The sequence below is a fragment of the Nicotiana tabacum genome, chromosome 14 (genome assembly GCF_000715075.1).
Source record: "Nicotiana tabacum cultivar K326 chromosome 14, ASM71507v2, whole genome shotgun sequence".
Lineage (NCBI taxonomy): Eukaryota > Viridiplantae > Streptophyta > Magnoliopsida > Solanales > Solanaceae > Nicotiana > Nicotiana tabacum.
In genome coordinates this window covers 92,102,687-92,163,634 of record NC_134093.1, presented here as the reverse complement: position 1 = coordinate 92,163,634, position 60,948 = coordinate 92,102,687, and the positions used below count along the sequence as shown (strand labels likewise).

The following is a 60,948-nucleotide window of genomic DNA, read 5'->3' as shown; positions in this document are numbered from 1 at the left end:
TCAATTTTTTGTTTTTGGAAAAAATATTTATTAGAAAATAGAGGTGTTTGACCAAGTTTTTTTTTTTATGAAGAAAGGTATTTTTGAGTAATAGGAGAAGTTGCTTTTTAGCTTGCAAGTAGAAACCAGAAAATTTAGCTTCCCCAAAAAGGTTTTTCGTCGATTCATTTTATATTGGACTAGGCACAAAACTTAAAAAAGAAAGACTTCTAGCATGTACCAAAAATATTTTTAAAACTTGTGATCTTAAACATCACATGATATTTCTATAGCTATAAAAATACATCAGTAATGTAAAATTAAAAATTTAAAGTGAAAGGGCTTCCAATATAAATATATCACTATTGTTTTTGAAAAAAAAAAACGAAAAATGAAAGAGTGGAGTAGAGAGAGTACTAAGAGACACCATAACTAGTTCTTATAATTGAATGTTAAAAATTGTTTGGGAAAATTATAATCGAGAATAGTGTTATTTGAAATTGTAACAAGCCATGAAGCAAATGACACAGTACACATAGTCCAATAACAAAAATAAATCAATGTGCTCTTACTCATTTAGCCTTAACTTCACTCTCATGCATGGTGCAACCAAAGATAGTGTTGGATAGATTTCTAAATATCACATTCTAGTTCTATTATATAGTCAATTGAAGTTGTATTAACGATGCACAAAACAACACCAATTACGCTTCAATCCCAAGCAAGTTTAGGTCAGGTCGGCTATTCGTATTTTTACAATTCAGATCACTCCAATTAATATAGTCTCAGTCTGATACTATAAAATTTTAGTTTCTCTTAACATTAGAAGATCTCTACATTTTCTATCTACATTGACAATTTTACAGAAACTACATTGTGTAAAGAGATTAACAGGGGAACAAACAAATGACGGAGCTGGTTTCACTTTCACTCAGAAAAAAATGATTACAGCTGAAGAAATTACAGTGTACATTACATTTACATATAATGAATGTTGGGTCCAGCCTCTGCATACTTACACCTATGATGATCTTTTCAAAAATCAACAATATTAACTACAACACATGATGTGGAAGAATATTAAAAAACACAAAGAAAAGAAAAGAAAACATATTTTACAAAGAAATCAGAGTGTAAAACCCCTATTTACATTTTTCACCTCCTATAAGGAAGTCTCCATTTCTTATGCCAATATATTGACACTCTAGACCACGAAGGGAACCCAAAATTGTACTCTATAGGACGGTCTAACGGCCTGCCCACTGTTAATGGTAACCACACATACCTCGAATCCCTCAAGTCAGCCGGATTCCACCTATCAGCCATAAAAATAAAGAGACCAGGTATTCCGGGCAATGGAAGCACAAATGTACTCTGAGCAAAGAAAGTAGTTAGCCGAAATATTTTGTTCCCGCCAATGCATGGGTTTCCAATGGTCTCCCACGGCCCCATAATCGATTCGGATGCATGAGCTAGGGCCTCATTCGGAGACCAACTAGTGCAGCCGGACGTGATCATGTAATATGTCCCTTGGTGCTTAAATAGAGCAGGTGCTTCCCTGTGTTGTCCGACAAGAATCCTTCTCACTGTCTCAGTTACATCTACATAATCTTTGTTAAGTGGACCAATATGAAGCTCACTGTTTTTGTCGGATGAGTAGACAAGATATGCAACGCCATCATCATCTTTGAAGAGTGTCATGTCCCTACTATCATATCCATGAGGTCGTTTGCTATACAAATAATTGAAGGGGCCAGTGGGGAAATCACTAATGGCAACACCTACAGAAGCTTTAGTGTAGTTCGCATCATCAATATGCATCCACATTAGGTATTTACCTGTCTTCTCATTGTAAATTACTTTTGGCCTCTCTAGCACATTCGATTTGTGTAAATCATGTGTCTCATTTTTTTCTTCAGCTGCTAAAACAATGCCTTCATTTTTCCATGTCCACAAATCTTTTGATGAATAGCAACCGACACCAATGACATCAACCTGAAAGACAAAAGCACGGAGATGAAAAGCTGCAAATGTTAAGGCACAAATGATTATCGACAAAGAAAAGATATTTGGCCTTAGTCAAAAAAGCTGATATGACCACCAATGTCAGATAATGGATAAGACATCATTTTTGAAGGAACTAATGAATTCCCAGTACCTACCTGATTCAACAGTATTTGAGGAAAAGAAGATCAGGAAGGTTTTATAATGGGCTATGCACATAAAATATATTGTCATGGTTTCACTAAAGCACTTCATGGCCTGTGCAAAATTTTGGTCGACATCAGAAAAATCTAGTCTAATCATGATCAACATTAACAACAACTAAGTCACATTTCATATATGTCACAGTTGCCTGAGAACTATATCTCTACCATGTCTGAGATTCCCGAACACATTTTCCAATGCTCATATCCTACCTGCCAATGATTCCTAAAGTCCTAAATGGCACAACAAGAATGCATACATTTGGATTAGCAAGTTATCTCATTTTAGCATGAAAAATGAGAGACTTTACAACCTAAGCACAAAACTAGTACATGTTCCTTTATTTCTGACTATAAGGTGCTGTACCTTTTATCTTCATAGGCAGGCACTTCTCTAATGCTTTTCCTCGGTATTACTAGACTATAATTGCAGACACAGCTGCAATAAGGGGGAATTTTTGAGAGAAAATCCATCTCCTACCATAATCAAGTTACAACTCACAAATTCATAGGGTAAGTCGATGAGGCAAAGAGACAATAGAACTTATCTTCCAAATTCAATTGTTAAATCTCTTAAGTTTCAGCAGTTAAAAAGGCCTGGAATAATGTTCGATTTAAGGTTTTCAGGGACAAACAGCAAATAATCTCTTCTTCTACAATGATTTTATTTGATCAGGATACTGATATCATAGACCATGGGATCCTAGACACATAAATCTCTCTTCATATTCACTCTGTTCTGCCATTTCTCCTTTTCTTTTCATTTCTTCCTATTCCATCTATCATCCTATCTGACCGGAATACTAAAATGCCTCCATGTCTTTTCATTCTCATTCAGTCTATCATCTTCTTCTTTCCTATTCAGTTTACCCTGTCAATTTTGGAGAAGCAAATAGGTTTTTCTTTTTACAGAGCACTGTCATTGCTTTAAAACACCCATAAAGAGCATACAAGGCCATCGAGCTGCTGACATCTAAAAGATAAGAAACATGCTTGAGAACCTAAAAGGTGGCTCGGTGTATCAATTGCACAGCTTTCATGAGTGTAAGTTTATCAACAGATGGAATCAACTAAAAGAGCATTCAGACTGATAATAGAATAGGGAGAACCAATAGATGATAATCTTATCCCAAAAAATACTATTTACTGCATAATTGTCATATTATTTCATAAAGCACACTAATGGATCATAAACTTATAGAAAATGGAGGAAAGGAAGTCATAAATATGCCGATGAATCATTAACCAATAGAATGGAGGAAAGGACCATATGAGCTCTAGGACAGAATGCGGCAACGTAACTGAATATTTTCGTTACTGTCTAAGAAAGAACACGAGCAAGACAAAGCCATGATGATTTCTGTTTAAAGAGTGCTCTTGGAATGGCTGAAGGTCTTCTTTTGTTCTCATTTTCAGTATCGTTTATTCAAGCACATACAATATAAGAGAAGAGAGAGGAGAAGGGCCTAGGGAACAAGATGTAGAATTGACGGAAAACACGGAGTATATTGGCATTAACTAATATAAACTGATTAACCTATAACCATGCACCATTCTGAAACTTACCCTTGCTGCTCCTTTTTTGTGAGCATGGTAAGTGGGGCCGTCTTTATACTCTCCATACCAATAATACATTTTTGTCCTTGAATCATAAAGAATGCCTCCCCCATGAGCTTGTATAGGGTTCCCCTCAGTATCCAACCACATTCTTCCTGGCCGGTAGTAATAGGTATCATTCCCATAATTCTTCCTAGGATCCACAACAGTTCTTTGACCAGGGAAAAACACATGCCTTAGCTGGGAAGACTCGTCTAGGAATTCATCAATCAAGGTCGTTGGCCTTTTAGGCTTCCGTTTGGCAGCACGTGGGGATCGCTTCCTGGGTGGTGGAAGCTGTATATTCTCCTTCTCAACCTCTTCAAGCTCCCGAAACTGTGTCTGCTGGCTTATACTTAAGTGAGTCCCGCCGCTTTGCACATTTCTTTGATAAGTAAAGGAGCACAGCTGAAGTAAAATAAGGCACCCTACTAGGCTCCATATGACAATTGGAAACAATCTGCCCCCTGCATTGCAACGTAAAAAGGTTGATTTCCTGGATTTGGTCTTGACCTCACGATGTACCCTTTTTATCAACAAAATTCTGCAGTTAAGAAAATGAGAGCTACGGAAATCCAAGCTAAAGTCACAACCACAAAAGATATATGTGGCGCATAATTGAGACAACAGGCATATGCTCATGAATGTAAGGACACATCTCAATACAATATATATATCTCGGCAAACATTACTAGTTTATCATATATGAAAGTGCAAAACTTGTATGAATAAAAAAGTGAACAGCCAGAAAATGAAAAAGTGCATCGAGTGTCCTGGAGTCCATAAGAAGATAATTGATGAGACATTTAAAACACTATATACAAGTGTAATCAATGAGTTCTTGACCTAAATGGTCCCTTAAGTTCAAGAGTTGATCTATCTGACACTGAACATAAACAGCCTCCAAGTTTATATTTTTTTATCCAGTTTTGTCCCAACAGCTAATGACATCTTTGGAGCAAATGATAACCAGATGAGAAAATTACCAAAATCAACCCTATCTTAACGGATTGGAATAAATTCATGTCAAGCATTACACTAACCAATTTTTTTTAGATAAATATTACACTAACCAAGAATATCATCTAAAGTATGCAATTTTAATGCCAGTATAGGAATAACTATAAGAACTATCTTTAATCTAAAAACAAAATTTTCAGCAGAGACCATAGAAAAGCAACATTGTTCGGCTAAAGATCCAAAATAAACACCACAGAGGACCAGGGTTTAAATCCTGATAGACAAAAAAAGGTTCAGTGATTTCCTCTCAGGTCGAAGATACTAGACTCCGGTTTGGCCATAGATTTTGGCAATTTTTTTTCAAATTATTTTTTGAAAATATTGTTTGTTCATGGAATATGATAAGTTTTTGAAAAAAAAATAAAAAATTAAATTTTTTTTTAAGTTCCCAAAAACTAGTTTAGGGCAATTTTTGGGTTAAATTTTTTCTCTCTCCTAAATCGTGAGCGTGTTATCAAATAAAATGAAGGTCAAAACACAACAATCTATGTGCAAAAGCTAGCTAGCTATTTTTCGAGTAGCACACAAACTAACCCGGCCAAATAGGCATAACATAAATCCACAAACACCATTGGGCCAACCTCAGAAAAATATGAGCCAAACAAACTACAAGAAAAAACTTACCAGAACACAGCCTAGTCGTGGATTGAACAAAGTCTCTCGACATATGTTTCTTTGGTAAATGCTCGTGTCAGCTCAAACAGCAATCTTTACTCTGCTGAGCAAAAGTTAAACTAATCATCAAGTTCTGTGTATTTGAATTTTCAGAAAATCAGTCCTCAAGAATCCCTTTTGGGTATATGAATTTCACAAAAACATCTAGTGATATAAGTTGTTAAGAAACCATTTTGGGGTATTTCATTTCTGTATAGAGTTTTCACAAAATAAGCTATAGAATTTCAAAAGAACCCAATTTTGGGTTACTTATTCCGGTGAATTCTTGTACCAATAAACAAAGAGAATAAAGGGAGGTTGAGTACAAGTGTTTTTGTTGGATCTTGAATTAATGTTCATGAATACTTTGAGGATAATAATGATGACGAAGGAAACTTCAGACCAAAGTTCCTGTGTCGGCCCTCTACTTTCCCCTCTCTCTTCAGCACTTTCTCTAAACTTTACACACACAAAAAGTTTCCCAAATTAGTACATACATGGGATTTTCCCTAAGAAGAATATTTTGTTGCGAATAAAATAAAATATACTTATGTGAAAACATGGTTTTATTAAATACTCATGCTTGTAAAGATATGTATAATTAATTTATTAAATTGGTGTAAACACTCTTGTTGATAATTTTATCAAGGCTAATAGCACGTTAGGTCAAGTTTCTCCAAAGGCCAAAAGTATTTTTTTTTCCCTAAAACACTTTGTTTTCTTAACTTAGGGTGTTTGGCCAAAATTTTTGGTAGAAAAAAATACTTTTGGGAAGAAGAATAAGCAGTTTTTGATAAGCGTAAAAAAGTAGTTTCTTCCGCCAAAAATAAAAGTTGAAGTAGTTTTGACTTTTTTTCTTACCAAAAATATCCTTAACAAAATATTGTATATACCAAAATAACCGTTAAATCTAATACTTAAGATATTAATGTATAAATATTTTTTCTTATTTTTAGGATAATTTTCTAATATATAGTAACTTTAGGGGTGAATGATTTTTAATATATTTGAATAATATTAAAAGAATTAAAGTACTTTTTAATTTTATTTTCATATTTTACTTAAATAAAATGAAAAGATTTAATTATTTCATGTAATAACAAAATTTTGAGATTATTTATTTACTTATAATATTAACTATTAAGTAAATCTATTCATGTCCTTATTTGTAATTTGATACTTAAAAATACTTTTTAAAAAGTTTGGCCAAACACAAATTATTGTTCAAACGTGATTTTTAGAGTGATTAGCCAAAACACAAATCGTTTCTTTCCGATTTTTTAAAAAAATACTTCTCAAAATATACTGATTTTTTCGGGTCGGCCAAACAAGCTATAAGGCTGTTGGAATTTGAAGTTTTCTTTTTGTTTCATACTGCCTACTAGTGAATCTAATTCCATTTTGGGCCCCAAGAATAAAAACTCCCTATAAAAAGGTTCTTCGTTCATAGGCATTGAACTTTTTGCTCCAGTTTGTTCATATATTTTGACTTTATTTTTTTATTTTTTTAAATTAAAAACATTAAATATGAGATGTTTTGGAGAAAAAAATTTAAAAATTTTCAAGTTCCCAAATTTTGGTTTAGGGCAGTTTTTGAGTGAAATTTTTTCTTCCACTTATAAAATTTTAACTTTTCTTCAAATAAAATGCATGTCCAAATATAACTTCAACTTTCAAAAATTATTTTTCACCACAACTTCAAAAACTCTTTTTTTAAGTTTCAATCAAATCTATATCCAAACGCTAGTTTAAACTTTGAATTAAAATCTTTTTAACTTCAAACTCAAAGCTTCTATTAAGGGTAAGAAAATATCCCTCATTCTAAATACATTTGGTGGTAGTTGGATTTTTAAGTTAACTAGTGCAAAGGCGCATCTAGCGCCAATGAAGTAGCCAATGATATTTTTAACTTCTTTTTAGTATATATAATTTGAGCAAATCTTGTTAAGTATTTGCACAAACTATCAGACAAGAGTGAGTTGCTCTAGTGGCGAGCACCTTCCATTTCTAACTAAGAGGTTGTGAGTTCGAGTCACCTCAAGAGCGAGGTAGAAAATTCTTGGAGGGAGAGAGCCGAGGGTCTGTCGAAAACAGCCTCTTGTTATTTGCACGAACTACACGTAATACTTATTTCCTAAAGCAAAGCCTTAATAAGAGATTTTTTGTATATATATGTATAGCATCGTTGTTTGAAAAATTAGTCGAGTATGTGAAATGGAAAAAATGAGAACTTGGTTTTATAAAGTACAAACTAACTTAACATTGATTGCATCACAACTGAAATGAGAGAACCCAGAAATATACTTCCTCCGTCCCAACTTATGTGATATTTTTTTTAATTAGTCCCCTTTTTATATTTGGTAATAATTCAACTTTAATTTTTTTTTTATCCTTAATGAGATGATTTCTAGCCATACAAGTTCCTATGATTTGTTTTAAATCACAAGTTTCAAAAGTCTTTCTTTATTTCATAATCTTCATGTCTAGTCAAATACCTTCATATAAATTGGGCTCGGGGAGGAGGGGGGAGTATAATTTATACGAGAAAAATAAATGATAAGTTAGATTATTAGATATAGTTATGTGACTAACTAATGAATAGAGAAAAATAATTCAGTAAATACGTAAAATAAGATTGGCAGAAAACTATTTTGGTTACATTAATTAGAGGAAGAAATTAAGTTATTAAACACTAATATGAAAAGAAACAAAATTATCAACAATAAGAAATAATTATATAAATTATACTATACTATATATTGAGAAATAGTAATTTTGGGACCCTTAAATTCTTGGGGCCTTGCTTTAGGGTCTGGCCAGCCCTTGGGGTTGTTAATATTGAATATGGAATATTAGTAATGTTATAATTAGTTATGCTGAGATTAGTTAAGATATGATTATTTCTTATCAATTGTTTGGTTTGGTCTATTAAAGGTTTTGATAGGGCAATTCTATCTTTATACATGCTTATCCATTTATTAAAAATTATGGTATTACTAATGTCATAGTTTACTATGTATGTAATAATACTGAATATGGTATATAACTAATAAAGGTATTAGTTATACATATATTAAAAGACACTACCAAACTGTAGATTAATAATACTGGAAAAGGCATAAGTATCCCCTCAAATATATGACCAAAGTTCAATTATACACTTTACCTTTTCGGTGGTCTTATTACACCTATGAGCTTTTTTGCAGTGGAATTATTGCCACCCTAAATACTGACCGGGCAAATTGTGTGTTTTACTATATCAAAGAGAGAGTGTCTCAAAGAGAGTGTGAGATGCCAAAACATTTACTTACTACTCTTTTTTTTAAAAGTCTTTTGTCTTTTATTTCTTTTCTTCTTCCGACAAAGCCACCATTGAAAGGCGTTGGGCTCTATTTACAATACCATTATGTTAAATGACTATTTCTCAAAATTCTATGGTTTATTCTTATTTTTGCATTAGCAAAAAAATAAATTTAAAGTTGATTGTATGTACAAGTGTCATCTTTTTATTGGATATTACGCTTAATTAATTATGACATAAACTTAAACTAATATTTGTTTCCTTTCTTTTTGAAAATATACAGTTCTTTCCTTACAAAATCGGTAGTAACGATGCTAAAAATATTATCATATGGGAACATCATCTTTTGAACCAAAATCGAAATCGGAAAATTAAAATTTTGGTCTTCATTGTTGTCATGTTGTTGCTATTAGTCATGAAAGAATAAAATAATAAATCAAAACTTGGAACATAATGAGAGAAGAAAGGAGTAATAAAATATACACATGGTATGCGAGTGTGTTTCACCTCCCAAGAAATATCTTGTCATAACAATTCAAGAAGACATTTATTCCATGTTAGAATAGTTCGAGGGGTATAGAAAATGTGTAATTGAAACTTCGGTCGAGGTACTTATACATTATTAATATTAAAGCTAATACATATATTATTTTCCCTAATATATCCTACCAAACAGTCCCTTATAGTCTATCTTAAATGTGAATTAAGATTAACAACACAAAACACGATTAAGGATGAGATCTTGGATTAAAACTAAAATCAAGACCTAAGTAAGAATCCAAATAGTGCAATGTGAATATAACATACTTTGCACTACTTTGATTTGATGTAAGGTTTCAATCTTGCAAAATATCGTAGCGTCTTTTGTTTATCATCACATCATTAGGAAAGAAAGTTTTAAAAGAACGAACTATCCAGTTTGGCCCTTAACAGTATAAATATTATCAATATTAGTTAATTGTCATAAAATGCTATCAATATTAGCGCAATTTGTTATGTATGCTTCTTATAACCCCCCCCCCCCCCCCCAAAGTACAATTACATTAGTATTATATTAAAAATGATTTAAAGACTATTAGTATTATTAATTATCTAATTCAACAGCGAATTTCGAGAAATTATTTGCATTGAGTTAAGATATTGTCTAACTTCATGGTTTATACAAAGAAAAGGTCCTTTATATGTCTCATTTGTCTACTCTTTGAATCTTAATTTTAGGATGATCTAGTGGAGTTTGAAAGTGGGTTGAATTGAAATTTGAGCCGAATTCCAAAAAGAAGAAGAGGTACATGGAAGAAGATGATATATATATCTCGCTATGTATCTCAGTTGTATTATTTGTATATTCCCACATGAATTAAATATGTATTTTTTGTGTATCTCATGTATATCCATGTATATATATGTGGGGTACATGTTAGATACATATGTCGCAAATAAATTTATAAATTCGATTTTAAGTAAGATTTTTGACTCTAAACCAATCCAAATCACCTCCAATCATCCTAATAATTTATATATTGTTTCATCTTTGCGTTTTCAATAAATTTTAACCATACCCTTTGAAAAAAACTATTTTGCCTAGGTTTTTGCATGTTGTATATCATTAATAATGATTTTGACTCCAAACCAATCACAATCACCTTTAATCCTTCTTAAAAATTTGTATATTGTCCTATTTATATGTTTTCGACGAATCCCAACCATACACATTAAAAAAAAAACTTTTTTCCTTAGATTTGTTGAATATTGTATATTATTAATAATTTTTTAGGGCTAATTTTGGTAGTATGACTTAATGGCTAATTGGTTGGTAAGTATTGCATGTTTATGGCTATTCTTGTAGTTTTTTCGTTTAAAAAAAGAAAAACAATTATTCCATTGGAGACCAATCAAAATGCAGGACAAAAAACAGAGAATAGTGGGGCCGCCCAACAATTTTGGTAATTTACCCACCAATCGAAATTAAACTCTAATTAGCCAGTTGTATTGTCCCACACCTACAGTGAAATACATTCGACAATCGCAATGGCTGTCCCGTAAATTCATGTTATTCAAAGGGCAAATCCGTGACTCTCGCTTTATCTTCTATCATAATCATCTGATTCCATCGCCAATGTACGATTACGATTCTTCCCAAAGGTTCAATTGAAGAAAGAAAAATAGACAGAAACATTGTTTTTTTGGGTGTGTGTGTGTGTGTGTGTGTGTGTGTGAGAGAGAGAGAGAGAGAGAGAGAGAGAGAGAGAGAGAGAGAGAGATTTCTCAGCTATATTGACATTTTTACAGATCTCTCTCGCTCTCGTTTACGAACCCTCGCGTTAGCCATGGGTCTTTGGGAAGCTTTGCTCAATTGGCTTCGAAGGTATGTTTCCAATCTCTTGCTTTTTGACATATTTAAAATCACAAGTTTAATTTATTTTTTTTCAAACTTTATGCGCAATCAAATTATGTCACGTAAATTGGAACAGAGAGAGCAATATCAATCTCCTTCATGGCTCCAAATAGAGTGGAATAAGATATAAAAGATTCATAATATAGTGAACTTCAACTCAACTGGTTTGGGATTGAGAGTTAAGTGATTGATTGATGTAATTTCTCCTACTCCCTCCTCACTCTTTATATGTAGTAACAATTGAAATAATTGCGAGCTCCTTATTGTTAATTTGATCATTATCAAACAATTCCTCTGAAGGGAACTTTTTCGTGCTATGGTGATTTGGAATTACCAGTTTTATGAGTTGAATGTTGATTTATGATATCTAATACTTGTGTTCTATTCTCCCATTTGTTTCAGTAACTTGAATGAGATGAGGCTGCAACTCTTTGTGATTGGCGTTAATTGTTATTGACAATAGACACATTTTTGATTTTGACTAGGGCTCTACAGTGAATTTTTTATCGGGAAACTTGGAGAACTGTGGTGATCACATAGTCTCTAGATGCTGTCAGAGTAAAGGATCGTCAACAAGGGTGTTCTAGTGCATTGTAGATTCTTATGCAAGACTTGTATAATTTGATGATGCCATATGAGTCGCTAGAAACATGTGAAGTGTGTGGATAACCCAATAACAAAAGTTTTGTAAAGGGACTGGAGCAGGCTACCATGAGAAAAAAGATCTTATTTCTAAATAGATTCGATTCAAAACTCTATATTTCTAAGTTAATGACATGAAAAACACACAGATAGAGCCGAACCTGTGGAAAAGGGGATCAAGAGCAATATGGTTTGTCAACTTTCCTAATGTATTTCAGTCATTGTTCAGACTCATCCCCTGCACCCTCTCTCTCTCTCTCTCTCTCTCTCTCTCTCTCTCTCTCTCTCTCTCTCTCTCTCACTAGAAGCATTATTTATCTGTGTGGGTGACGAATGATCTGTCAGTTCACCTATTGGACACCTCTATAGCAAAAGGACTAGATGACCAAAGGTGAGAATGTGAAATATATCTATAAATAAATGTTTGGTGGCCCCACTCCTTTTATAGATTTTTGGCAGTTGAGGGTGTGCTGTGTGCTTCCATCTTATGCCTGAACTTTCAGAGCTCGAAGGGTTGGCTCGGGAGATGAACTGGTTCAGCAGACTAATTGTTGGCAGATCTTCGATTATTTTCTATCCATCATGTCTTAGTAGTTTCACTCTGTGTTGCTCAACCTGGACCTCTTACTTGCTATTTGTTTTCTGTCCCTCGGCTTAGCCTTTGTGTGTAATTGTTACTTCAGCTTTTCGACTGTGGCTTAAAGTTTGAGAACTGGAAGTTATTGTATCTTTATTTTCAAAGGGCTTATAACACGAGCCGGAGTTGCCGTTTGCATATGCACTTGTAATTTGATTACTTTGCCTCCCCTTCTCTTATGAAAAGACTCCTCATATCAGCTCATTAAACTTGTTTTTCCTTCAGCCTCTTCTTTCAGCAGGAAATGGAGCTTTCTTTGATAGGGCTGCAGAATGCAGGAAAAACATCCCTTGTAAATGTCATTGCAGTAAGTAGATAAGTAGTGATTGTTCTTGTATGCTTATTTTTTTCGTATCCTTTTGCTTCCATGTACTATGATGGAATCTGATGCCTTATTCATATTTGTTCGACCTGTTATTCTTAGACTGGTGGATACAGTGAAGACATGATACCAACTGTAAGTTGTCATCTTCCTAGCTCCTAGTCGTAAGCCAAATCCAATTTCAACTTTAATGCGTCATTTTTATCTGTGATAATAATACAAAATCTATTGGATGTTTAGGTGGGATTTAACATGCGGAAAGTGACTAAAGGAAATGTGACTATAAAATTGTGGGACCTTGGAGGTCAACCCAGATTCCGCAGTATGTGGGAAAGATACTGTCGTGCAGTTTCTGCTATAGTGTATGCATCTATCTTCAGCTTATTTAATTACATTGTGTAGATGTTAATATTCCTTCCTCATTGATTTTTTATAGATGTTATTACTTTCACTTATACAAGTAAATTCCGCTGCTTGTGTTTTTTGAGTGCTCATCATTTTGCATAACCATAATACTTTTGGAAGTGACGGGATACAACTCCTAGTAGATCAGTGGTCTTCTTATTGTTGAGCTGCATTTAGTTTTCTCCAACCATGGTTTGTTAAAGAACAGCTGCTAGTTCAAATTACCTGATCAGGCTTTTGACAGATTTATTTCTAATTAACCTTAGGCATGGGAGAATTCTTTCCTTTTAGCCAGTTTTTTTCCCCCTAAGGGTGGCATGTGGGCTGGGCCCGGTCCTAAGTGGGCTTCATAGTCCCGGTCCTAAGTGGTCTCGGGCTTCACGGGATTCTTGTTGGAACCGGCCCGGGACCGGGACCACGAACTAACGGTCCCGGGTTAAGTGGGCCGGTCCCGGACCTAAGTGGGCCCAACAAATACTTTTTATTTTTTAAAATTTTTTATAGAAGTTAGAGAAAAAAAATGATAATAAAAATATCTAAGTCAGTTCCTTGTAAATTATATTATAGAATTGTGACCTAAAATTTTTAATTCAAATTTAAAGACAAAAATATTGTAAAGAGATATTCAAAGCAATGCGTTATAATATATATATATATATATACTATACTATACTATATATACATCTTAAGATATATATTCGATATATATATATATATATATATATATACATCTTAAGAAGGCTTTCGACCATGTCAATTGGAAGTTCCTGGACTTTATTATGATGCGGATGGGGTTTGGGGAAAGATGGAGGGGATGGATAAAGTTCTGCATTTCCTCAGTTAGATTCTCTGTCCAGGTTAATGGTAGCCCGTGTGGTTTCTTTGGTAGCTCCAGGGGTCTCAGGCAAGGTGACCCCCTATCCCCCATGTTATTCATTCTAGTGATGGATGCTCTTAGCAAAATGATGGATCGTGCGGCGGGCGGAAGTTTCATGAGAGGATTCTCAGCTCCGATTGGGGTGCTCAGTGCCCGAAGAGTCTCACATTTGCTTTTTGCGGATGACACACTGGTTTTCTGTGATGCCGATATGGATCAGTTGACCTACCTGAAGCAGGTCCTGCAGTGGTTTCAGTTAGTATCAGGACTCAAAATCAACATCGGCAAGTGTGAGATTTTTCCGGTAGGTGAGGTTACTAATATTGATGCCTTGTCTGGTGTTCTCAGATACAAGGTGGGTTCCCTTCCCACTACTTACCTGGGCCTCCCTTTGGGCGCTTCATATAAGGATACTATGGTTTGGAATCCAGTGATCGAGCGGGTTGAAAAAAGATTAGCAGGGTGGCAGAAACGGTATTTGTCAAAAGGAGGTAAGGAAGTGCTTATCAAAAGCACTTTATCGAGTATGCCCACCTATTACTTATCCATGTTGCAAGCACCGGTGAGTATCACAGAAAAACTGGAGCGACTTCAAAGGAACTTTCTGTGGGATGCGGCAGATAGAACTAGAAAGTTTCATCTACTGAATTGGCAGACAGTCACTTCCCCAAAGAAGTGGGGTGGACTTGGAGTGAAAGATCTTAGGGTATTTAACAGAGCTTAATGGGAAAGTGGCTGTGGAGATTCGGGGTAGAAGTGCATGCTCTATGGAGGGAGGTCATAGTAGAAAAGTACGATTCAACGGGAGGGGGTTGGAGGACCAAGGCGATCACAACACCTTTCGGGTGTGGCATGTGGAGGAGTATCACGAAGAATTGGGAAGTATTCAGTGGCAACATCACTTACAGGGTGGGAGATGGAAGGAGAATCAGCTTTTGGAATCATAGGTGGTGTGGAGAGGATACTCTGAGGGTCTCCTTCCCCCACGTCTTCAGAGTTTCAAACCAGAAGGAACTAATGGTCCAACAGATAGGTGTGCTTTTTTGTATGGCTAGCGGCAAGGGGAGTGATCTTGACTGCTGAAAATCTCCGAAAGAGGGGAATTACACTTGTTAGCTGGTGCTACATGTGTAAAAGCTCTGGGGAAGAAGTTGATCACCTTATGTTGCATTGCCCTGTGTCCTCTGCATTGTGGAGGTCAATCTTGAATCTTTTTGGTGTTCAATGGGTGATACCAAGCACTGTAAAGGAAATGTTATATAGTTGGGGTGGTTTTCGTAGAAGAAGAAAGCAAAAGGCGTGGAAATTCGCTCCGTTAGCTCTCATGTGGGTAGTATGGGGGGAGAGAAATAGGAGAGCTTTTGAGGAGATTGAGTCTCCTTTTTCACATCTTAAGAATAGCATTTTATCTTTGATCACTTTTTGGTGCACTCATTTAGCCCCTACTTGTATAGAAGATTGGGCGTTTTTTGTAGAGAATCATGTTCTGATGTAAATTCTCTACGTCTTGGGTATACTTCGTGTACACGGGAGTTCTCTCCCTTTTGATTAATACAATTTACCTTATCAAAAAACCATAGATATATGTACAGCTATAAATCATCTCATTAAGGGTAAATAAAAACTTTAAAGTCAAATTATTTCTAAATAATAATTATAACCATGCGTTTTCACATTTAAAGTAAAGGCATCAAGAATATTAACATCAGAAAGAGATAGTTATAGATTGGGTTGAGTATTAAAATATACTGGACCATAGGCCACAGTAGATTCAATCGAACCCATCAGAGATTGTCTGAAATTCAGATTTCTAGCATCTCTAAGAGCTGCCAAAAAGGTCTCTGGTAACCCTTTAAGAGTTAATGGTTTAAAAGCAATTTGAACCATACCAATATGCAGATAATTATACTGATTTTTATATAAATCAACATCTTGTTTGTTTAACAAACGAATAGTCTATTCAGACGAGTTTAAAGCTAAAGATTGCTCTGTAGTTTTTATCAATTGTTTTGAAGATAATTTATCAAACCATCCATAATCATAAATTGTTCTAATTGGGACTTTAGGAATTGTCCATTTATTTAATAAATCAAGATTTTGAGGAATATCTACCTCTTCAAGTCTAGTATTTTTCATACTAGTTTCTCCCAAATTCATATTAAGAAAATATATCTATGCCGAATATTTTAGATATATCTCATATATACCATGAAAGTTCCTAGGCTCTGATACCAAATTAACAGAATCGAGTAGGCTGGCGGTAATCCGCACGGCCATCCAGCACTAGCTAAATTGTACCCTTTTGTATTAGATACATAAGAACCGAAATATACAAGAATTTTTGTATAGCTTGATGACTGTATGGAAGGGTTACCCCTTTTTTACCCAAGCAAGGGGCCTGTCTAGATCTAATACATACTCTTATTGAGCCCATGTGTCTAGCGGTTCTAACCGTGAAAAAAGACTCCCTTTTTAACATCTTCAACGGGCTAAGGTCCACGTCTTGCTAGATGGAGCCACTAAGGCAAAGTCAATAAGAGTAGTGCTAGATCCGACTGTACCACCATCCCGGAACCAAGCAAAGAAACTATATAAAAATTCCTTTATATTTTGATAGAGGCCAGATCTTTCATGGTGTATATAGGAGAGAATTTAAATATTCAACATAGATATGAAATCTCTTAGCCGGACATAGTCACGACTGGAGAGGAGAGACTTGAAATATCTAACACAATAAAATAAATACCTCTTAAGGCCGGAATGCAAGGCTTGAGTCCGATGAACATGGGATTTTATTTACTTCAGGGAAATAAGTACAAGAGAGAAATTTAAGAGAGAGAGAGAGTCTAAAACCTGATGCATTCTCTCAAATGAATGCGTCTATAAATAAGAAAAAAAAAAATCTTAAAACAGTAAAAGAGGGTTCCACATTCTGGGTCCCTGTACAGTGTTTCTACTGTACAAACAGTGTTTTTACTGTTGAAACAGTGTATCTACTGTTAAGCGGGGTCCCCGACGGCTTCACTGTGCTGTAGGTCCCGGGCGGCTATTACTGTAGTTGACCACAAATATCACAGTCCAGGTTGTTTTTCTAACTCCTTCATCCTTTGGTGGAATTCTTCCGCATTTTATATGGCATCATCAAATAATATCTTTTCTGATTCAATAGGCTGAGAATCTTATAAAGATGGGAGTGGTAATATTTTTAAAACCATATACCCACCTCAATCACCTTTTGTTTTATCTAATAATACAGGTATTACTTTCACTGCATTTCAAAAATTTATTGAAGAAGATGTTGCCGCAGTTAGCATCGCCGAAATTAATAAATTGATTTCTCAAAATAATTATTTGAGTTTATATGTCAAAGTTTTGGGTGAACATATAAATTCTCTTGATAAAAAACTTGACGAATTAACAGTTTTGATAAAAGGAATGAGTACTAACAAAACCGATATTGCTTCTACTTCTGGAAGTAAACCTGACACTCAAATTGTTCTTACTCATGTTCAAAGACCTCCTGAGATTCAAGATTTTAAATTCAAATCGTTAAATGATTTAGAAGTTCAAAAAGTTATCTGGTTTAAATGTCAAACCAATTGATTTATCAAAAAATTTTGCTGATAGATTAGAAACCAATTCTGATTATAAAAATGAAATTTGGTCAGAGTTTAATAAACTCAGAGGTTATCCCAAAAAGAATAATAAGTATGCTGATAAACCCATGATGCAAACTTATTATTATAATCGTCCTACTCCTCAAGATGTGTTAATAGAAGAACGAGATTGGAATCAGACTAATACGTCTTATAGTGGTTCCGAACTTTATGAATGGAATCTTGATGGTTTGACTGATAGACAATTGACTATTCTTGTGCATAGAATGCTTATGTATGCAACTATCTGTAAAAGTGTAAAAAATACAGATAGAACTATTTGCAAAATGATTGTTGCAGGTTTTACTGGCCAACTTCGTGGCTGGTGGGATAATTATTTAACTATTGATGAAAAGGCTTCGGTTATTAATGCAATAGCCACTGACGAAAGAGTTGATAACTTAGGCATGTCTCTAGTGAAATATAGAGAAGATGTTGTCTATACCCTTATTCTTACTATATTAGAACATTTCAATGGTAGATTTACCAATCAGTATGAGACAGTTTGTACTTTACTAAATGGTCTTAGATGTAGGACCTTAGGTGAGTTTAGATGGTATAAAGATACCTTTATGAGTAGGGTTATGGAATTACCCGAAAATAAGTATGAACATTGAAAAGCTAAGTTTATAGATGGCCTTCCCTCCTTATTTGCTGAAAGAGTAAGAAAAACTCTAAGGGGTAGCTACGGTGAAATTCCGTATAAGGATTATACCTATGGAAAACTGATAGGAGTTGGCACACAAGAAGGATTAAACTTGTGTAATGAGTTGAAATTGTCTACACAACTTAAGAAAGATAAGCTTAAGAAAAAATCTCAATTAGGAGACTTTTGTACCCAGTTCGGTTTACCCCAGACTTCTGCTCATAGCAAGAAGAAGAAACACAAGTATCATAGATACCCTAACCCTGATAGTCCATATAAAAAAAAGAGGTCTAGATATAGATCTAAGGAAGAACGTGATACTAGAAAAGGCTATCGTAAGTTAAAGAGATTTACGAAAGATAGGTCTAAGAAGGATCTTGCTGACCTAAAGTGTTATAAATGTGGAAAATTTGGTCACATAGCTTCAAATTGTAAGCTTCAAAAGTTGAAAACCTTAGAGATTGATAATGAGTTGCATGATAAGATTTATGGTTTGTTATACACATCTGGATCAGAATCAGATTATGATTCTTATTCGGCATCTGAAGATGAAGTTGATTTACCTGATTTATCTGATAGTGATAAAGCTCTAGATACCAAGTTAACAGAATCGAGTAGGCTGGCGGTAATCCGCACGGCCATCCAGCTCTAGCTAAATTGTACCCTTTTGTATTAGATACATAAGAACCGAAATATTTAAGAATTTTTGTATAGCTTGATGACTGTATGGAAGGTTTACCCCTTTTTTACCCAAGCAAGGGGCCTGTCTAGATCTAATACATACTCTTATTGAGCCCATGTGTCTAGCGGTTCTAACCGTGAAAAAGGATTCCCTTTTTAACATCTTCAACGGGCTAAGGTCCATGGCTTGCTAGACGGAACCACTAAGGCAAAGCCAATAAGAGTAGTGCTAGATCCGACTGTACCACCATCCCGGAACCAAGCCAAGAAACTATATAGAAATTCCTTTATATTTTGATAGAGGCCAGATCTTTCATGGTGTATATATGAGAGAAGTTAAATATTCAACATAGATATGAAATCTCTTAGCCGGACATAGTCACGGCTGGAGAGGAGAGACTTGAAATATCTAACACAATGAAATAAATACCTCTTAAGGCCGGAATGCAAGGCCTGAGTCCGATGAACGGGGATTTTATTTACTTCAGGGAAATAAGTACAAGAGAGTAATTTACAAGAGAGAGAGAGTCTTCCATGGGTCAGAGGTAGAGGTAGAGGCAGAGGAAGATCGTCCCCACATTCCCAAGGGAGATAATCTCCATCATACTCTCAAGGATCGTCATACGGATCCTCATCAAACTCCTCAGTTATACAAATGGGAAAGAAGAGTTTAATAAATGAGAAGATATCTCTCAAAGGCGAATCTTCGCCAGGTCCATCTGTTCATCTAGAAGATATTCCAGAAGATAATCCGTTATACGCACACTTGCAAGCATATTTGGCTGCTCAAAAGCAAAGTGATACTTTTGCTTCAATTACCAAAGAGGATAATGATGATATTAAGTCCTATGAAAAATTACTTAAAAAAGAAATGATATTTCTTTTAGAAAATACTGAGATTTAGAGGAAAGAAGAGTCATAGAAGATATTCCAAAGGTACTTGATAAATGGATTATATTATCCGTGGGAGTCATACAAAACCCGTTCTTACTATGAGACTATTCTCACCAGTACAGGCAGTGCAGAATTTCAGCACTTTTCCGGTTATAACACAAACGAGAATGTTTATAACTTCTCAAAAATTATTATCAAACAGATTATATCAGTTGAAGATTGGGGTATGTCTACAATGAAAGAAAGGCAGATAAGCCTTGACAAATCTCGTATGAATTTTACTTATTGGGGTTATATCCAAGCTTTTGATAAAGTGCTCTATTATAATAATGATAGACATAAGCACACTTGGTTCATAAAGGTATCTGCAAAAATATTTACTGAACCAATTCCTAATTTGTTTTTAAATTGGTGGTCATACCACGGTCCAACAGTTAGAATATTACCTGATCCATTTCTTATGTTATACAAAGAATGGACAAAAGTTTCACCAAATTTAAATGAGTTATACCACACAGATCATATCTGTTATTTAGAAAAAAATGACCAAATATATTTCTTTTTAGAATTCTTTATTCCCTGGATTCATAAGTGGACTCCGAAGTTGGGATTCACTGAAGAACAAATTCCTTGTTTATACAGGACTTTTTATAATAATTTATGGGATAAATTGATGAAAAAAGATCCCAAAACAAAGATGTTATACGGTCAAGAACTCTTGGATTCCATCAAAATAAAAATTCAAGAATATTTCAACAAACCCCAAAAAGAAAAAATTGATGATAGCTCAGTTCGGCACATTGCCAGAAGAATCTCTTTTCAAGGAGATAAAGATGAGATGATTAATGATTATCTAGAATAAGTAAAAAGAAATTTACTTCGCTCCATAAACCAATATGAAAAATCTGACATTTCGATGCGGAGTGAGACTAGCAACGATGATATTGCGGATGATTCTCAGCCTATTGAATCAGAAAAGATATTATCTGATGTTGCCATACATAATGCGGAAGAATTCCTCCAAAGGATGAAGGAGTTAGAAAAACAACCTGGACTGTGATATTTATGGTCAACTATAGTAATAGCCGCCCGGGACCTACAACACAGTGAAGCCGCCGGGGACCCCGCTTAACAGTAGGTACACTGTTTCAATAGTAAAAACACTGTTTGTACAATAGAAACACTGTAAAGGGACCCAGAATCTGTGACCCTCTTTTACTGTTTTAAGATTCTTTTTTTCCCCCTTATTTATAGACGCATTCATTTGAGAGAAGGCATCAGGCTTTAGACTCTCTCTCTCTCTCTTGTAAATTTCTCTCTTGTACTTATTTCCCTGAAGTAAATAAAATACCCTGTTCATCGGACTCAGGCCTTGTATTCCGGCCTTAAGAGGTATTTATTTTATTGTATTAGATATTTCAAGTCTCTCCTCTCCAGTCGTGACTATGTCCGGCTAAGAGATTTCATATCTATGTTGAATATTTAACTTCTCTCCTATATACACCATGAAAGATCTGGCCTCTATCAAAATATAAAGGAATTTCTATATAGTTTCTTGGCTTGGTTCCGGGATGGTGGTACAGTCGGATCTAGCACTACTCTTATTGGCTTTGCCTTAGTGGTTCCGTCTAGCAAGCCGTGGACCTTAGCCCGTTGAAGATGTTAAAAAGGGAGTCCTTTTTCACGGTTAGAACCGCTAGACACATGGGCTCAATAAGAGTATGTATTAGATCTAGACAGGCCCCTTGCTTGGGTAAAAAAGGGGTAACCCTTTCATACAGTCATCAAGCTATACAAAAATTCTTGTATATTTCGGTTCTTATGTATCTAATACAAAAGGGTACAATTTAGCTAGAGCTGGATGGCCGTGCGGATTACCGCCAGCCTACTCGATTCTGTTAAATTGGTATCAGAGTCTAGGAACTTTCATGGTATATATGAGATAGATCTAAAATATTCGGCATAGATATGTTTTCTTAATATGAATTTGGGAGAAACTAGTACGAAAAATACTAGACTTGAAGGTAGATATACCTCAAAATCTTGATTTATTAAATAAATGGACAATTCCTAAAGTCCCAATTAGAACAATTTATGATTATGGATGGTTTGATAAATTATCTTCAAAACAATTGATAAAAACTACTGAGCAATCTTTAGCTTTAAACCCGTCCGAACAGACTATTCGCTTGTTAAACAAACAAGATGTTGATTTATATAAAAATCAGTATAATTATCTGCATATTGGTATGGTTCAAATTGCTTTTAAACCATTAACCCTTAAAGGGTTACCAGAGACATTTTTGGCGGCTCTTAGAGATGCTAGAAACTTGAATTTTAGACAGTCTCTGATGGGTTCGATTGAATCTACTGTGGCCTATGGTCCAGTATATTTTAATACTCAACCCAATCTTCAATTATCTCTTTCTGATGTTAATATACTTGATGCATTGACATTAAATGTGAAAACGCATGGTTATAATTATGCGCCTGGATCTGAACTTATATGTTTATCTTATAGAATTTATTTTAAATTACTATCTACGTTAAACCCTAGATGTAAATTATATGATACATCCGATTAGACAAAATTGGTGGAAATGAACTTCTATGTTTATCTTATAGAATTTATTTTAAATTACTATCTACGTTAAACCCTAGATGTAAATTATATGATACATCCAATCAGACTATATTGGTGGAAACTAATTTTGCAAAGTCTAAGGTCACCACGAGGAGACCTATTAAGTGGGAAGAAATTAATTTCCCAACTACTTGGACTTTGGATTCGGTTATATCCCCAAGTCAAATAACAAATGTCGTCACTAATACTGAATATTTTCATATTACTCAAAATCCGGATGGTAGGATTTGCATTCAATTTGATGATAATAGTTCCACTTATAATAGGCAGTCATTTTCTAATAATAGACTTTTGCCTACTATTAGTCCTAATTATAATAGGCATTCATTTTCTAATAATAGACTGTTGCCTGCAATTCAACATATTTCTCCTGTTGAACCAGTCTATGGACCAGCTCGAAATCGTGCTGCATCTCTGCACACTATTTCTACTAAAATTAGTGATAAGCCTATTGAAAGGGTTAAAATTAACCCTCAAACAAATATTGTTCAGGATAATGATAATATTTCTGATAAGGATATTCCTTCTGCATCCGAAATGGATTTTGACCCAAATGAAGTTTAAATGATTCCTCACAAAATTGATTTTAGTCCAGGGTCACAGGCAAGAAATTATGTTCAAAAGGATTTCTTTAGTGATAAATGGAACCGGTTTAAAAATTGGTTTTTTGACATTTATAGTAAAGAAGATTTGAATAATATTTCACAAGAGTTTTATGAAACTTGTGCTTTACATAATTAAATTATGTATTTTATTCCTTGGTTTATAGTCACCTATTTACCATTATACATAAAGGTTTTAAAAAGATCTTATAAAGATGGGAGTGGTAATATTTTTAAAGCCATATACCCACCTCAATCACCTTTTGTTTTACCTAATAATACAGGTATTACTTTCACTGTATTTCAAAAATTTATTGAAGAAGATGTTGCCGCAGTCAGCATCGCCGAAATTAATAAACTGATTTCTCAAAATAATTATTTGAGTTTATTTGTCAAAGTTTTGGGTGAACATATAAATTCTCTTGATAAAAAATTTGGCGAATTAACAGTTTTGATAAAAGGAATGAGTACTAACAAAACCGATATTGTTTCTACTTCTGGAAATAAATCAGACACTCAAATTGTTCTTACTCATGTTCAAAGACCTCCTGAGATTCAAGATTTTAAATTCAAATCGTTAAATGATTTAGAAGTTCAAAAAGTTATCTGGTTTAAATGTCAAACCAATTGATTTATCAAAAAATTTTGCAGATAGATTAGAAACCAATTCTGATTATAAAAATGAAATTTGGTCAGAGTTTAATAAACTCAGAGGTTATCCCAAAAAGTATATAAGATATATAAGATGTACATATAGTATAATATAGTGTATATATAATAAGCTATATTCGATATAAGATGTACATATAATATAGTATATATATTTAAGCTATATTCGATATTAAATATTGAATATTAAAATTTAGGATGTTATAATTATAAAAAGTTTGGGGTTAAAACAAAGTTAGGGGGTTAAATGACTATTTTGTTTTTGGCAGAGGAAACGGCTAGATTTTAAATGCCATAACGGCTATAATGTGGCAGATTTTTTTTTTTTTTTAAATTAGCAGTTGGGCTCGGATAGGCCCGTTTAGGACCGCTTGAACTGGCCCACTTCCCAGACGGTCCCGGTCTCGCGGGTCTCGCCAATGGGACCGGCCCACTACCCAGCCCACCTCCTCACGATCCGGTTAGGACCGTTTAGGCCAACCGCCCATATGGGCTTGCGGTCCTGGGCCCTTAACAAATTTTGAAGGATTCTACTAATGTTCCTGGTAGCCATTGTAATATCTTGTTTTTGAGTTCTTTAAATGTCTTTCCCTGCAGTTATGTTGTTGATGCTGCTGACCATGATAATGTTAGTATTTCAAGAAGTGAAATCCATGACCTGTTGAGCAAGCCATCATTGAGTGGTATTCCGTTGCTGGTATTGGGTAACAAGATTGACAAGCCTGAAGCTCTTTCCAAGCAGGCTTTGACTGATCAGATGTAAGCAGATAAAATTCCACGGGCGAAAAATATTGTCTTCTTTCATTTTGGCTAAATGGTTGAAAAAGCTTGTGGTAGGAAGCAAATTCCACTGCATTTCCTTCTGTTCCTGTTTTAGTTTTGAACAGGACTAGACTTATCCCTCGTGCTAACCCTCCTTTTTTTTTTTTGTCTTTACTATTTTTACTTCAACGAGACATTGTATTACATGTTTTCTTCATTTGGAGTCTTTTCTGAATGATCTGTTATATTGCAGGGATTTGAAATCTGTAACTGATAGAGAGGTATGTTGCTATATGATCTCATGCAAGAATTCCACCAATATTGATTCAGTCCTTGATTGGCTTGTTAAGCACTCAAAATCAAAGAGTTGAGCATAATACTCTTTCTTGTACTACTGCTCAGTTTGTTGAATTTGTGAGGCTATTCCTGCTGCTGCTTTTTCCAGAGTTCTCTTGTATGTAAATTATTTTTCTTTTCCCAATTGAAGGAGTTGGTATTGTATTTTAGTTTGTGATTGTCTCAGCCTGCAATTGTGTATGCCTCTTCCCTCTTATGGAGATATGATTCGCTAATGTGTTTTGAGAGGTACTTCACTGATTAATTAGAAGGTACTAAATTGATTTGATTTTCCTGCTTATGTACAACAGTCTCAGCAGTTGATGCCAAATTGTATGTATATCCACTTATGCGAGCTTGAAATTATCAGAGTAAATTGCCCTTAGGCCTTTAGTAATACAGCGCATGATGTGTGGATGAAGCGCACACCATCGTTCGAAAGCTGCCGCATACAAAAACTTGGTATTTAAGTGTGAAGAGTAGAGGGGCGAGTCCATTATCGAAGTTTTAAACCGTGTATGAGTTGCTCTCAAGGATTTTTCAGTCTGGTAACTTCCTACCCCCTTGGAATGACAGGTATTCGTTTCCTCTGCTTGAAAAATGAGCTTTAGGATTATGTGGTAGTAATGAAAGCAAGACAAATGAATATGCTCACAATTGATTGTACCCGTTTGGCCATAAAAAAAGAGAACACTTTTTTTTCGATTTTTTTTTTCTACTTTTTTTCGGAATCAGTGTTTGGCTATGAAAATTTCAAATTTTACTTGAAGTAGAATTTCAGAATTTTGCAGAAATTTGAAATACTCCAAAAAGCTATTTTTCAAAATATTCACTTCAAACCACTCACAAAAATTCAAAAACAGTTCCGAATTGTATTTATGTCCAAACACAATTCTAATTTTCAAATATCATTTTGAATATTTTTTTTTTTACCTTTTTCCGTAATTTTACAATTCTTATGTCTGAACGCCCTCAGGCCTGTCCGTTCTTTGGTTAAATCTTCGGTATCTTCTAATAAAAATAACTATACTTTTTACTTTTTCCACTACAAATTCAGATAGTTGAATGCAAAAGATCACAGTAGCACTTCAAAAACTTTTCTAATGTAAGGTTTGGCCAAAGAAAGTTTCGTATTTAGCAATTAATTTCACAAAGTGTACGATTTTAAGCTAAAATAAAATATGACTCCACACGTTCGGCCATAAAAGTGTAACCTCTACGTAGATAGAAACCTTAACAAATGTGTTAATGTTGAATTACACAATTCATTTGAAGCATAGTAGCAGTCTGCTGCTTAGGATGATCAATATATCGAATTTGGACCCATAAAGAATGAAAAAACTCATTTCAAAACTAACAACAAAAATTAATATCTCCATGCAGATTTGGACATAAATCAAATAGAGACAAGCAAGGCAGATAATGTTACATACCTGGGGATGTAAAATTTTTATGTTTATAATTATTTTACACTTGTTTGCTATGATTCTTACACTTAAACTGTCACAGAATAACAAGGATTGTCCATTAAATCCAGCTTATTGCAGAGGCACTACATATACAATCAGAAACCCCTTGTGTTGTTATGAAAACGTATACCACTCCTATCAGGTAGCAGCTTCTTCATGTAATACTTCGACCTACGAGAAAGATTGATCTTTTTCCTTCTTTCTGCTGGTATATGGTCGATGGAACATTCAGAAAAGCCACGCCTCACAAACCTGTGGAGGCAAACACATACTTGGACATCAAGTCAACAGACCAACAACAACAACAACGACCCAGTAAAATCCCACAAAGTGGGGTTTGGGGAGGATTGTGTGTACGCAGACCTTACCCCTACCCCGATGGGGCAGAGAGACCGTTTCCGATAGACCCTCGGCTCAGGAAGACGGGAATAAAATAAGAAGAGACAATCCATCAGTAAAGTCAGCAGAAACCGTAGAAATAGTAGCAGAAGCATAAAAACCCAAAAATATATGACATGCAATAACAATAACCAGTAATTAAGTCCCGAGGCTAAGAAAAATAGAAAGGATAGTGTGGACTCGATATTAACCACAAGTCGTCTAAGATCAACCCTATCCAACCACGCCTCACCCCCAGTATGAAGTAGGAAAAGCTCGACTACCCGCTAGCCTACAACCCTAATGCTTGACCTCCAGATCTTCCTATCAAGGGCCATGTCCTCAGAAATCCGCAGTCGTGCCATGTCCTGCCTGATCACCTCTCCCCAATACTTTTTAGGCCGCCCTCTACCTCTTCTCGTACCCACCATAGCCAATCGCTCACATCTACTCACCGGAGCATCAAGGCTTCTCTTCCGTACGTGCCCGAACCATCTGAGCCTCGCTTTCCGCATCTTATCATCCAGACCTGCTCAACTTGAAACCCTTAAACTCGAGGGCCTGTCTCCAAACCTTCAACCGATCGTTAACACCGTCCCGCGTCTCATCAATTAGAACTATGTCATTAGCAAATAACAAACACCATGACATATCCCCTTGAATATGGTATGTCAGTGCATCCATCACCAATGCAACTAAGAACGGGCTAAGTGCAGAGCCTTGGTGTAACCACATAACAACCGGGAAATGCGTGACGTTTTCCCCAAGTCAACAGACCGATGGTCAATAATATTTTTCTTGTTCAAGGACCAAATTCAATCTCAACATTGAACATTTTATGAATCAAACTTTTAATAAATATGCGTGACGTTTTTTTGCATAAGTCTATCAAGGATTGGGACTCATCAAGTTTTTTAAAACAAGGTCTACTAAGGACTGGGAACTGTAAAATAGTTTAAAGAATTAGAAGGGTGGTTTTGCACTCCGTATAAACTGGATATAAGGTCAATATAATTCAGCTAGTGTGCACATATTGAATAAAAATGGATAATAGAAGGAAACTTGATCAATGACATATATGGCAAAATAGAAGAAAAAGAAAATAAAAACATGCTATTAGATAATTATTTGTTAGAAGGTAGAACACAAGAAGTGCTCTCTTTTAACATAGAAGGGAAGCTCAACCGAATACAATACCTCGGTGATAATTAATCTTATCGCTACTTTGGGTAGTTGAGTACTTTGATTTGAGCACAAACGAATTAGATTGAGGGCATTCGGCACCACTTTATAAATAAATAACTTGATAACAACAAGGTAATTTTTTTCATTATTATTTGACAAGTTAAGTGCTGTAACTCTACTTAAAACAATACAAACTACACATTCTTTTATCTTCTACAAAAATTCCAACTTTAAATTCTCTTTATAAAATGCATAGTAAATAAATAATGATCGCGCAGATCATATAAATGCGACTTTAAACCACAATCTAACAGGTAATAAACAAGTGTCCATCAAGGAGCCAACATATCCAATTTTAGTATTTATCTCTGGTACTTCACATGTACCTAAGACATACATGTCGCTTCCTTGAGAGTGTTCATGAATCCTAAATAGTAATAAGAGTCCATCAAAAGAAACACTTTTTCCCCTTTTTGATTCTCTTTACCTTGAAATAGCATCTTAGCTTTATCTCCTTGTTGAGATGACTAAGGACCTACATTCTCAAATTCAGTTTAATTATTGCTGCCTTTGTCCATTGCATTTTAGTTCAGCAATCAATGTTTACTTGCCCAATAGGACGAACAATGTATATATTGGCCAGGAAGAGGAAAGTGGAAAAGAATGTACCAATCAGCTGTGCGAGTTGTAAGGAGGAACAACATTTGCAATCCAAGGGCAGATGCCTTCTTCTCAATGTAATCTGCAAGTGTTTTTTGGGAATAGAATGTTATTGGCTATTGCGATAAAATGCCCAGAATGTTAATTCAGACCAAAAAGTACAAGGACACCAACTGTGTTTAGGTAGATATCGGAAGTAAACATATAACTACTTGTCTCAACTAGAACTCAAATTCTTCAATAAAACACCAGACCAAAAAAGCACGACTATGAGAAATTAGTTCTCAACATGTTTCCGAGTAAATCAATTAATAGGCACAAACAGACACATTCAGCATATGGATGTTGGTAGTAATACTATGAACATGACCATATGCAAATTGTTTGTCCTTATCACTAGATTTTTAAGCTCCCTCATTATCTTCTTACAATTTGTAGACCAATTTTATAAAAGTTACAAAGTTCTAGTTTGAACTTAGACCAAAATAAGGATCATGGGTCGGAAGCTAGGTTGCTCGGACACGGGTGCGGATCTAGAGGTCGGATCATTCTAGACGTAAATTTTAAGATTCGGGGATACAAATACTAGTACGGATACGGGTGCGGGATCCGGCTAAAAATAATTCAATAAAATAAAAATATATCTAAATTATGAGAAATTTCATGGAATACTTAGCTTGTATAGTGTGGATTTCTTTTTTATTTTCAAGTTGTAGATAAGTAAAAGATTGATTTCCTAGATAAAGTATGCTATTTTCTTCAAATTTATCCTAGTTTTGTTTTTGATTTCTAGAATCAAATTGTATCTTGTTTCGAATTTTTCCGTCCGTTGTGGTCAAAGTACCCAAAATTGTTTGACCAGATCTGGTACAGATCCCATATCCACACCCATACTAGTGTCGTGTCGACACGGGTGCGGCACCTAAACTGCCGTGTCGGAGCAACTTAGGTCGGAAGGGCAGATAGTATCTATCTTTGGACAGATTGCTATGTTTCTTGACAACTCAAAAATGAAAAATGCTTAGACCCATCATGCTGTTATTTGAAAGTGCTTATTCCGAGCACTAAGCCACTTGATGGATACATAAAATACCAAAAAGTACACAAAATTAAAGTGATTTCTTTTACTACGTGCATATCCAAGTGCCTAGAGGCTTCAGGAAACATCTTAAACTTCATAAGGACTAAATCAACTCCGTAAAGACTGAAGCAATTGTTGTGATTTCTCTTGTTAATGCATTTGCAACTTCATAAGGACTAAAGCAAATAATCACAACGTCCTGAAACTGCTTACATGCATTATATACTGTGAGGACAAAATGGTTTTACAACGAGAAAAGAGTTACTATACCAAGTAATTTGTCTCCCTGTCCTTGGCCACGGCAATCAGGAGAAACGGCAATAGCAGCAACCTCTCCACATTTTTCTTCAAAGTGAGGAAAGAGAGCAGCACAAGCTATAACATGGCCTTCTCTCTCCACAACAATGAATGAGTGCAACGACTCCACCAGCTAGAACAAGTTAAAAATACGCAATTATGAAAAAAGAAAAATGATATACAAACATTAACCAAATATAAGCTGATTTAATAACTATGTAGAATATAATAAGACGCATCAACTGTAACCTCTTCCTCACTCCTTTTGATCAATGTTCCAGAGTCTTCTAGAGGTTGTAATAATTGTTTGATCCCGGGAATATCTGACAGCCGAGCCATTCGTGTTCCTTCATAAAGATCACTGAGGAAGAGAGATTCATGCACATCTTAGTTGAAGGATAGTCATAAAAGGTATAGCAAATATCAACTAACTATGTTCTAACATATTTATAAAACTGAGAATACAGCTGTTAATTCTAGAGATAGGGCGATCATGAACTTCTTTGGTTAGAAATATAATGTCAAATTGGGAGGGATCAGAAACATGCAGATTCTCACTGCTCGTGGAGTTCTATACATCAATGTAAAAGGAGGTTCGGTTTATTTTAGCAACATAAGTAGCTGGCTAAACATCTCAAGAAATTCTGGAAATGACTTCTAATGATCATACACCAAATCATGGGGATTGACGGTTCAAAAACTCAAAGAAAAGTGAATCCATTGATCAGCTTAAAGAGGAAACAATGAAAATGTGGAAAATTGAATAAACATGCCTTGACTGAAATTACAATCAATATTCATCAAGATTTGCATACCTAGCTACCATTGTCCCAACTCCATCTCTTTGGAACAATTCCTTTAGTAAAACTCCACCAATAGTACCATCCAGCAGGTGAACTCTTTGAACACCTCCCTGATGGCAAATGGAGTACATAATTGGCAAAAGTTTTAACCAATAAGCCAATATATATATATCATATTGATAAACGAGGTTTCAATTTATTAGAGACATGATAATTTCCTCAAGTGAAGAAGTGAGATGAAAGATCACAGTGAAAGTTGATATTTACTAGATACCGCAAACCATATAGCCATAGCATGTAGTGGGGACACGAAACCAGTTAGATATTCTGTAAATATTACATAATCTCAACTGCACAAGCTATTAAATAAGTTTTACAGCAAAGAGAAGATGTCTTCCAAAATCTACCCCTTTTGCCATCAAGGATCAAGTTTAGAGAATATGCAATTTTCTGTTGTATAATTAGGGTTTGGGTAAATAACATGACAATTATTGACCAGTTTAGACAATTTTATGAATCTGCAGATATAGAGATTAGACAGCCAGGATCTTACCCTGCACACAAAAGCAGCCGCAGCTAACTCTGAAAGATAACCATTTAATCGGCTTAGTCTCTCTTGTCCTCCAATGGCAAAACCCTGTTCACTAGACCAAAGCCCATTCCCATTGTCAAAACCAACACCGTTCTGAAATGTGACACTGTATTGTTGGCTAAAACCATTCATATTGTAGGGGATTGATCCATTGGAATCATTGTGACCTGAACAATTGAAGTCCTCTTGACTGACAACTTTTACATAATTAGCTGCTGTCTCACTTTGCTCTGCTCGTTTGCGAACCAGTATGTCAGCATCTTGAAGAGTTAGGAAACGAATAAGACGGCCAGACTCATCCAGAATTGGACCATCTATAATACAAATCAGTTTTTCTGCTCCTAGAGCCAATGCACAAGCTGTAGCAACTTCATATGTGCTTCAATAAAATAGAACACATTATCAGTCTTAAAACTTGAGGAAAAATAAAGAAGGAAAGAGAAAACATATCGACAAAACATTGGCTCTTGATTGAAGTGTCAGTAATGTTGTATATTAAGCATCTAAGTTTAATCAATCAGAAATTGCTTATAGAAAAAACAAAACTTGTTACATATTACGAACTGTAAGATGAAGTAACTCGGCATGGCATCATGAAACAGATGACCACTGTGTAATACAAGTCGAGTTCCCAAGAATAGTAGATTGATTTAAAAGACAAGCATTCACACTGAGGGCTGTGACGCACAAACATATCCACAAAAAGCTGACTCAGGATTGTAGTCTCAGAAAAATGTTGTGTACTGAGCATCTAGCTTAATTGACACTCTGTAGAAAAATGCAAAAATAGTACATATTTAAGAACTAAAATGAAGTAATCTCTGCAAACAGATGACCACTGTGTAAAACAAGCTAAGTTCCCAAGAATAAAAGATTGATACAATGAATAGCATTCCAACATAAAATCGTGAAATTATTGGCTTCTATCCGTAATGAGGGATAAAGATGTGTTCATAGTCCAGCGCTAAGCTAATTTTAACTCAACAAGCCCATCCATATCACCCGTCCAACAGAGTGGAATCTTTTTTGTCCCACATATGCGTGTGCGCACACAATATTATTTATAAGAAAACCGTACTATCTTGTAACAAAAAGAAGGACAAGCACAGAAAGTTGTTGGTGTACTTCCTTATCACTCAGTTGAGTGTCTTTGAACTTCTATCTAAATGTACATGTATCCTGAAAAAATCGATTGATAGGTAAATAAACAGTACTATAAGAAAACACACAATTTGGGTGTTAACACCTATTCAATCAAGTAACCAGAAACCCAAATGTGTGACCTGAATGAGATCAACCTGAAGTAACATTTCTTTTCCAATACTTAATTTTACACTTCTTTCTGATAACACTTGACGACGTGCACCCTAGGCATATATCACATTGTTGCTTGTTATTTCCTCTTTTTTTCATGTTAAGATATCACTAGAAGACTTTATTTTGATTTTTTGGATTGACTTCTGGATATTGATCCTATCACTGAGATTTAAGTATTGCAATCTTCCAAGTACACGAGTCTCACCAAAAAAGAGAAAAGGAACATTTTGTGCCTGTCAAACAGTTGAAGAATGAAAAAGGAGAATGTCACATAAGTTAAAGTAAGCATGAAAATGGCAACTACAAGTTTGATTGAAAGAGAGGGTAGAACAGGGAAATTAACTACACGAAGCTGTAGTCTTATGTATCACCACGCTTTAGTATAACTCCGTTTATTTGCTGATTTTAATGACTTAAGTATAATGATGCATAACATCAACAAAGATACATATCAAAATCCATAAAGCATACTTGCAGTTCAAAACTTCTCCAGAGCTGGAATAACCAAGATTGCTTAATAGCACGATGCTGTCCTGATCAAGCCTCTCACGAATTCGAGAAACATCTATCTTCTTTACTTCACCCGTTGCTGCATAATCGATTCCCTCTACAACTCCCCTCCTCTGCATCAAAATTATAATGAAAATCACAAGTCAATCTCATTGTCATATTTGATGCCAGAAAATTTAAAACCCAAAAAGAATGACAAATGCATTTCATATATTTACGTAATGCAATGAGGTCATATTCTCACCTTTGCTGCGAGAAAATTACCACTGGCAACACTAACACCATCATGCCAGCGACTATTTTCTCCATGTCGGCGGACACCAGTCAATGACGGCCCAGGAGACAATTTTGCCTCTATCATAAGACGAATTCTCCCAGCTGCATCCATTGCAGCCATCAGTGAATCAGGGTCTGTAACTCTGTAGCGGCCTACATACTTGGGCTCACTTCCTGTGAGAAAGAGTTATCAAATCACTTGCCTCTGAGAATATGCTTCATAGAATAGAGAAAAATTGTAGTTAAGGGAAAATAAAATTAACATAATAGTGATAACTAAAAAGAGAAAAAGTAGAAGATTTGAATAGTAAATAGCATACGCTGTTAAACTCCTTTGCATGCAACGATTGGTTATTTTGAAATGCATAAGGTGGTTGTTTTCTCTTTCTTCTATGAAAGAAAAGGAATAACCGTAGCTTTGGGTTTCTCCTTGTTAATTGTTGTAGAAATATTTGGGAATGCATTATAGTCAACGTAATTGAAAATAGGATCTTGCATCTAAGCTATTTACTAGATTATGAGCTCCAGCTCATCATTAGCTAGTTGATCAAGCTTTAACCTGAATTCTTCACTGTTTAGAGCAAAACAAAAGCAGTTTCCCCCAAGCAACAGCCGAGCCAGATTGGACGAAAAATACCATTTTAGACTTTCCTGAGTTTCATCGGCTTAATGTCTTCGGAGTTTGTTATATTACATATTTAGATACTTCTCCTCATTTAATAGGAAAATAGATGTACCAATGCAGGAACACCATCTATAGGATGATAACACTAAGACAAGGAAAATCAACATTCTTAAGCAAAACAAAAATTTGAGGTAAAGGGCAGCCCGTGCACGAAGCATCACCGTTTACGTAGGAACCGTGGAAGGGCTGCAACCCAAGGGAATGTGATATAGGCAGCCTAACGGCCTAACCTAATGCAACTGCTAGTGGCTTATTCCACGACTCGAATCCATAACCTATAGGTCACATGGAAAGGGCTTCCCGGCGAAGAAAAGATAGGTAGCAGCGACAAATTGGCAATAACAAAATGAACAAGAAAAGAAAATAACAGCATTTTTCTCACCCCTATCAGCCAGAAAGCTATCAATCTGGACATGAGTTCCAGGTACAAGAACAAACTTGATTCCCAAGCCATGAAGTAGAGAAATATCCTGTAAATTTTATGAGTAAATAGCATAAAGCCAGCTGTTCACCCCCAGCTGTTCACCACACATTACTGAAAGTAAAGTAAAATCAACAAAATAAAGAACTTGCTATTACAGAAAATAAATCACTACTCAATCTCAAACTAGTTCAAATCGACTATATGAATCTTCTACATCTATTTCGCTTTATGTTGAAAATCTTAACATTTGTGTGAATTAGAGTTCTTTTAAAATTAAAACTTCTCTAAATTACACTGAAAGTGAAAAAATCTCCATCCCCAATTTATGTGACATGCTTGACTTGGCACGAAGTTTAAGCCATAAATATTTGTGGGGCTATAAAAATAATCTCATTAAGGTTAAAATAGAAAGTTTAATAACAACAACAACAAGCCTAGTAGAATCTCATAGATGGGGTCTAAGGAGGTTAATATATAAGCAAAACTTACCTCTAACTTGAAAGAGAAAGTTTAGTAACTATTTCTAAATAAAGAAAGTCACCATTTTTGTTAAAAAGAAAGAATATTACATAATTGGTATAGATGGAGTAGAATAAAAGCTTAGGAATAGTAATAAAGTTTAAGTTATATACAAAAAAAATTATACTATCCGACCACATTTACCTAATTACAAATTTCACTTTAAATGACCTGATAGTGCAAAATTCTGTTTTAAACTCTAGTAATATGGATAAATGGAAAGACAAAGTTAAATTTAGGAACGTGCCATGAGAAGAGGATCCAAATGAGGGCTGCTATCAACAATTTCAGCTGAGATTAGAACAACGAAAGTGCTGCCTCTGTGCGCTAGAAAATAAGGCCAAGCTTCTCGAAAAAACCCCACGAATATATCGTCCTTTATTGCATTACTCACGTCAAATAAACCGGCACTCTCCGGTTCACCAAAAACGTTGCACTTAATTGAAAATCTCTTCGCCAAATTAACTCCAAATGATAACAGCTTTCGTCTCGCTTGGAATTTATTTCCAATTCGAGGTGTCAAAATAATTGGTTGCTTGCGTTGTTTTATTGAAATTGGAGCACAAGGGCTTGAAGCTGACATTGGGAATTTTGTGGTTTTAGCAACAAAATGAAAATGAGTAATACTACTAGCTGATATTTTGCGGCTACTGAATGGAGAAGTGAAGAAGAGATTTTCCGGGAACAGACATGAACCGGCAACTGGTTAACCGTCGACCCGGTCTGTCCAGTCCGACCGGTTTTCTTCTTAATTATTAGCCATAATATTGAACGGTGCTGCAAATATTCTCAGTCCAGAATGTATATATTGATATGCGCTTTATTATAGTTTTAAGTTTCGCGATAGCAATATTATGTATTTTTAATTATATTTCAAATTATAAAAATAAAGTTTGAAGTTATTGGTCTTCTAGCTCCGCTCGATAATATTTTCATAAAAAGTATCTTCTTGAAAAGTAAGTGAATTTTTCTCTTACATTTCAATGTCTAGTAAATAGGAGTAGATAAAAAAATAGTTTTCCAAATTAAAAATATTTACATTGTTTTTCTAGTAATAAGTTTCATGATATTCTGATCAATTACATATTTTCACCTACCGATTACTACCAAATACATCTATAATCTAAATCTAAATTGTTTTTGTTTTATTCTCGCTCTTTTTCAATTTAATAATCTCCTAAGAAAGGGCCACGTTTAATTTGTGATCATTAACGACAAAGCTGACACACCAAGTGGTGCTGTTAATTGGAAGCGAGCTCTTACGAGAATCTTACTTTGTTTTCAGACATTTGAAAATAGTATTACACGTGAATCACATGCACGCACATATTCGTCTACGCTGAGAGTTATTTTATTGCAAATTTTCACAGGAAGTCCATCCCTTTTTGGAAAAATTAACTATGATCCTATAACAATTTTATAGGTATTTTTAAAGAAATTAATTGAAGTGGGCACAAGAGTAGCCACAATCTACAACTTTCTAAGAGTCGTCATAGTATTGTGGGCCCTAAATTTTGGCAAAAATCATGAATTTTTAAGATATATATATATATATATATATATATATATATATATATATATATCTTAAAATTTTATTTTGATATCCTGAATACTAAAAGCCTTAATTTAGAGATAACTGATTGAGCAAAATAGTGGTGCTCCCGTTACGTTAAAATCCTTGGTCGGGTCGAGAAACAAGAGAAGTAAGAACAACGAAAGCATACAAAAATAGTGGAACTTCTATTGCTTAGATTTAGCGCAAATACATCCTACTACTATATGATAAGAAGCACTCCTCAATCCATAAAAGAGAGAAATACTCCTTACCATTTTATATGATGAAAAGGATCACTACGCGAGTTAATTTGTGAAAGAATAAGTAGGTTCTGCATCAATTGATTGAAAATGCAAAATTAACGTACTTCTGAGGAGATTTCACTGATGATAGAGTTTGATTTGAGAACAAGATATTTACTGTTTTCATGCCAAACTCAAAATATATGTATAAATACTATAAAAATTACTATATTTATCTTAAATTCACAGTAAAATATTGAGACGATACTGTAGAATTAACTCTTCCTTGGGGAAAAAAAAGTTAGGTGTTCAAAATCAGACTAGCAATTAAAGAAGCTAACATACCTTGAGTAAAGAAGACAAATAAGGACTGTCAATGATCTCAGCAGATAGAACAAGGACAAATGTTCTACCCCTGTGTGCAAGAAAATATGGCTGAATTTCTCTCATCTTCTTCACAAATTCCTCTCCCTCATTTTCTTCAACTGCAGCAGCTGCCATTGGCAAACTATAACTAAAACTATTTTCAGTCGCAGTTATAACTCGCCCACAGTCAATGCTACTGCAGCAGCTCAAACGACTCCTCTGTATTTCATTTCTTCTCTTCCCCTCAATTCTCAAAAAATTGTCTCCTCCCCTAATGAAAAGATCATATTTTTTCCCCATTCCCAAACTCCATCCATAATTTAGTTTTAGCATTGGAAAAATTCTTATGCAGTCAAATCCGATCGTATACTTTTAACGACAAGACTTTTAGCTCATAACCAACTTTTCCGGTCGTAATAGACCCATTTTTTCCTTATTAAATATCAAATAAGCGGCGAAAAGGCGTTGTTTATGATCAATTGAAGACCCAAAAAAGAAAGTACTAAACGGTAGAAGTAAAGAGAAGACAACTTAGTTGGCAAATCTTGACGACGTGTTTATGTTTCCACTAGCTCCATTGCTTCACTAATGAAAGATTTCAGAATGGAAAAATTACGTAAAGAAGGTGAAGTGGGAGTGGCGTGCTAAAGAGACATATTCTTTATTCGTGTATGTAATAATCATGTGTCCTTGGATAATAGCATGGAGATCAAATCAATGGCTTACAACCAGAATTTAGCAAGAAAGAAAGAGAGAATTAATGATGTGTGGTAAAAACAGAAGGGGAGAAATAGACTTTAATTTGTGGGACTCTCTATATCGATTGTCAAGCATCAAGTCACAGAAACAAGCTAGATTCGTTTAGGGAAGGTATTCAAACATTTTTCACAGTCATGTGGTTGTTGGGAATTGAATATTAAATACTGTACAACTATGATAGTACTTGGGGGTATCAAATTATTTAAGCAAAATTGGTCGACAATTAAATTCTTACGCGGCTTAAATAATACGTGGTTTAATTCAACACGAATAATTAAGAGTAATAGATAAATGAATTAAAGACGAAATAAACGATCAAACCAATCACAATGTTATAACCAAGACTGATCTTAGATTGAACAGTGAGCTCGTCCTCGATTGGACCCCGGGCCCCGGTTCAAGCCCAGTCGCGAATGAAGAAAAGAAACAACGAATAATGCCTTTTACAGTAGCTAGATGACAAAAGTAAACTTTTATTGCTTTGAATTGCGAGTTATATTGTGTCAGAGTAAAGAAAAAATTCTCCTTTATATAGTAGGAAAGATTTAGTCCTAGTATAAGTCTAAAAAGGGTAAAAATCTTTTTTTTTCGGTAACCGTTGATCCATAATCGACACTGAGCGGGATTCACACCGTAATATCCGGTTGAGAGAGAATATTACGACCCCCTATCCATCATGCATAACCGTTCACCGCGTCTCCCGAGGTCAAAAAGCTATACTTGGTCCGGGGTGCATCGCTTAACCGTGTCCGATGTCGGACACACCGTTCAGTTTTCCCGGGTTTCGATTATGTTGTCAACTCGTACTTCCCTTCGTTCTTCTATAGGGGAATCAGGGAAGATATTGCCCCCCGTACACAGATAGTCCCCTCGTTTGCCGGAGAGTAGATTTATCGAAGCGACGTGAAGCGATAAATGAACCCCGGTTCCTTCCTTCGTACGTTATAACCGGGTTGACGGGTCAACGAAATATCCCATCAGTCGCGTCATTCTAACTTCGGACACGCGTCAGCCGCCGGTTGACTGTCCTTGAACGTTAAACGTCACGCATTGATCACTCTTTTCCTCTATAAAAACCCTGACCTTTTTTTCAGTTTTCCTCTTTTCGATTTTTAGAGCTGTTTGACTTTACCCGAGAATTCTTCCATTAACTTTAAACTCTTCAAATCTTCATACGTCACTTTCCAGATCTTCAAATCTTCAAACCTTTAAATCAGATCTTCATATCTTTATCCCCATCTTCAAATCTTCATATTTTTCTTCAAATCTTCATATTCTCCAGAATTCGATGGCGAAGACTTTCAAATCTGTGCCTCAGCAAACCGCCCCTTTAATTTCTAACCTGGTCGCGGATATCGAGGTATCTGTTCCTGAGGTGGTCTCGGATCCTCCCTTAAAGAGTTTCGTACCTAAGAGATGTTCAATCAAAAATGACTTCAAAGTCGAGAAGGCTTCCAGTAAGCAAGATCGAGGCGAGGGGTATGGAGGTATATATCCTTCATCACTGAAGATATACTCCCCACAGTCTGGGGGGGATTGTAACTGGGAGGGCAAGGATGTGGTCATTCTTGGGTCCAACAAGGACATCACCACTCACGTAGAGGGGTATTTAAGTGTTTACACTTACCCCTTCACGCTCGCCCTTGTGGACCCCATAATTCTTGATTTCTGCAAAAGGTAAGAGGTCTACCTTAGGCAGATTCATCCGTCCTTTTGGAGGATCGTGATCCTCCTCCGCCACTTCGTAAACAACACCGAAACCGCTTGGTTCACCCTCAACCACCTACTTCGTCTCTACAGTCCTCGAATCTTCCGAGGATGGCTGATCAAGCTCGTTCGTCGAGCAAGTAAAGCCCCATTCTCGAGCATCGATGAAAGATTGGAATTGAGGCTGGCATGGGAGGTTTGTACGGGTAAAAACTGAAGGCCTCATTCCCCATAATTTCTACCATTCCCTGAAAAGTGGAACTCATCCCGTATGTCTTCTCCTTCTCGGGTGCTCGCTATTTCCTTTTGTTCTTTTTCTAATTACACGAGTCTACCGATGCCCATCGGTCGCCCAAGTCCCTAATGCAATCCCCCGCTTCAAGGAGTGGATCGAGGGGATTTGTAAATAAATGTCCTACTTTGAATGCGAATGAAGCAAGCTCTCGAGGGGCAAGTGGGAGGCCCGTTCCCATGGTGAGTTTTCTGCCCGAATAATGGCATTTATATTCCTAACTTTTATATTCGCTAAGTCTTTTTCCTTTCACAGGTTTGCCCAAGACCACCGAGCTTCGGCCATTGGACGAGGACGAGGCCCCATCCTTGCTTGCTGAACCCTCCGCTTCGGGGCATCCCGGAGCTGCCGTAAAGGAGGAGAAGAAGAAAAAGAGGAAATCCTCTGGCTCCCTGGACGCCAAGGTGAAGAAGAAGAAGAGGGTTGATGTCCAGGTCCAGAAAAGCAACAAAAAGAACACCAAATCTAGGGTACTGGATCCCGATTCTCTCTTCCGGCTCAGGGATTACCTTGCGGATGACGATCTTGTGTTCATTGCTCATGGGTCGACCATCGATGAAGGAGAGCAGGCAACGACCGAGGAAGGTGACCGAGAGGTTGATTTCCCTCTATCTCGGGAACCAGAAGGAGAATCGGAGGCCACGACCTCTCGAGAAACCTCTCCTTCCCCAAAAGAAGTAGCCTGTGTCATTGACATTGCGAAGACGCCATCCCACACAGAGTCCATGTTTGAAGAGGCTCAAGCTGGTAAAGAGATGTCAAACGAGACGACGTCGGGCCCAGATGATGCCCTCACCATATTTTTTGACGGCATGGACATGAGTGCGTTAGAGGACTACTCCAGGCTTGGTCACCTGGAGGTCCAAAAAGGACATGTCATCGGGAGCGGGCCAGTCGAGCTCGAGCACGAAGCTAGTGAGGCAATTTCCTTCCCCAAGTGTGGATCGTGACCGCAAGAGAACGGTCATTCTTACTATCCCAGCGGATGCCCGGGTGATGTCTGCTCTGGTGGGTGTGGCCAGATATCTTCGTTGCTTGGTGACCGAGGAGGATCAGACGAAGATGAATGAGGAGGGCACATCGAGCCTCTTCAACGAGGCGCAACATGCACTAAACCGGGTAAGATGTATATTCTTCGTATCCTTTGCGAACTTTACTTAGTTTTAGCATATTCTAATGATCTCATTGTCTTTCAGGCTTCGGTGCTTCACGATGAAAGCTTCCTTAAGTCCCACTTGGAAATCAGCCAGCTCGAGTTCGAGCTCAAAGAGAAAATTCGGAAGAAGGACATGTACAGGCACTTCTAGAAAAATGCTAAATTCCGACCGAAATTTCCGACTGAATTTTTTTGTCCGGAAATTTCCGACGGAATCTGTCAAAATTTTCAAAAAGATATCTCCTATATATTTTTAAATTTTTTTCGACCACATTTCCGACCAAATCGGTCGTAACTTTTGGCGAAAAATTTATTTTGACTTGTTTGACTTCATTTCCGACCGATTTGGTCGGTAGTTTTTTTTTTAAAAAATAAATTAAAATAACTATTCCGACCGAATCGGTCGGAATTTTTTTTAAAAACCCTACATCCCGTCCCTAAAAAATTGAAGCTCACTTTTTTTCCTCCTTCTCTCATCTCTCTCTCTCGTCCCCAAAATACAGAAGTTCCTCTCTCATTCTCCCCCATCCCCAAGAACAATGTATGTTTGCTCTCTCTCTCTCTCTCTCTCTCTCGTTTCCTCCTCCCTTCTCCCTCTCCTTCCTCCTCCCCTTTTCCCTTAATTTATTAATTTTGTTTATCTATTTTGCAGCAGTGGTTGGTGGCGGCGGCGGCAACAACTCCTCAGTCGACTTCTTCGGCATTTTTTCCGTCAAGGTAAGTATTTAGTTGACATATATATCTTATTTTTATTGTTACATTTGTAGTAATTTTCTATATATGAACATCCTAGCTAGTTGAAGTAGGTATGGTTGAAATTTTAGGGATTTTAGTTTTTTAATGATACTTAATATAAAACAAAAAGAGATAAGAATATGTTGAATTAGGTATGGTTGAAATTTTGGGTTAAACAAGAATATGTTAATAATACATGTCCACTCATAAGCCCGAATTTAAATTTTATGTAAACAAGTGATTCGCTAAGCTTATCAGATAATTAAACTAGCTTAATCCTATCATAAATGGTATGATCCAACATCGAATAGAGGTACAAAGGTGCACGCTCAGTACACAATAGTTGAAATTAAACACACGGGGTAGTATAGACTTTATGATCCCTTTATCATTGCACAAAAGGTGAAACAACTGTATTATGCTCCTTATCCTTTGAGCAAGAATAAGTCTGCATGGGGGGTAGTTTTGAAAACAAAGCCCGTGGGTAGAGTGGTAGTCGAAGATGCATTAGATGTGGCGTACTAGAATGACATTTCAAATGTTGAATCAATAGTGGATGATGAATTAGCAGATGAATTGCAGTATCATGAAAGGATATATGAAGAATTTGATCCTTCTGTCCTTGGACCAAATGAGGACGAAGATAGAGGTGTTGAACATGAAATAAGTGATGGGGAAGAATTACTAGATGAAAGTGAAACATGCGATGATGAAGACTTATATGATTACTAGGAAGATAGCGATGAGGATTGAACAACAAGACGAGTCCCTCAAGGACCTCCCAATTTTCCGAGCCGAGCTGGAAAAGGCACAAAATGAGGCTGACGACGTCCACAACACACCTCGATAAGAGATATGATACAATCATATGCAATATAAATTATCCAACTATGAGTTGGGTTCGAATCAACAGAGAGTTATAAGGGGTGTTAGGAGTATATATTTGAAGAACGCGAATGGATTAACTAAATTTGCACTTTCACAAAGAGTTTTGATTTCTACTTCTACTATTACTCTAACAATTGTGAGCTAAGGAAAATAAACTAGAAATGAATGTTTTTGGTGTTTTTCAAAATAGTTTAAAAGCCTAGGGATGTGACCATAACCTAGGTGTTCGCCTAATGGGATAGAGACGTTAATACTTATTTTGTTGATTGGGGTGTATTATAGCTCTCAACTCTACATTACCCACTCAATACCTCTCGGCCAGAGAGTGATTTTTCCCAATTTGGCTTTCTCAAGCCCAAATGGGTATCAAACAAAATAGTTGATATGAGCTCAAGCCGGGTTCTTACTATCTCTAGTTTGAACCCTTTAATTAGGCTAATCGAACTCTCAATTAACCCAATTCCTCGTTAGCCAAATTATCCTAGACTAGGTCCTTCTTTCTCAAGTAGAGACTAAGTCAAAAAGGCATGAATCAATCTTTGCAACCATTAATTCTAAAATTGAAGCATGAACTGGGCTAAATAATCAATACCCAATCATAAACAAGCATTAAATTAAATGCCAATAAGGTTTACACACTAGGGTTGAGTCACAACCCTAGTATAACTCTAGCAACTCATAGTGGGTATTGAAGAAAATAAAGAAAGAATGCAAATAAAACCCATAATCAAAGATTAAATTGTTGAAGTATAATGTTTAAACACTAAAATAATCAAAAACTTCCTAAAATTTCAAAAGGTAACAGCTACAGGAGATTTACACTTCAAAACTTGACCTAAAATTATGAAACTCGTCTATTTATAGTGGGCCAAAAATCACTAATAAAAATGCCCCTCGGGAAGTTCTACGGCCACACAATTCCATGTGCGGTCCGCAGATTTCATTAGCTGGCAGGAGAGTGGGTTTTGCAGCTGCACATTTTTGGATTGCAGCTGCGAAGCAACTTCTGCGGCCGCACAATTCTTGTGCGGTCTGCACTTCAGCAAGGCATTAGGACTTGGTCTTTTTGCATATTCGCTGAACTTTGATTTTTTTTTTTAGTGAAAGCCCTGTTCTGCGGCCGCACATTTGTCAATATCCTGTTGGGTTCTTTAGCTTGGGTTACGATCGCAAATGGAATTCTGCAGTCCGCAATTTCTTCTGTGGCCGCAGAATTCCTTCTGTTGACCGCACTTCTTTGCTTATGCGCCCTTTTTTGCCTTATGATTCAGAACACTCCTTTTTGAGTCGGATTTCATCACGGGAGACCAAACTTCCAATATTCCTGTAATTTGCATAATTTTATTAGTTTTTGGAATACAAATTAATACTTTCGGACTAAAACAAAAGCAAAAAGGTACTAATAAGCAGTCAAAATCCCCACTTATCAACTCCCTCAAACTTAAGTCTTTGCTTGTCCTCAAGCAAATAAATTAGTTCCCACCTGCTAAAGTTAAGGGTCATTTCAGCGAGTCAAAGGTGCGCCATTCACACATCAGCTGGGACCAACAATTACCCACACTACTCATGCATTATCAACAAGGTGACAAGTCAAATATTCATGCATATATAGTTCTAATGTGATATTTGAGCTTCAAGAATTGACTTTACTCATCAAGGACTCTTGTTCTATCATGTAGGTTATGGTGGACTCCAAACTCTTCCTCCTCTACTTTCCATTTGCCAAGATCACTTAAGAAGTTAGAACTCAATCCAAAAATCCATAAAAGGTACACTCATCCCTCAAAAGAGAATGTCACAAGTATGACTTCAAGTACCATAGGCTTGCCCCTCATGTAGATCACCACTAATGTAAGCTCACTCGGTTTGAAATCAAGTAGGAATTCTTTCGGGATGTAATGAAGGCTTTTGGATCAGGGTATAATACCATATGGGTTAGTGGTTTTACCTTTCCTTAAGCACTCCACACTTTCATTCCTCAGCTCACAATTGCCAATCCTTAGAGGCACTTTCTTTTCATTGGGGACTAGAGAGACTTAACATCACTCTTTCTTGTTCATTTTATTCTTTTTTTCTCTCTTTTTTGATTTCTCAATGCTTGGTATCATTACCTCTTTTTGAATCTATTCAACCCTTCCACTTATTCATGTTTTGCATTTTTCTTTTTGTTCTTTTCTTTTCTTGCCTTCTCTTTCATAGAGATCATTTCTTTTCTCTTTTTGTGCCTTGATACCTTTTTCAAATTCCTCTTCTCTTCCCCAAACTTATGTTTTAAATTATTTGTTTCACAAGAGTGTTACGAAAAGTCCGAGTGCTAAGAGAGGGTTACGACAAAATGGGTAAAGGCTTATAACATGATTATCAAATGAGAAAGGCTAGAGGCTCAAAGGGGTTGACTAGGGATAATGACATTGGTTGGTAATAGAAAACTCAAACGGGCCAAGGAGAGCCTACAATCACTTATCAAACCAAGCAAAACTTAGGATTTCTCCTTGAAACACATTCGGTGCAAGTTCTAGACCCTTCACACGAATATTTGGACTAGCAATAATTCATCTCACCCCTCACGCAACTAGATTGTAAAAGAGGATAGAGTTGAAAGCCTACAACGACCACATTCAAATTTAAAGATCACTATGGTCCAATTAAACCACTTGATGATTACCAAAGTCAACTCAAGAGTCACAAAGTCACTAACTAGAGCTATTTCTTTTAAAAACCTTGTCTCTAACCATAAGCACGTAGTTAAGTGTGTAGGTGCCAATTGAAGCATGGTTGACTCTTCGAGCATGACTTAATTAGGTCTTTTTATTCATTACTACTACTATTATTACCTAAACACAAAAACAGACTCATTCCCTTAAGAAGGTTGTCACACCATCCATCGTTGGGATGAGTCACCCGGTTCACACAACAACTACCTTTGGAATGAACCGTGGCGTTAAGAAAACCAAAGTCTTATTATCTACTTGGAAAAAATAAAGAAGCTAATAAGAAAAAAACTACAATCAAGAAGTTGACGAGCAAAAACTACTAAAGATAGAATGAATATACATAACGAGAGAAAGAGAGAGACGATATATACATACAAATAATAAAAGAGAGAAGATCATCGAATTATTACATGCCAAATGTATCAAAGTGTACCAAATGTGTCAAAGAAACCCCACCACCCCGAATAAAAGTAAGCATTGTCCCCAATGCTTAGTAAAATAAGAGTAAAGGAGGGAAGGGTAAAGAAAACTCCCTATGGCTCCTTGGACATCTCTGTATTCCCAGCAATGTCATTGCCCTCGGGATCATCCAACTGAATCTCATCATTCTCAAATCTAGTTGTGGCTGGGTTGGCGAACATCTGACGCACTGCCTCAGCAGTGTCGGCAGCAAGGTCTGGCTCTTTAGACTGGACATCTGGTACTACCTGTGCAGATGGGGCTGAAGGATCTGAGGCAGACTAGTGCAGGTCAAGCAGCATGTCAAAGGGAAGGTCTCCGGCTGTAGCAATTATGTTCACCTCTCTCCGGAGCTTATCCACTGACTTCTTGCTGTCCCGGGACTTCCTCATCTTCTTGACTTTCTTTCCCAGCTCTTCAATCACCGACCTGTGCTGTACCAAGGTGCTCATAATTGTTTTCTAGTTCTCAAAATCTTCTTTAGTGTCTCATCAATGGTCTAGGGAACCTGAGGTATCTGAGAAGTGGACTGCGCTGCAACAGTATTGGACAATTCAGATAGCTTTGCAGTAGATATCTGCATCCAGTTATTGAGACTCGCCAGTATTTGGGAGACTCACAGCGTAGATAGTGGGACAGTAGGCATAGGCAGTGGCTTTAGAGCTGAGGTGGGAACTGTGGCATGCGCTGTAGTAGGGGCTGTGGATGATGGCGGAGGCATAACTGCGGCACTAGAGGAAGACTCAGCCGAAGTGGATAGAACATCAACTGTCTCAGAAACTACCACGACTGGCTCATCAGACTGGCCTATGGTGGTAGGAGGCTGAACTTTCTTCTTCGGGTTACTCGCATCCATTAGTGAGTACCAAGTAAAAGGCTTCTTCGGCTTCACCTTTGTGTCATAATCCCTCGGCTCTACCTTTGCATCAGTGAGACATTTTGTAATAGTGTTGGGATATGGGTAGGACGATTTATCTTGTCGTGCGATCACTGAGATGTTGGCTGAAATCACAGCACCCGCATTGATTGGGTACCCCGGCCATAATAGATGCCACAAGAACTGCACGAGTAATAGGAAGGCGAGTTTTGTTCTGGCACGGATCCAACCTGTTGCACACAAATGTCTGCTACCCCTTTGCCTCAAAACTCAAAGTGTTCCGCTAAATAGGAACTCCATCGGTAATCCATGATGGTGGTGGCCCTGGTGGTGCTAGAATCTCAGCCAGCCAAGGTCGGATTTCCTCTCTCAGTGCGCACTTCTCCAAATACTCCTTCGACTCAACATCCTCGAAGTCCACATACAAGTTGAGTGTATGCTGATCAAACCTCACCTTGAGGTTACGTACTTTGGTCACATTCGTCCCCTTTTTATATGAGCCACATTGGCATAGAATTCACGGGCAAGGTATTCTTTGGCATCCACTACACTCTGAGTGAACCACATCTACCCCTTGCGTGCCCTGAACTGTCTCAAAATGGCTGGGTTGTACCTCTCCAAATCCTTCAACAGAAACTGTTGCTCAAGAGTTAGAGACCTCACTGGCCACCACATACGGAAGCTGGTGAAGGCGGCTAGGCTGACAAAGTGGTCCTCCCAAACCACTTTCTTTTTTGATCTTTCAAAGCCGGCAGCTGTAGCATCTCCCCCTCAGCCATCATCGGGGATATCATGAACCGGTGTATCCTGTGTCTGAGGGACTGGTGTAGCCGATGGCTCAGAAACTTTACTAGTACTCTACGATCCCTCAGAAGTGCTGTGGGATGAAGATGGCTCGTACCTGAGCTGGTATCTCCCTTGCAGCCTCGACTGTATGGCCGACTGCTCCTGAACAGAGGCTGAGTTACCCTCTGACACTTCCTTAGATGGGATATATGAGCTAGTCTCGGAGATGTCTGCACCTCTCCCTCTGCCTGCTGATTCTTTCTTTTTTATTGTCTTTTGCTAGCCAAGGGGCAAGACACTTTTTGCCTCGGCCCCGAGAAGGTTTACCTCTCTCTTTTGAAGTGTCTCCTCACCCTCTGGATCGAACCATTGTCTGTATCAAGCAAAGGCGATTGTTATTTGCAATTCAATATTCAAACATACACAGGAGATATGCAAGTAAAAGATAAACCAGAGGATATAGTGATGGTGTACAGTTAGATCATGCTTGCAGGAAAAGTGATTTGCAGTCCGCATAATTTCACTTGCGGCCGAAGGTGGGGACTTGCGGACCACACATTATTGTTGTGCGGCCGCAGAAGTGAAGTGCGGTCTGCACAATTTGACATGCGGCCGCACCTCTGAAACCCAAAAATGCCAACTCTCTGATGACAGAGAATTGGCTAATGTGCGGCCGCAACAGGATTTCTACGGTCCGCACAATTAAACTTGCGGCTGAACATTGAAGTCTCAAAGTAAGGACTCTATGATGACAGTAAATGTGCTGTTCTGCGGCCGCGATGGGAATTCTACGGTCCGTACATTTTAACTTGGGGCTGCAGATCCCTTCTTTACTAAGTTGCCCAAAATTCAACATCTGCAGACCGCACAATTTCAAGTGCGGCCGCAGATTTAAAATTACGTACATATCAGACTTTTCTATCTAAGGTTTTTCATTTCGTGCACAATTAGACATGGAAACATTGTAAAAACAGTAAATTATACTAAATCAATCCCCATAGAGCATGTTACAAGTTAACCCAGTTCGAATTTACCCCACATAGACACACAATTTGAACTCAAACAACAAATGGCCTAAAAAGAACTAAAAATCTACAAATTAAACTAACTAAAAAAAATGTGAAGTTGAAGCATACTAGATAGAATGAGTGTAATGAGTGAATGATCAATTGTGGCTATGTGTGTGGATAGATGAAATCTCCAAGAAAATTCAACAAAGTATAATTTTTTTTAGTTCAGAGAGTGAAAAGCGTAAAAATGGCCCTGTTCCTCTATTTATACCAATTTGTCTGCTAAGGGGAAAAAGGACGAGTGTGGCCGCACATTTTCATGTGCAGTCCGCACTTTGTTACCTGGGGACCTCATCTCAGCTTTTCATCTGCGGTCCGCATATTTTCATGTGCGGCTGCAGATTTCATGTGCGGTCGCAGATCGACCTCCGCACTGACAGACAAAAACTTCAGAGAGTTGGTATTTTCAACATCTCAATTGTGCGGTTGGCAAGCTAAATGTGCGTTCGCAATGTTCTTTTGCTATAGAACCATCAAATGTGCGGTCCGCATAATTCAAATGCGGTCTGCATCCCTAAGAACACTTAGACATATTTTCGTCCACAATTCCTATACATCACACTCACCATGTAGCACACTTCAAATCAAGTTAGAACAAAAATAACACCTAACTACAAAAGAAAAAGGAAGCGAAACATGGGTTGCCTCCCAAGAAGTGCCTGATTTAACGTCGCGGCTATACCCTCAAGTGAAATGAATGATCGCCACCATGTGGCTATCTCCGACCTTTTCTAAGTAGTGCTTTACCTGGTGACCATTGACTCGGAATACTTCATTATTTTTGTTCTTCAAGTCTAATGCACCAAAATGTGTCACACCTACAATTTCAAAGGGACCACTCCATTTAGACTTTAGCTTCCCGGGAAACATTCTCAACCTTTAGTTAAATAACAATACAAGATCGCCCTCCTTGAACTCTTTGTTCCAAATGTATTTGTCATGAATATATTTCATCATTTCTTTGTACAAGGACGAACTTGCATAAGCATGGTACCAGAACTCACCCAATTCATTCAAATGTGCAACCCTCAAGTTAGCGGCTACATCCCAATCAAGATTTAACTTTTTTAGAGCCCATATGGTCTTGTGCTCTAGCTTCACCGAAAGATGACAAGCTTTCCCGAACACCAACTGGTATGGCAACATTCCGATAGGTATTTTGTAAGACGTCCGATAAGCCCATAATGCATCATTAAGCTTCTTGTACCAATCCGTCCTATTAGCATTCACCGTTTTGGACAAAATACTCTTTATTTACCGATTGGAGACTTCCACTTTCCCGCTAGCTTGTAGATGATAGAGGGTAGTTACTTTGTGAGTAACACCATACTTGCCAAGTAAAGTGTCGAAAGCCTTGTTGCAAAAATGTAACCCCCATCGCTTATAATTGCACGCAGAGTACCAAACCTTGTGAAAATATTCTTATTCAAGAAAGCCACCACACTTCTCGCCTCATTGTTGGGTAAAGCAACGACCTCAACCCATTTGGACACATAATCCACCACGACCAAGATGTAGGTATTTCCACAAGAACTCACAAAAGGGACCATGAGGTCAATACCCCACACATAAAAAATATCAATCTCCAAAATGGTAGTGAGAGGCATTTCATTTTTCTTTGAGATTCCACCGGCCCATTGGTATTCATTACATCTTTTCACTAACTCACTTGCATCCTTGTAAAGAGTAGGCCAATAGAAACCGCAACTAAGCACTTTGGCCCCCGTTCTTGCTCCACCATGATGACCACCATATGGCGAAGAATGACAAGCCCAAAGAATTTCACCTTGATCTTCTTCCGGTACACATCTTCTAATCAGCCCATCCGTGCAAATCCGGAAGAGGTATGGTTCATCCCAATAATAATCTTGACAATCCTGTTTGAGCTTCTTCCTTTGGTTTGATGAGAACTCGTCCGGGATGATTCCACACACAAGAAAATTTTCTAGATCCGCGAAACATGGCATCTCTTTTATTGAAATTGCCAAGAGTTGTTCATCGGGAAAGGAGTCATTAATTTCAAGGCCATCATGCAGCCTCCCCTCCTCCTCCAAACAGGACAAGTGTCCGCCACTTGGTTTTCACTACTTTTTCTATCTTGGATTTCAATATTAAATTCTTGCAACAATAATACCCATCTCACCAATTGAGATTTGGAGTCCTTTTTTCCCATAAGGTAACGAAGCGCCTCATGATCCGTGTAGACAATGAATTTTGCACCCATCAAGTACGGGCGAAACTTCTCAATTGCAAACACAATGGCAATGAGCTCTTTCTCCGTAACGGTATAGTTGACTTCTGCACTATTCATGGTCTTACTAGTATAGTAGACTGGATGAAAAATCTTGTTGATGCGTTTCCCCAAAACAGCCCCAACCGCTACGTCACTTGCATCACACATGAGTTCAAAAGGCACACTCCAATTTGGAGCGGTGATGATGGGAGTAATTGTCAACTTGAACTTTAACAATTCAAATGTTGTCATGCAATCATCGTTGTAGTTAAACTTAGCATCTTTCTCAAGAATCTTGCACAACGGGTTCACCACCTTAGAGAAATCTTTGATGAAATGCCGGTAAAACCCCGTGTGGCCTAAGAAACTCCGCACACCCTTCACCGAAGTTAGAAGTGGAAGTTTAGAAATCACCTCAATCTTTGCCTTGTCAACTTCAATTCCATTCTTTGAGATTTTGTGGCCAAGGACAATTCCTTCCTCAACCATGAAATGACATTTCTCCCAATTGAGCACCAAATTTGTTTCTTCACATCTAGCCAACACTTTATCCAAGTTTGCAAGACAGTCATCAAAAGAATCTCCAACCACCGAGAAGTCATCCATGAAAACCTCTAGGTAGTCCTCTACCATATCCGTAAAAATAGCTATCATACACCTTTGAAAAGTTGTCGGTGCATTGCACAAATCAAATGGCATCCGCTTAAATGCGAAAGTACCATAGGGACATGTAAAGATTGTTTTCTCTTGATCTTTCGGAGCAATAAGAATTCGGTTTTATCCCAAATACCCATCAAGAAAGCAATAAAAAGCATGGCCGGCCAATCTATCGAGCATTTGATCTAAGAAAGAAAGTGGAAAGTGATCCTTCCTTCTGACTTTGTTGAGCTTGCGATAGTCCATACACACCCTCAAATCGGTCACCGTTCTTGTAGGAATCAACTCATTCTTGTCATTGGTGACCACCTTCATGCCCCCTTCTTTGGGACACATTGAACCGGAGAAGTCCACGAACTATCGGAGATGGGGTAGACAACCCCGGCAGCCAACCACTTGATCATCTCCTTTTTGACAACTTCTTGCATAGCCTTATTGAATCTCATTTGATGTTCAATAGATGGTTTTGTGCCATCCTCCCAATTGATCTTATGCATGCAAAATGCGGGGATTATCCCCCGAATATCTGCCAAGGTCCATCCAATAGCCTTCTTCCTCTTTTGTAGCACCGCCAAAGAGGAATCTACCTGCACGTTAGTCAAACAAGAGGAAAGAATAACCGGTAAAGTAGAACAAGGACCAAAAAATTCATATCAAAGATGTGGAGGCAATGGATTCAACTCCAAGGTAGGAGGCTCTTCAATAGAAGGCTTTATAGGAGGAGTTGTCCTATTTTCAAGATCCAAGGATAACTTTCGGGGTGCATAATTGTACGACCTCATTCCTTGAAAAGAGTTCACACATTCCATGAAGCCATCCATCTCGTCATCACCAAAGTTGACCAAGACGGCCTCCAACATATCACCAACATTGATTGTAGCATTGCTATTTGGTTGCCACATGGACTTACACACATGGAATACCACTTTTTCATCACCAACCCGGAAGGTAAGTTCTCTGGCTTCAATATCACAAAGAGCCGTCCCCGTAGCAAGGAAAGGTCTCCCAAGAATAATCGACACTTCATAATCAGCCTCACAATCTAGGATGACAAAATCCGCCGGAAGAATGAATTTATCAACACGAACTAAAATATCTTCAATTACACCCAAAGGCCTCTTCATAGTATGCTCGACCATTTGCAATATCATAGAGGTGGGTCTTGGTTGCCCAATTCCCAAAGTCTTGAAAATCGAATAGGGCATCAAATTGATACTTTCCCTAAGATCACAAAGAGCTTTAGCAAACTCGGCACTTCTAATTGTACCCGGAATCGTGAAAGCACCGGGATCCTCCAACTTAGGAGACATTTAATGCACAATTGCACTCACTTGATGAGTGACTTTGATAGTTTCAAAATTTATTGACCGCTTCTTTGTCACAAGATCCTTCCTAAACTTTGCATAACCGGGCATTTGTTCCAAAGCTTCAACTAATGGCACATTGATTGAGAGACTCTATATCATTTGAATGAACTTCTTGAATTGATTCTCACTATTTTTTTGGCAAGTCTTTGAGGGTATGAAGGTGGAGGCTTAGGCAATGGTGCTTTAGCCTTTTGCACTACCGGCTCCAGTATGTCAATAAAGTGTTCCCTAGACGGGTTTACTTCCTCTTGAGTATCTTCCACACTATCATAAATATCAATCCAAACTTCATCATTAGGTTGCACCATATTGTTGTATTCTTGCATCACTCGATCATCATCAACAAGTTGCCTTTTATTTGAGGTGGGTGCATTTTCACCTCTTCCACTTCTTGTGGAAACATCCATGGCATGTCCCATGTTGCTTCCACCATTTGGGTTTACTACAGTGTCACTTGGTAGTGCCCCCTTAGGAAGAAAATTCAGAGCTTGAGAGATTTGCCCCATTTGAACTTCTAAGTTGCGGATTGATGTGTTGTGTGAGGCAAATTGGGCATCTGAATCGGCATTCTTTTTCATCATTTACTTGAACATATTTTCAATACACCTCATTTCATTGTTTGAAGAAATTGAATAATGGGAAGGATATGGAGGCAGGTTGCTCAGTTATTGGTACATCGGGGGCCTTGAAATATCGACCCCCGGTTTCCTTGATTGTTGTTTCATCCGCCCTGATTGTTACCCCCCCCCTAATTTACTTGATTATTTCCACTCCAATTTCCTTGATTGTTGTTGTTATGCCAATTCCCTTGATTGTTGCCACCACTCCAATTTCCATGATTGTTAGAATTCCAATTGCCTTGATTGTTTTGAGGTCGCCATTGTTGTTGGTTTGGGCCTTGAAAGTTGTTTATTTTCCCTTGAAAATTGTTCACATATTGCACTTCCTCTTATTGTTCATTATAGGAATCATCTTGCTCAAAGCCACTATCTTATTGCACATAGTTCTCCACTCGATTCTGCACTTGCATACCCTTGGTCCTTCTCCTGTTCACCATCATGTTCACTCTTTCCATAGCATTGACTTGCTTAGGATTTTACACTTGATGAAGTTGAGCCTTTGCTAGTTGATTCATGGTAGTAGTCAATTCGGCAATGGCTTGCCCATGGTCATGCACTTCTTTGTGAAGGTGGATCATATTCGGATCACCTTGTGGAACATTGGCCCGGGTTTGCTAAGCCAATGGCATTTCCGCCATTTCATCCAAAATCTCACACGCCTCCGCATAAGGCATAGTCATAAAGTTCCCATCGGCAAGTTGATTCACTACACATTGGTTGGTTGTGTTAATCCCACGATAGAATGTTTGTTGAATCATATTTTCCGTCATATCATTGTTGGGACATTCCTTGACCATAGTTCTATATAGCTCCCATATTTTGTGTAGTGGTTCATTTGGCTCTTGCTTGAATGCCAAAATCTCATCTCGAAGTATAGCTATGTACCTGAGAGAGAAGAACTTAGCAATAAAATTTTCCGCCAACTCATCCCAAGTGTGAATGGAATGGTTCAGTAATCGTTTCAACCAATCTAAAGCTTTCCCCCGTAGAGAGAAGGGAAAAAGCCTTAGCCTCAATGCATCCTCTGAGATATTTGTTTGTTTTCTCCCCCACCAAGTATCCACAAACCCCTTCAAATGTTTATACGCATTTTGAGTTGGAGCACCGGTGAAGAAACCCTGTTGCTCAAGAAAAATGAGCATTACATTGGCGATTTGGAAGTTTCCTGCCCTATTATGGGGAGGGACTATTGCACTAGTATATACTTCATTGGGTAACACCCGATGTGGAGCCGCTCGTGGTGGAGGTGGGGGTGGAGCCGTGGAGTGGGTACATTGTCATGAGGCGCCCGACCTCTTCGATTGGATTGAGGTTTAAGAGGTACCTCCTCAACTTGCTCATCCTCGACGTCCACATCCCCCAAAGGCATATTTTCGAGATCATTGTTTGCTGCCACGGTTGTACCTAAAATTGTTTCAAACAAGTTAGTAACACAGAAGGAAAAAAAGATATACCAAAAAAAATCCAAATATATAGTTAACACCGTTTTAACTCCCCGGCAACGACGCCAAAAATTGATGACGTCCACAACACACCTCGATAAGAGATATGATACGGTCGTATGCAATATAAATTATCCAACTATGAGTCGGGTTCGAATCAACAGAGAGTTATAAGGGGTGTTAGGAGTATATATTTGAAGAACGCGAATGGATTAACTAAATTTGCACTTCCACAAAGAGTTTTGATTTCTACTTTTACTATTACTCTAACAATTGTGAGCTAAGGAAAATAAACTAGAAATGAATGTTTTTGGTGTTTTTCCAAATAGTTTAAAAGCCTAGAGATGTGACCATAACCTAGGTGTTCGCCTAATGGGATAGAGACGTTAATACTTATTTTGTTGATTGGGGTGTATTATAGCTCTCAACTCTACATTACCCACTCAATACCTCTCGGCCAGAGAGTGATTTTTCCCAATTTGGCTTTCTCAAGCCCAAATGGGTATCAAACAAAGTAGTTGATATGAGCTCAAGCCGGGTTCTTACTATCTCTAGTTTGAACCCTTTAATTAGGCTAATCGAACTCTCAATTAACCCAATTCCTCGTTAGCCAAATTATCCTAGACTAGGTCCTTCTTTCTCAAGTAGAGACTAAGTCAAAAAGGCATGAATCAATCTTTGCAACCATTAATTTTAAAATTGAAGCATGAACTGGGCTAAATAATCAACACTCAATCATAAACAAACATTATATTAAATACTCATAAGGTTTACACACTAGGGTTGGGTCACAACTATTGCGTCCAAACGCGCGCACAAATATACGCGGTCGTCAAGTAATAAAGTGATAAGATAGAGTGTCGAACCTACAAGGACTTGTTATCAACTATTATCTAAATCAGACTATCCTAATTATCTAAAAAAGGATTAAACCCAAAAGTAGTGATGCTAAAGTAATTAAACTAATAAATAAATAAATAATGAAGTCTGAACAAAGAAAGAGTATATTTTTATGCTATCAATGTAATGAAAACAATCCAGGGTTATGGGCTATCTAACATTCCTATTGTATTCTTCAGTTGAATTGACTAACTAATTCATCTACCTTATTGGTTGATAGGGTTAATATCGCTCATAAGAATTTATCGAGTTCTTACTCGCCTATTCAAGCTAACCTAACACTTATATGTCAAAGGAGTTAGAACTAGCAAGAATGCATTTGTAATTCCTGTAAATCAACCAAGCAAGGCAATCAAATATATCTATATCCTAACCACGAATCTATTCCTCGATGCCCAGGTTCAAGTACTTGCCCTACTCAATCCTATGTGCAATCTAGAATTCTCACTTTTGAGTTCAACTCTAGATTCGTAGATAGTATTCAATTGGTGATCAAACAATCAAATAATTAAGCGTAGGATTGAATAAATAAACTAATATGATAAATCTAGAAACCAAAATCAATATTCGAATAGCAATAGTCATGAAAAAACCGCAACCCTAGAACGAGAATTTTAGCTCCACATAGACATGGTAGCCAAACAATAAATCATACAAAGAAACATAAAAATTACTAAGTTTAGCGGATAAATATGAAATCCGGCCTCCACGATTGCTGCTTGCTCTCCCTAGGTCGAATCCCCTTCAAAAAGTGTATTTCATGACCTAAAAGAGGCGTTTTTTGCTTATATATTGTGTACAAAAGTCGTGGGCCAAAGTTTCCCTGTTCCTTTTCCGAATCAGCTTCAGGGATTGATGTTGGGGTGGATGCTTCGCGTCCGCCTCATCTTGAATTTCTCAGCATCGGATGCTGGGGTGGATGCTTCGCGTCCACCCTCTGTTCCCTCAACCTTGATGTGCCCATGTACGGATGCTAAGGTGGATGTCTTCTCCCGACTTCACTGCTATGGGTGAACCAACTAGATTTTTTTGCAAGGTTGGATACGACTCATCCACCCTCTTCTCCTATAGCTGGAGCACTCTTTCTTCGTATTTTTGCACTCCAAACATCCTAAATCATCACATACAATTTAATTAGTCATAAAACTAATAATTAACGCATGTTGGGCATTTTTAATACCAAATAGCACCAAAAAGTAATTAAAACATGAGTAAAGTAACATTATAACATATAGAAATATGCCCAACATCACCACCCCACACTTAAATTTTTGTTCGTCCTCGAACAAAGTATAACTATAGCAGACGAAACAAAATTAAACTCATATCATTCAAAGCACACCATACCTATGACCATGGTTGATTGCAACAATTAAACTCTAGCATATGCATTCAACACACAATTCCCTTTAGTTTATGACATATTTCAAAAATATTCTAAACAAAAGCAACATGCTCTTAACAATCCTAGTCTCAAAACCCGACTCAATGTCACAATGCACTTATGGCTTGAGCACCCAACATCATAGAGAAGTCTAATAACTTAACCATCCCTCGTGAAACCATGTGCCCTCACAACAAAATCAAGGAGAGTTAGTTGAATCCACACATTCGAATCTATTTTCAATTTTTGCTAGTGGCATATTATTTTACAAAATAAGTGCACCCTTCTCCCTTTCATTGGTTCCACTCGAAATCCCCCCAAATCCCTTCCTTACTTCTTTTAGTGCTCATTTCACAATTAAAGTGCTTTAAAAGGTAAAAGGATCAAAAAGTATCAATTAAGAACAAAGGGGATATAGGCTTGTAATGTGGGTGCCAAATAAAATTCTATAGACTCAAAAGGTTTACCTAGGGATAGATTTTATTTATGATAAGCAATTAAGCTCAAAAAGATCAAAGAAAGCCTAAAATCATTTTTCAAATCAAGCATCACCTAAAATTTCGCTTCAACTCACATACCGGGCAAGTTCTGGACACAAGTACAATACATAGACTACACAAAAATCTTACCACACATGACACATGACTCACTAAGAGACAGTCCCATTCCGACTCTCAACTAATGCAAGTATTCATAAAGCCACGAGATATTAAGTATTAATCACAAAGTGAACATAAGTTAAGAAAATGAGACATAGGCGTCACAAGACATGCAATCCAAATATATAAAGGCATCATGCTCAAATTCAAACACATGGGAAGATATTACACATGCCAAAGCCTAAATATGCTACTATCAAACAAGTCAAAGGTGCCTAGTAATCTCATATTTCTTCCTCAATTTATTTTTTAAATTCTAATCTACTCTAAAAATTGAAAAACTACCTCCCGGTTCAAACTACATCCCATGAAAAAGAATTGAGTCACAAAGAAAAATCATGGGGGATTATTACTACTTAAAGAAAAATAAAAGATATGTTTTTCAATTTTTCTGTTTTTCAATTTTTTTGTAATTTTTTGGTTAGACTTTAATCCCTCAAGAAAATTGTCTAGGAGATCCATCGTCGGGAAAGATCCAAATTTTTCAAAAACAAAAATCATGGGGGATTATTACTACTTAAAGAAAAATAAAAGATATGTTTTTCAATTTTTCTGTTTTTCAATTTTTTTGTAATTTTTTGGTTAGACTTTAATCCCTCAAGAAAATTGTCTAGGAGATCCATCGTCGGGAAAGGTCCAAATTTTTCAAAAACAAAATTCATTTTTTCTAATTTTCCACATTTAAAAAAGAAAATTAAGCTACTAAAACTACTACTAAAATACTATGCAACTATAAAAATAAAAATAAAAAGCTAAAATCAAAATAAGAAATTAATAATTTACTAACATACTACTACTAATTATTTAGAGAAATTTTTTCACTCCACACTTAAAAAAATGTAGTATCCCCAATGAACAAATAAAGCAAAAATAATGAGGGTGGACAAGAAACTCCCTGAGTGGCCAAAGGCCGACGCAATAGCAACTCTCGAGGTACTCAGACTTTTCCCAAGGATGATCCTTTATGCGGGTACCTCACAATAGTTCCAACCAATTGGCTCACTTTTACACACTTCCAGTGGCTTTTCTTCCTATGCTCTTAATACTACAAAATAAAAATAAATACTACAAAAATAATATAATAAAAACAAAATCAACAAAAATAAAAGAAAGCAGTAAAGTTGGGTTGCCTCCCAACAAGCGCCTAATTTAACGTTGCGGCACGACGTGAATCACTTTTTGCCTCCATCTCGAATTATGAATTGTACCCCTAACATGGCATCCAGTCTGCGGCTATGCTCCAGTGGTGGGGCTACAAAGGTAACCAGGCCAAGTAATAAATTTTTTACTCTACATTTTTCGGCCTTTAGATGAGGAATGTAATTTTTACTTTTTGGCACAACAAATTCAAGAATATAGGAACTCTCATCCTCACCCTTTGACTCTCCCATAGGCTCAGATGGCTCGATTACTATCTTACTATCTAAATACAATGTGGAAAAATGATTGAAATGAGGCCTAATGCACCCTAACTCCTGAATTGTACTACTATTTACATTCCCATAAATACACATACTCAATTATCCCAAAGTAATGTTATCTACTCCCTCATATGACTTTAGAACACTCTTCTCAACATTGGCATCCTTTAGAAAAAGAAGGTCTAATGATTGGTATTCTCGTTTTAGCTCCTCAATTTGGTCTAGAAGATTTTTTTCAGCTTCACACAACTCATAATTAAGTTGTCGGGTGTTACACGCATCAACCTTTGCACTCAAATCTATATCTAAGTTATGCACAACAAGCCAAAAATGTCAATTTCATGTGCAAGATCAACTCTCTCCTTAGACCAGTCATTCACCAACATTGTTAAAAGACAACGACGTTCCGTATATTCGCTTAATCGAGAATATCTGTCCCAATACCAACCCTTACTCCCATATTCAAATTCAGACATCCCAGAGCTCAGGGCATGACAAGACCAAAATGACGGGCCATAAAAGCCTTTGTGTCAACAAAGCGTCTTTATCAATAATCTTACCTCCGGATACTTCATCCCCAGATGTCATGTTGAGAGAACTGGAAACACTCTAAGAGAAAAGTCAAATAGTTATAAAATTAAAAATATTTACAAAAAGAAAAAACAAAAATAAAACTTGTAAAGATAAAAGTAAAAGTCTAATCTAGAAAATAGCTAATTCTAAGTCCCCAGCAACGGCGCCAAAAACTTGTTGCGGCCAAACGCACATGCAAGTATACGCGGTCGTCAAGTAATAAAGTGATAAGATAGAGTGTCGAACCGACGAGGACTTGTTATCAACTACTATCTAGATCAGACTATCCTAATTATCTAAACAAGGATTAAACCCAAAAGTAGTGATGCTAAAGTAATTAAACTAAAAAGAAAATAAATAATGAAGTCTGAACAAAGGAAGAGTACATTTTTATGTTATCAATGTAATAAAAATGATCCGGGTTTATGGGCTACCTAACATTCCTGTTGTATTCTTCAATTGAACTGACTAACTAATTCATCTAGCTTATTGGTTGACAGGGTTAATATTGCTCATAAGAATCTGTCGAGTTCTTACTCGCCTATTCAAGCTAACCAAACGCCTATATGTCTATAGAGTTAAAACTAGCAAGAACGCATTTGTAATTCCTGTAAATCAACCAAGCAAGGTAATCATGTATATGTCTATCCTAACCGCTAATCTATTCCCTGATGCCCAGGTTCAAGAACCTTCTCTACTCAATCCTATGTGCAACCTAGAATTCTCACTTTCGAGTTCAACTCTAGATTCATAGATAGTATTCAATTGGTGATCAAGCAATCAAATAATTAAGCATAGGATTGAATAAATAAACTAATATGATAAATCAAGAAACCAAAATCAATATTCGAATAACAATAGTCATGAAAGAACCACAACCCTAGAACGTGACGTTTAGCTCTACACAGACATGGTAGCCAAGAAACAAATCATACAAAGAAACATAAAAATTACTAAATTTGGCG

At 36.9% G+C, this 60,948-nt stretch overlaps 3 protein-coding genes across 5 annotated transcripts; 1 reads left to right on the top strand and 2 right to left on the bottom strand.

Annotated features, from left to right (window-relative positions):
- Positions 1–896: 896 nt before the first annotated feature.
- On the bottom strand, positions 897–5,946 carry LOC107797220 (uncharacterized). The gene is made up of 3 exons (XM_016620093.2): positions 5,427–5,946; positions 3,753–4,249; positions 897–1,974 (listed from the first exon to the last, which is right to left on the bottom strand). The coding sequence occupies exons 1-3, from the start codon at positions 5,467–5,469 to the stop codon at positions 1,135–1,137; spliced, it is 1,380 nt and encodes a 459-aa protein (XP_016475579.2). The 5' UTR covers positions 5,470–5,946; the 3' UTR covers positions 897–1,134.
- A 4,938-nt stretch (positions 5,947–10,884) lies between these two features.
- LOC107797219 (ADP-ribosylation factor-like protein 8b) lies at positions 10,885–25,214 on the top strand. 2 transcript variants are annotated; one of them, XM_075229748.1, is made up of 6 exons: positions 10,885–11,122; positions 12,657–12,738; positions 12,856–12,888; positions 12,994–13,115; positions 24,425–24,586; positions 24,843–25,214. In XM_075229748.1, exons 1-6 carry the CDS (start codon positions 11,085–11,087, stop codon positions 24,958–24,960), a joined length of 555 nt encoding a protein of 184 aa, XP_075085849.1. In that variant the 5' UTR covers positions 10,885–11,084; the 3' UTR covers positions 24,961–25,214. The 2 variants fall into 2 exon arrangements, with proteins under 2 accessions (XP_075085849.1, XP_075085848.1); XM_075229747.1 differs by lacking the exon at positions 10,885–11,122 and adding an exon at positions 11,638–11,984.
- Positions 25,215–26,309: 1,095 nt separating this feature from the next.
- Positions 26,310–38,046, bottom strand: LOC107769266 (putative amino-acid acetyltransferase NAGS1, chloroplastic). Of its 2 annotated transcripts, none has more exons than XM_016588471.2 (10): positions 37,264–38,046; positions 34,561–34,648; positions 33,462–33,667; positions 33,179–33,330; positions 31,352–31,769; positions 30,811–30,908; positions 30,245–30,356; positions 29,969–30,128; positions 28,627–28,699; positions 26,310–26,646 (listed from the first exon to the last, which is right to left on the bottom strand). In XM_016588471.2, exons 1-10 carry the CDS (start codon positions 37,615–37,617, stop codon positions 26,490–26,492), a joined length of 1,818 nt encoding a protein of 605 aa, XP_016443957.1. In that variant the 5' UTR covers positions 37,618–38,046; the 3' UTR covers positions 26,310–26,489. The 2 variants fall into 2 exon arrangements, with proteins under 2 accessions (XP_016443957.1, XP_016443958.1); XM_016588472.2 differs by lacking the exon at positions 37,264–38,046 and adding an exon at positions 35,369–35,963.
- Positions 38,047–60,948: the final 22,902 nt, after the last annotated feature.

Bases quoted from the DNA above. Each gene is read 5' to 3' on its own strand.
- LOC107797220 (XM_016620093.2), bottom strand. From the start codon at position 5,469: ATGTCGAGAGACTTTGTTCAATCCACGACTAGGCTGTGTTCTG. The intron at 4,250-5,426 runs GTAAGTTTTTTC...GTTGCAATGCAG, and splicing joins CACGACTAGGCTGTGTTCTG to GGGGCAGATTGTTTCCAATT. The intron at 1,975-3,752 runs GTAAGTTTCAGA...TTTGTCTTTCAG, and splicing joins ACAAAAAAGGAGCAGCAAGG to GTTGATGTCATTGGTGTCGG.
- LOC107797219 (XM_075229747.1), top strand. From the start codon at position 11,929: ATGAAAAACACACAGATAGAGCCGAACCTGTGGAAAAGGGGATCAAGA. The intron at 12,739-12,855 runs GTAAGTAGATAA...TGTTATTCTTAG, and splicing joins CCCTTGTAAATGTCATTGCA to ACTGGTGGATACAGTGAAGA. The intron at 24,587-24,842 runs GTAAGCAGATAA...GTTATATTGCAG, and splicing joins CAGGCTTTGACTGATCAGAT to GGATTTGAAATCTGTAACTG.
- LOC107769266 (XM_016588471.2), bottom strand. From the start codon at position 37,617: ATGCTAAAACTAAATTATGGATGGAGTTTGGGAATGGGGAAAAAATAT. The intron at 34,649-37,263 runs GTATGTTAGCTT...TAAAATTTACAG, and splicing joins ATTTGTCTTCTTTACTCAAG to GATATTTCTCTACTTCATGG. The intron at 28,700-29,968 runs GTATAGTAACTC...AAACACTTGCAG, and splicing joins ACAGGGAGACAAATTACTTG to ATTACATTGAGAAGAAGGCA.